The 72,089-nt window shown below is 47.1% G+C and overlaps 1 protein-coding gene across 5 annotated transcripts; it reads left to right on the top strand.

The window, feature by feature from the left end:
• Positions 1-21,657: 21,657 nt before the first annotated feature.
• Positions 21,658-65,687, top strand: LOC119450341 (elongation of very long chain fatty acids protein 7). Of its 5 annotated transcripts, XM_049665811.1 has the most exons (4): positions 21,658-21,693; positions 46,454-46,521; positions 63,538-63,865; positions 64,427-65,687. In XM_049665811.1, exons 1-4 carry the CDS (start codon positions 21,673-21,675, stop codon positions 64,940-64,942), a joined length of 933 nt encoding a protein of 310 aa, XP_049521768.1. In that variant the 5' UTR covers positions 21,658-21,672; the 3' UTR covers positions 64,943-65,687. The 5 variants fall into 5 exon arrangements, with proteins under 5 accessions (XP_049521768.1, XP_037569701.2, XP_037569698.1 ...); XM_037713773.2 differs by lacking the exon at positions 21,658-21,693 and having other exon boundaries at positions 46,382-46,521; XM_037713770.2 differs by lacking the exons at positions 21,658-21,693; positions 46,454-46,521 and adding an exon at positions 48,102-48,245.
• Positions 65,688-72,089: the final 6,402 nt, after the last annotated feature.

The raw sequence follows: 72,089 nt of genomic DNA, 5'->3' as shown, positions 1-72,089 counted from the left end.
CGAGTGAAAGGGCGCGAGGGGCGCGCGCTTTCACGGGGAGTGAACGCACGGCGGAGAACAAACGCGCGTTCTGCGCCGTGCACCCTTAAGGGCTGCAGAAGTAGGCGTCTCATTCCTCCTTTACAAACACCATATATGTAGAGCAAACGCGCCTTCTTCCGACGCGCGAGAGGTCGTGGGGGAGGGGGGAGGGGAGGGAAGGGAGGCGACGTTTAGCTGCGGCACCAAGTGCCTATTTATATCAGAGGCTCCGGCAACAGTCACCAACGCCGCACGCATTTTGAGCGAACGCGGGCAAAACGCCGACGGCGTCGACAACAGTTTTGCGTGTTGCCGGTGCTGCTGCATGTCCAAGTTTATACAGCTGATAAAGCTACTATCATTACTCCGTATAGTTCTCTACAAATTTGCTATCGCAATTGATGCTTCGCCTTTCAGGTGAAACTGCGACAACTTTTTTTTATATAAATATGCATTTGGTGCCGCAGCTAAACATCGCCTCCCCTCCCTCCCTCCCGTCCCCCCACGGCCTTTCACACGACGGAAGAAGTCGCGCTTGCTCTCCGCCGTGCGTTCGCTCCCCGTGAAAGCGCGCATCCTTCGCGCGCTGTCACTCGCACATGCAGCATACGGCGCGCGGCGACGATTTTATCGCCGTTGGACTTCATACGGAACCTCACGGCGATGGCGACGGCAGAAATCCGCTTGGAGTGCCTACATAATTGCTATCGCAATAAAAAGGGAGGGGAGGCGTACAAAGGCACAATAATACGTTCACAGGCTTTCCTGCGTTTCTTTCTTTTTTAGAACACATATTTATCTTAACGCTAATAAAGTGAGGTTATCCCACTTTTCACACGGTAGTCTGAAAGTGTGTTGAACAGAAATAGTCCTCGGCTAACCTAAACAAGCAACAATTTTTGCATTAGAAAGTGGCAATAAAATTTGTTTACAAGATGATAGTATAAAGCATGCCTGACGATTACGAAACATGAGAGAACGTGGTGCAACTAATGTTCGAGATAAACTGCTATGAAGTAATGAGATATTTCTTTCCAGAAAAAAAAAGTTTTGTATATGCAACAACTAGTGACAAAAGAATTATGAGCGAAATGTAAAATTTGTGTTCAACTACAATGCCACTTAGCCAACGCGAAATCTTGCGAATGAGCCCTGCGATCGTGCTTCAATTCCAAAACTGTGTAGACTCTCATTAACTCGCTCGGCCGGTCTTATGACTGAGTCACGAAATCGTATCCTTGCTCGCGTGGGCTGTGGTTACATCAAAAAAAAAAAATAGCGTAGCTTGCACCATGGAGGCGCAAATGCTTAAGAGACAGTGGAGCTGATGGGCACCTAGCTAGTCCTGGCATTTGGGCTAGGCTAAGCCCTACCAAGTCATCCCCAGCATTTCCCGGAATTTATTGATTATTAATCGATTATCGATTAGCTATTGATTGCCTATCGATTGGCTATCGATGACTGACTAAGCTTAAGTAGTCCCAACCATGCTTAGCTAGACTTAGCCAGGCTCAGCTTCGCTAGTTAACAGGGGTATGTGACTTTGCACTTGGACCCATTCTGCGCGGCCACCAGGATCGGCCCACATTTTCTGTTTACGACAGACGGATTAGGCTCGGCTTAAACAGATCCGCGGTTAAAAAGTACATTAAATAATCTTACGTGCCACAATCACCATATGATTACGAGGGACACCGTAGTGGAGGACTGGGGATTAATTCTGACCACCTGGGGTTCTTTAACGCGCAGCTAAATCTAAGTATATGTGAGCGTTTTTGCATTCCACCCCCATCGAAATGCGGTCACCACGGCCAGAGTCGAATCAGCGACTTCGAGCCTAGCAGCGCAATGCCATAGCCACTGGGCCATCCTTTAGTTATACGGAAGATACATTAAATGTACTATAACGTTTGTTGTCTTCCTAATGCGGGCATTTATAAAACTAACGCTAGAAAAAGTAAAGTAATTCGAGAGCGCCGCGCACGCGCGCACGCAGCCAGGTCGCGAGCAAAGGCATGAAAATGCAGTTATTCTAGCCAAGTGAGGCATTGTTCTAGCCGGAGCGTAGCGACGGCAAAGGAAAGTCCCCCTTCTGACGTCACCGGAGCGCCGCTCGCAGCGCCTTCATCGGTCGGCACCAGATTAATATAGGCCATGGGTTCGCAAGCCTCTGCGGGCGCGGGCCGAGTATTAGAACAGCTGCTATGAAGCGGACTAGTCCGCATCCGTGATAGCGGGGCGGGGGGTAAAGAATAAAAGAAAAATAAGTGACATCGATTCTTATTGGTGTGCAAAGAAAAAAAAATCAAACTTCTCTATTTCTCCACATATTACATAATACCGTATACATTGCAAACAACATGGAAAACAAAATACTACTGCCACTCCGCAGGCGACTGCGCCGAAACTCTTTTTCCGCGGTGTGCTGCGACCCGCACGACATTGCCTCGCAGGCTTCCGGCTGCTGACCCCTGGTATGAGTGGTGCTCAAAACCGATGCCCCAGCGACGGCTCACTCTGGTTAACAGAAAAAGATCTGGAAGGGTACAAGTGCCGGAGGTGATTCGGGAGCCTGAAACACGTCATAAGCACCCTGTTTTAGACACCACCTATCGCCTGCTGTGGCCTCTCCAAAATACACGCACGGACACTACCACTATGAAGAGTCTGCGTGGTGCACAAAACACCCGTGCAAATATCACCGAGAGTGAATCTCGCGCCATAGCTCAGCGGTTAGCGCTTTCGGGGGCGGTATTCTGGACCACAGTACAACAGTGTTCTGGACGTTGTCAAATTCCGCCATCTTGCTAGCACCGATTGGTCCACAGGGTGGCTACGCGCTCTCTGATTGGCTCGAAACTACACCATCATTGCAGAATGTGAGAATACGGTGGAATCCGACACTGTTCAGAAGAGCACCCTGGCTCCCGAGCGCATGTCACCGCAAGGGCGTGGGTTCGATCGTCAGCGATGAGCAACGTTTTCCTCTCTTCAGCATATGGTGAGGGCGAAGCTGATGATGAGGAAGAGGCCTGGTGACAATGACGTAAAAACAATGACGACTTGACGTCGACGACGTAACGAAAAGAAGAGGCGGACACAGCAAACCGTGCAGTTGCGAGCTTCTGGCTACTGTCCCAGAGAGCGAGCCAACTTTTGTAGCATCTAATTGCCCGGACGCTCTCAAAGTGCAATCGCCGTGACATGCCTGTGTTGCGTCCAAGCACTGCGCACGTGGATGGTTCAGGGAACCCCGTGCAATGTCCGAGCCGTCTAGCATAACAACGCAGCAGACGCCGTGAGGAGATCGCTCGTTGTTAATTCCACGTAAGGGCGGACCGCAATGCCACCTTTTGGTTACTCTGTCAATGCACGATGTCTGCGTTCCAATGATTCAGCAGGCGACGCGGCTTAAAAACACGGTATACGCTTTTCCAGGGATCAGCCGCGCGAGGATGCGACGGCGGCGAGACACGAAACGGGTGAATTTGACGGTAGAACAGCCAAAAGGGACGGGCATGAACGCACACCGCAGATTATTTTTAGAACTTATAACGGGGCTCCCTTCGCTACTCGCGACGGTATCTGACAGACGGCTAAAGGAAAAAAAAAAAAAAAGGGGCGCCACTGGGTCCCTCCACGAAGCTTGCGCTTCGTTCATCATCCTTGGAAGCGCAGTGAAAGCTGTGCTGCGGTCAGCCCTGGCTGAAAAGAAAACAGCAGGAAACAAAAAAGAACGCTACGCGCGGACAAGGTCTTTGCAGGGTCAAATCGACCGGCTGAAGGAAGGCATTCAAGAAAGAGGCAAGGAGAAAGTACCGCGTTTATACGCATACAGCGCACCGGCTCTCCCATTCGTCTCCTCTCCGACGCACTCACGCACAATGAACGAGAAGAAGGCGCTCGATTTTACCAAGTCGCAACCACGTGAAACCAACAGGAAATGAAGCCACGGAAAGCGTAGGGAAAAATAGATGGACTTTTAATTTACAAGCAACAAGGAAGCAGGAAATGGAAGTTGAAGAAAAGACCACTTGTCGCAGGTAGGAGCCGAGCGCATGTATTCCGCATTGCGTGCATATGATGCTCTACCAAATGAGCAACGGCGCTGGTTACCTTCCCTATGCTTTCTAGGGTATTTGTGCATGCGTACTAGATCTTTCGCTTATGAATTCATATAATGGTGGCATTTTTCCAGCGCTCTGGTACACTTGGAATCATGAGGCACTGCGTACAAAGTGCCGCAAGCTTCTCGTGCATGATATCCCCTCCATCTTTGATTACATCAAGGGCTATTACATCTTCTTTTGCCGCTTTCCCCCGGGAATTATCTTGCAAAGCCCTTCTAACTTCATCGCCCGTTATACAAGGAGCTTCGGTACCCTGTTCGTCACTACTTTAATGAAGCATGGCTAATTAAGAGCGTGAACTTCTAGAACACAAGCTAAGGCATGGGAAGAGACGAGACGCAGCGCTGACTGGCAACGGAAAGTTTATTCTAAAGGTTAGGAATTTAAAAACGCGGTATGTCATACGTCATCAAAATGAGCAGGTTTTCTGAAGGAGCATTTGAATTCCACCAGAGAGACTGCGCACACGTACCTCGCTATGCATATAAGAGACTGCAAGTTGCATGATAAATGCACACCCCCGTTAAAAAAAAGAACAAAAAAAAAAACAGTCTCATATAAGCACAAGAATCAAACGACAAGAGAAGTTGTGGAAGTCCACGAGATAATGCAAAAATGGGACAGGGTGTGCCAGCCATCCCATAGCGCTTCACGATACTGGAGAGTGGCTTTTCTAGATACCCTTACCCCTGCTTAGGCCATTGAGCCATTCTTTTCATTAAAGTTCTCTCTCTCTCTCTCTCTCTCTCTCTAGATGCGACTTAACGCCTGACAGATATTTTTTGGCCAGTGTATCGCTGAACATTTTCTTTGTTTTTACCTGCTTTTTTATGACGTATGACATATCGCGTTTTTTAAGTTTCTAACCTTTCGAATAATCTTGATCTTTTCTTTATTATTTGCACACTTCAATTAAAGCCGCAGCAAAGTTTCTCTATACTTTCGCTCGATTAATTTTCAGTTGGCTTCATGTGGTACGTATTCCCCCCACACACACACGCCCAGACACGCGCTGTTATAAGCAGACCTATATACTCAGATTGCGCCCACACACATGAGCACAGAAAAAAAAAAGTACAATTCTCCTTAAAGAAATTTGTTCAGATGCATGCAATTGCAACTCGGGAATAAAATAAAAAGAAGTTGCAGGGTTTTCTCTTCGAATCAAAAACGATCACACAGAAAAGAAGCCTGAAAAGATAGGCGCTCAATACGTGTGCACCCTATAAAATCTGCTGGGTAGAATTTTCTTTTTTTTTTTTGTCTTTGAATAATACAGTGAGAGAGTGAAGCGCAGGGTAAGTGATTAGGGGTGAGTGGGGAAGGGGTGAGGAGAGACGACAGGTATAAAACGCGTAGAAACGCGGTATACGTGCGCATGCGTGAGCGGGAGTGGCCGGCAAAGGAAGATCAGAAACAAACGAGAGAAAAACAAATGCGCAGCAACAAGAGAGGGGGAGCCAAAGGACGCGCAACCCGCCCAACAATTTCGCGGACCGCCGCCGGGCGCCCATGGAAGGAGTCCTGCTGCGGTGCTTCAGGACGCGGACGATATCTCCGTGCGGCGTGTTCCAGGGGGGGGGGGGGGGGGGGAGGGGGGAGCGTAGCGACGTGCGTCACACCAAGCCGGTTCTAAAACGCTGTGACGCAAGCAGACAATCTCGGAATAGATCAAACCGGCACCGCTAGCGGCGGGAATGCCGCGAACTTTCACCCGTCCGGGAGCGGCCTGCTTCTCTTCGCTGGCCTAAGAAGGCTACGGGTGGCACTGGGAAAATACACGCACCAACAGAGTTTGGACGGGGGAGTATAAGGGCAGTGCAGTGACCCGACAGAGGGCGAAGAGAACGAAGGAACAGTGTAATACGTGGATAAACTACATACACGGCTATGCATCTTCAAGCGGAAGCGAAACAATAAACTAAAAGAGTCGTCTGGCGTATTGATAACTTCTTGCCAATCTCGCGGCTAAGGCCTGTGGCTTCACTGCATATATATATATATATATATATATATATATATATATATATATATATATATATATATATATATATATATATATATATATATATTCCCTGACCTAGGCCGGATCCCGGCCGAAACGTTGAAAATACCCTGAACCTACAAGTTCCTGTTCAAAATATATATATTTAATATATATTCCCTGACGTAGGCCGGATCCCGCCGAAACGTTGGAAATACCCTGAACCTACAAGTTCCTGTTCAATACCGGATCCCGGCATAACCTCAGTTCATATATATAATATCTATATATAATATATAATATATATATATTATAAGAAGCCAACAAACAATGACACGAAGGACAACATAGGGGAAATTCCTTGTACTTGCTAATTGAATTAAAGAAATGATAAATGAATGGGCTTCATCCAGTTTCATTTCCATTAATTTATATTTTATTCAATGCAATTATTAAGCACAAGTAATTTCCCCTATGTTGTCCTTCGTGTCATTGTTTGTTGGCTTCTTATGATATGATTAATAATAATCGGGCGCCTCGGTTCCCTTTCTTCTCATTCATATATATATATATATATATATATATATATATATGCATGCTTTTGTTTATTCACTTTCAAATCACGGAGTAATGCTCGTAACAGCAAAACTCGAACAGATGCACGATTCCTATCCATTGGTTCAAAACTGTTTTTAAAAGTTTTGAAGAGCATAAGTTTAGTGCAAATGTATAATTTCTCAATCTTTCTTGACCTGACAAAGTAACCGTTCGAAGTGCTCTCTCTGACGCCCTACGTCTGATGTTCGGCTAAAATGTATTATCATTTCGTAATAATTCACTGCGACACATGATGCGTTCTTTCTGGAATAACTGAACGGTACTTATCTCGAGAAAGGAATTAATTAAAAGTTCAAGAAACGGCCAGGGTAGCAGATATCTATCGTTGCTACCAGCGATGACCTTTGAGCAGCTGAAACAGTTAGGAGGAATGTTTCTCTCGTTCGCCGAAAGGACAAGAACAAACAACCCCGCCGCGTTGAGAAATAGCATGAACAAAAAAACAAGAGATCTTTGACATTGAAGCTTTGGCCTTTTCATCGGAGGTGAAGCCCCTCGGTTGTGGAGGGAAGGAATGCCTCGCGGATGTGTTGTCAAAGGTTCTAAGATGAACTAAATGTTTGGAATCCAGTGGGCGCAGGCACACGTGGCTGGCTTAATCAGGCGAGAAAATTTATCTTAACTTTTAGCGTATGCGAACGCCAGATTTTTATGAATAAGTATCCCCGCGCCTATTTTAACATGCTTTTTTTTAACATGCTCTTTTTTTAACATGCTCTATTTCGAACACATGCGTCACCCTTTGAACGTCACCCAATGAACGTCACCAATGAACGTCACCCAATGAACACGTTCATTGCTCTCAGGAGATTTGACTGATCGAATGATTCATGGTGGCTTGACGTAACGAGACACGTCGCGCAAGGGGTCTCCGGAGTGTTTTTGACCGCTTGAATTCCTTTCTGCTGACCTAAACCTTGCTGTAACGCAATTATTGCGCTCCGGAGGCATTGGAAAGCAGCCGCCGTGACAAGGTACCGAGCTCACCGTGCACCTCGAGGGCATCACGAGAGTCCAGCCGAGAGATCCGAGGGGGCGCCCCTTTTTGTGCGTACGAAAAACACTGTTAGTTTGATTTTTTTAAATGTATTATTATTATTACTGTATTGCACTCGAAACAATTTCCCTTCTGGCGTTTTCTATCTCTGTTCTCTGTTTTCTGTATCTATTATGCTGCACTCAAGTGTAGAACAGAGGAGGGGTAGGTAGGTAGGTAGTAAACTTTATTGAGGTCCTGAAGTAGTCAAATTTTTTTTTGCATCTTCCTGCAGTTTCGCTATATCGCTCACGCCCTCCTGAAGAGGGCCGCGCACGAAACCAGCACGAAAGAACAATTCTGTCCTGAGTAAGACGACGCGGGTAATGACCGGCTATGCCTCGACGCTAAAGGAAGTTTACAATGACCGAGGCCCGTGCATCGTTGCGGGCCGCCTTAAACATTACTCTCGCTTTCCGCTCATGCGCAGGACGATAAAGACTGGACGTCTCGTCCTCAAACGTCTCTCTAATCCACCCTTTATAGCTGACCGCTGTGTTTGCGTTGACCACGCGTGCGAGTTGCGCAAACAGCAAGAATGCGGCACGCCAAACAACAACAGGGCAACGCGTAACAGCCATTGCTGGAGGGGGGGGGGGGGGGGGGGGGGAATTTCCCATCCTTCTCCCGTCGACCCTGCGGCCACGACAATTTCACTTCTGAGAGAGAGAGAGAGAGAGAGAGAGAGAGAGAGAGAAAAGCGAGAAAGAAATAAAACGAGATCTCGGCGGTTACGCGGGGCGTACATTTTTCCACAGACGCCGGCGCAGGCAACGACGTCATCATGCGAGCTTCTTTCGCGCGAGGCTTACGTGAAGGCGTAATTGGGGTAATTGTTTGGGGGTTCTCTTTCGCGAAATTGCTTTTGTTCTGGGCGCTCCCCTTTTATACTTTCCAAGGTCGGCCGCGGATGTACATACCGGCGTTTTCTTGCATGACGCGAGCGGCCTTGCGACGCCCTTCGTTGTTTGTGATGTTGATGAAAAAAAAAAAAAAAACGAAAAAAAAAAACGAGATGGTACGAGTTGCTTCGTTTCTAGACCTACAAGGCTAGATATAGGTGTAATAATAATGGTGATGATGTTTTCTTTGTGTGCGTTTTCGCTATTGTACGGTTAATATTCAAATCTAGGCGCTTATATGCTAGCCCGTGAAAGCTTCACAGTTTATTTCCTTCACTTCAGCCTCTTCGCTAAAACGCCAAAACAGAGCATTCAGCCATGCATTCACGACATCTTTTGAAACCCCGGTTGGTCGGTCGGTCGGTCCGTCCGTCCGTCCGTCCAGTCGTTTGATCTGTTACACACTTCTGGTCAAGACATGCAGCGGAACAAGGCGAGTGAGGTGCGCCACACTTGTGCTCTTACGCTTGAGCTAGCTAATAAACTGCAAAAAAAAAAAAAAAAAAGGCGACGGAGCCTGTTAAACGGTAACATTTCAGCCTTCGCGAGGACAGCTACTAAAGGTAGCCGGTGTCCCAAGCCTAAAGAGAAGGGGTGCTAGTATTTTCTTCTTGCTTTCATTTGGCCCTTTTTATTCTTCCCATAATAAAGTATTTTGGATTTTGAGATGGTCTGCGCCTACCTACTCTCCCATTTTTTCAACAACAACAACAACAACAACAACAACAACAACAACAACAACAACAACAACAACAACAACAACAACAACAACAACAACAACAACAACAACAACAACAACAACAACAACAACAACAACAACAACAACAACAACAACAACAACAAGAATGAAGACGACGACCACGACGATGAGACTGACGTGTCGTTGTAAGCTTCCATTTTCGCCGCCAGTACTGCAAAGGTTATCAAATGCAGATGAAGAGCAGGTTACACCTGGCAATGATAAGGAGTCTTTGTCTATTTTGGCGCACCGAAGGCAATGTCAGGTGCTCTGGATGTGTTAGAGGCCCGAGCATAACCAAGAAGCATAACCCCTCTTCTTCCGTATCTTGATGCAGCATGGTCCATTGTCGTCATGCCTTTGGGCGCTGCAGAGTTCTATAATAAGTAATCTGCTATGAGCGCTTACGGTGATCGTGGACAGCTGTGAACATTTGCCTGTGCTCTGTCTCTTTCTCGCCACTTTCGTCTTATCTTTCTACTTCCCCACTCCTCGGTGTAGGGTAGCAAACAGTATTTTCCGTTCTGGTTAAATTCACAGCTTTTCTCCTTTCTTTCGTCTCTCTCACTGACAGCTTCCGGTCAGGTTGTAGTTAAATGCTTAACGTTGTTACCCGTCCCTAGACGGGTAACAGTGTATGCGGAACTATGGCGTGATTCAACGGGAGGATGTCATCAGTATAAACGAACAACATTGCGTGGTGAAGCAAGGAAGGTTTCACCAGGGGCCGTATTCTGTAACGCTTCGGTTTTCGAAGAATTTGGTTTGGCCATGGCGTCACAGTGGGGCGGTCCGTTGACGTACAGAAAACGTGTGGAAGGACAGAGGCCAATCGGCGCGAAGGTTTTTTTTTTTTTTTTGTGGAAGTGAACGTCACAAACCGATTGAAAATATGGCAAACTACGAACGCTTCTTGGTAAATAAAAAAATTATTTCGTGATGGTATTGATGAGGTCTATATTTTTTCCTATGAAACGTGTGCGAGTTGTACTGGCGGGGAGTGACTTAGCGAATTTTGTTTACTTCGGTTGACCCATTTATGCCGCTAGGTGGGACGTCGTACACTAACTTGGCGTTCCGCTGCTCCCAGAAGTTCCCTGCACAGACGGTACACTGTCTCTTTTGAGAGTCTGAATTGTCGCCTGAATTCCTAGTCTGTCATGTCGAGGTCGTCGCTGCCTCTCACGGAGGCTCGCTAATAGCTCGAGAACAGGCGCCAAAGTATACTAGGCACTATAGCCAAAGGCACCGCACACGCCGCCATTTTGCTCTGAGTGTCGCGATGTCGTCCGTGCACACGGCACGCACAGGCTCTCCACACGGCACACCGCGCTTCGGAAGCAGCGCGCGCGGCTTCGCTTCGTAGCAGACGACATATTCGGTTTCCACGCGACTGACATGTGCGTGACGTCAAAAAATCCAAAAAATGCGTTCGCGCCCTGAGGCGATGGCGTCACCCAGGCGGCGACCAATCGCTGCACATAAACCGAATTCTTCGAAACCCGAAGCGTTGCAGAATATACGGCCCCAGGTTTGTGAACTTCATTTGTACAAAATGCGGCCCGCGCGAAGGCGCCAAAGGGCAGTGACGTCCATGACGTCCCTGATGGCATGATCGATGCACGTTGGGGGTGAAATTCAGTAATCTAAGTTCTTTTTTTTATTTCACTGCTAATATAGCCGGCCTCAGTAGGCGGGAGTGTTTGAATTACTGCGATAGAAAAATTATGTACTGGTATAGACTGATTTAATGTTCGTCTTAATCTTCCCTCTGAGTAACCATGCGAATCCAACTTACCGGCATTTCCCCCGTTGAGGCGTACTCTATAATCTCAAGTGCACTAACCATTTGTCGCATTTACGCGCTTGACCCCACGTGTCCACGTGACTGTATTTTCGATGCTTCATCATTTGGTTCTCTCCTTCGTACGCAGTTGTTTGCGTGTTCGGCGTTCGTAGGGCAGTCGCATCAAGTATTAGCGCTTTTGACGCTCACACCATACGCCCCATGATTGTCAGGGATATCTGTTTTCTGAGCGCTGCGACAAGAAGTATACGAACTATGGAGTATGTCAACATGGTGGTGGTCGGCACGTGTTAAGAGTGTCACGCACAATGGCTATCAGTTCGGAAAATAAGTTCAGTGAAGGATTCATGTGCAGTGAGAAAGGGCTCGGAAGCGCGACGCATTCTTTGCATTGCAAATGAAGTCTTGCCTTACAGGTCACCTTCTTTTCGTCGTAGTTATTCCTTCCGCATATTCAAGTTATAAGTTCGCCGGCGGCAAACTTAGACGCGCAGACGCCTGCGAAAGCACAGCCAGCCTTTAAGTCTAGCACTCGTTGATATTCAAATGATTTTTTAATACATCGGAAGATGCAGCTCATAAGGAAAACCGACTGCGAGAAACGCGGCTTAGAGATAAGTATTTATTATGCGAGAAACAAGGCTGTGCTGTGGTGCAATAGGTCACGTGGCACATGGCAGATCGTACTGGTTCCCGTGTTTCCCCGAGCAAATGCCGAACAAGCAGAAAAACGAAGGCAGACATCGCCTTTCTGCTAGAAACAAGTTTTGTGAAGATTAAAAAAAAAGAAGGAAAAAAAAAATCGCCGCCTATTCACGAAGTGAATGATGATGAGTGGGCGAAGCACCGGGGGATCATTGTGGTAACCGTGAATCCCCTGTATATATATATATATATATATATATATATATATATATATATATATATATTGCACATGTGTACAGTATATACAGCGCTTATATAGCCCTTGTGCACCGCAGCACCCCTAGCGGTCTCCATGCAAACCAGAGCTACGGACAACGGACGACGACGATGGGCAAGGCTCGGCCCTAAGGTGCTTCGCCCCTAAAAGAACGTTGCGTTGTTTATCAGGGCATTTAATCAGAGAACGCGAGAGCGATGCGGAGTGCGAAGTCACAGAAAACCATGCATATACCGCGAAAGCGACACGACCAATGCGTAGCCCTGAGGGTGTCCGCATTCCATGCACTGTGATGTGAAGCATGACGGAATCACAGGATTGCGCTAGCGGGAATTAACTGTATTGGCGGACGATGTGGTAAATGTCACCGCAAAGTTTTGTTTTGTTTTCCTGTTTTAGTTTATTCTGCAGGCAAGCTGTTGTACACACACACACACACACACACACACACACACACACACACACACACACACACACACACACACACACACACACACACACACACACACACACGCACGCACGCACGCACGCACGCACGCACACACGCACACACACACACACACACACACACACACACACACACACACACACACACACACACACACACACACACACACACACACACACACGCACACACGCACACGCACGCACGCACGCACACACACGCACACGCACACACACACACACACACACGCACACGCACACGCACACACACACACACACACACGCGCACGCACGCACGCACGCACGCATGCACATGCACGAACGCATGCACAGCCAGATTAACCGCTTCGCGAGAAATTTTATCAAAGCTGGTCATAGTAATAATAGAGCTGATGTTAATGTGACAGAAGAAAATGACGTGCGCCAAAGTCTGACGCACCTCATTGTGTCTGAACACCAAGCACTGTACATTAGAAATGTTATGATAAAAAAATTAGAAGTGAACTTCGATCAGAATGCCCTTAACAAGCAGATGACTATTTGCCGCAAGTAAATACATGTCTACGCAGTAAGCGTTGAACTAATTCACGACGTTTGTTATGCACCACTCCTAAATTTGACCTAAGCCTTTGGTCTAAATCAAAACCGACGCACTTGGTTCAGTGAAACTTGAGTGTCGGCACCTCTAGTATTTGACCTTTTAGATAGTCAAAGATTTAATAATCTCAGACTTGTCTTTGCCTTTTTAACTCACTTGACCGCTATCGCCCACTCCGAAATAACTCTGAAGAATGGGTGGCATTTAGTTTCGTCGTTTGAAGCATTGACTTGCAACGCTTGTCCAGCCCCACCTCAAATGCTTAGACTGCGTTTTGTACGTGCGAATACGTTTTCAAGTGCACCTGTTTTTCTCGCGGGCATGTCCATATAGTACAGCACTGCACGGGTCCTCTCTTCTCCCCCCCCCTCCCCTCTCCCCCTTCCCTCTTCTGTTTTTGCCAGCATACGAGACTGCCTTTCTGCTTCTGAGAACGTTCAAGGGCAATTGCCATTAACCGCGCCTGAGTGGAATGCACGAGAGCGTCGTGTGGTGAGGCTATCGGATAACTGGTGCCGCCTTGTTAGCCACCTCTTCGGAGCCAAAACGGGATTTAAAACTTGCGTCGGGGTTCTATTTGACCTGTTTCTGCGTATAGATGGGCGCTCAGTCTAGCTGACCCATGGTCAAAGTGACGGCTAGGTCTATCGAAGGAGGACTGGCAATCATTTTTTCCCGAAGGGCTGGATGAGAAATTGCGAATGCCTTGGAAGGTCCGACGAAACTTGTGAACTAAGTTTTGCTTCACGTTATAAATCGTAAACATCAGGCTAGAAAAACGTGACGTTCGATAACGCTAATGAAATTCTATTTCATTGATAATATGAGGCACCGTAATCAGCGATTACTATATTTACTAGCGTGGGTGTAAGCAAATTTGAAATCGGGATGACCTCTAACGAAGCTTCTGACACGTACATGGAGGATGGAGTGTCATAATTGTCTTAAATCGTAGCGAATTAAGGGACGAGGACGTGAGAAAACACGCAGGTTCTAACAAATGCAATTTTAAAATTGAAAGACAGTTTTTAAGTTAGAGCAACCAACATGACTAGTGTTGACCTCTCACTTCTTTATGTAGTCTCTACGCCGGCTCTTTACTAATTCACATGTGTGGGCTTACTTCGTTTGGGAAGGTGTCAGCGTCGTGGCATCCATCGGTCTGCATATATATCCGAAGACTTTCGGAGGAATGCATATCATTTTTTTTTGAGATGGGGAGATATTTTATGTCCGCATTGGGCGTTGGGTTTTATCTCGCTCAATAAAGAAAAAAAAGAAATGGATAAAATTTAAGGGAGGACGGTTAATCAGAACAACGGTCCACTGTGTTACTCGGCACTTGGGGGAGGAGATTAAAGCTACTATAGATGGGCAAGATTAGCTTTATGTCTCGGCTGGTGTAAAAACGTACGTAACTGGTGCTTATCACTCAAGGGAATACGTCAGGACTCATTCGCCGCACGATACCTCGGAAATGCAGCTATGGTGCACCTGTGACAACGATAATAACGTAAAAATTATGTGGATTATTTGTTTAGTTTTCGAATAAAGACTTCTGTTGCAGAACGTCGAGACTTAAATATTGTTTCTTGTTGATTATGACTGTTGATTTTAATTTATGCAGACGTCTGAGGTCAAATTGTATAACCCATGCGAGTTTCTGTCGCTTTGTACAGCATAAAATATTTTGGAGGGCAACCAGTGTTTCTTTGGATCTAGCTGAAGAAACGAATTTGCCTCGTTTCAAGGTTCAGTGATGCAACTATGCAAAACTTGTAACACCAACTCTAAGATAACGCAACTACTCGAGATAGGCGTTAAAGCTTGCGTTGCGTGTTTACAAGTGTCCAAGCGTGTGCAATACTCGCCGCTGTATTCAGCATAGGAACCAGTGGCAGCGGGGGAACTCGGCCTTGGGTTGCCGTGCTAATAAGGATTTCACTCATACCTGCATATAATGTTTTCCGAGATTAAGCTACCTGTCCAAGCCGATTTTGTGTTTTTCGTTACTGCCCATATAAAGGATATCTCCTCTGTTACGGGAACGCAGGCCGAGTGCTACAAAAGGTGCGTATACGCAATGCATCCGCTTCTACAACTCTCGTTTCTTTCACGCTGTTTTCACGCAGTAGGAGGTCGTATTTTGTTATGCAGCCGGGCAAAAGCAAATATTATGGGACTTCGCCTATACCGCGTGAATAGAGCTTTTAACGTTAACGCGAAACTTTCTTTGCCTCATACCAGACACTTTGCGGTAAACGTATATAGGTACGTTGCTGTCGCGCCTCGTCATGTCCGATGGGGGGATTGAACTTAGGTCCCCCAGCACACATGCCCGAAGCTCTACAGACTAGTTATCGCGTACAGCTCTTTCTGGCTGCGTATTAATTTCTGCCGAGAGTGGTCGCAAGCACTCTTTTGTGAAAAGCCCGAAGGAAAGAAAACAAGGTCAGGAGTCTTCCGAAAAAATCTATTAGGTTGCATTGGCTTTCAAAGGACACTCTGGTTGAAGAGCTTAACTATGATCTCTAAGCAGGTCCTCACCGCTCCATTCTTTATGGCCAACCATCACAGTTTGTTGCGAAGCCTGTTTAATTAAAACGAGGGCACACGCAAACACCAGTGCACTCGCCTAATGTGCGGGAACAATGTGCACCCGAGAGCTTTGAACTTTATACCGGAGGTCACCGGTCTTTTCGGGGCGCACAGAAGACAGCGGCTGCAGTAATCAATCGCCTGTACCGTGTCTGCCAGCTGACGTTACAACTAACGTTAGCTTGTGTTTGTTGTTCCCTCGTTGGCTCTCGTTCAAGTTTTCGCGCTAAAACGTCGCATCATGGGTTACCAACTAGCCCCATTGCTAGTTGGTACCCATTCTATAACATTGCTATGAGAAAAAAAAAAGAGAGAGGGAGAGAACACTGGTGCAAGATGCAATGATAAAACCTACGGTGTTCTTTCGTCACATGTCTGACGATCGAACACCCAGGTCCTATAATCGTATCTTGCGCCCTTTGTTTTTCTTACTTGTTTGGTATAAAATCTTGGCTAACGTTCGGTGGAACACCCTATAGATCCCGCATGGTCTTAATGCACTCTACTGTGTAGCATCATTGCTATTCCGTGCTGAGCCTTGCCTTGCATAAGGTGGGGTCACTGACAATACGGAGTACACCCTTGTAGAAATACATTGAGACGGTCACAAAACAGTCTGCAGACTTCTTAAACACTGAAGGTATGGACTCTCGCCCGTTTTCGGAGAAGGTTCTGGGTGCAGGAAGAGGGGCTGATCCTGCCCAATGCGCCATAAAATGCTTGCTGAACTTTCTATATGGGACTGGCATTGCACGCACGTCTCTAAAACGGGTGTTGTGTGAAGACTGCAGTGCGAAATGTGTTTGCGCGAAAACGTTTTGTGCGGACAATTTCCTCCTGCGCGTAGTGCGTGTATAGTGCAAATCAGCGTATTGGAAAACGTGTATATAGTGACTCATTGTATTATATCATAGTCACCTGCCATCCACCTCACTATTTCCCAGTAAATCTGCCACTTCCCCTTACCCCAGTGGGGAGTAGTAGAGGGCTAGAGTACACGCTATCCAGGCCGAGCTCTCCCTCTTCCTCTTCATTAAAATCTCCTCTTTCCCCTCCTCTTCAACGCTGCTTTACACTATACACTTTACCTATAAGGTCCTTCGTTTTCGAGTTTGGTATTTATCGCAATACGGAAAAAGGGGGGGGGGGGGATCGGGTGGAATGTTTAAAGAGGAAAACCGGGGAGAAATCAGGAAAGCAGCTCTACTCGCACTGTAGATGTACTCGCTCTGCTCGCTCTACTCGCACGTAGATGTAATGATAAAGAGAGCTTCTCGCAAATAATTTGACCAACTTATATCTACAAATACTCGTTGTAATGAATTATATTCTATCTAAAAGAAAACCCATCTAAAAGAAACACGAACAAAAACAACTTACAGAGAAGGGTTTGGCGATCCCTTCTTTAAATTGTTCTCTGTGCTTTTTGAACAAAAGAGTAAAGTACAAAAGGTCGTGCACACGGGCTGGGTTAAGATGTGATACTTTATCTTATTTTACAGGCCCTTGTTGACGTGCATTATCATATGCATTACAAGCATTGCTGTCCATCCTACACCTTTCGGGCCTTTCGTCCTTGTCTATTGAGTCCTGTTTTACTGGTTCCCAATATACGGGGCAGATACCAGGTTCATATACTAGTAAGAATAATAGTATGATATAGCTTGACTAATTGCTCACAAATGAGGGGCAGCGTTAATTAGTTTCGTAACACCTGATTTTATTATTATTCTTTACCAAAGGGCGAACTTCGGGGAGAAATTGGGTTTAACTCGATTTTCATAAATTTTGTTCGGGGTGGAAAAATTTACAATCCTCGGGTTGCACTCGAAAACGAAAGACCCTAACTATACTCTTGCGAAGATTTGACACCAAGATCCTGTCTTCGGCAAGCAAAAAGAAAACAACGAAAACACTCGAAAAATAAATGAATAAAAGACATGCAGCCGTCCATCGCCTTTAGGCGATAGTGCCATAGCCGATGATGGCAGTCATCATTGTCCCGCAGCATAGGAGCTGCCACTCGTGGCCCAGCTCGAATGTCGCAAGCGGTCGCTCATTGAGGCAGATACCAGCCTCTGCAGCTGTTTCGTTCATTTATCCGCAGCGTACATGGCGATTTGAAGCCATGTTGCCTACGCAAGAATGGAATTAACGAGCGCTAAAAAGATACAAAGGCGGAAGGGTTGAAATACTATAAAAACGGCACTCTGCTCGTCGGAACCAGGAAAAACAGACACTAAATGGGAGCCACAGAGATAGGGAGAGTGAGCTTAATGGTGTGCACACGGGCGCAATTAAATGCAAGTGAGCCTCTTAAACGTGGGGACCTGCGACACGTTTCGTCGAAGATGCAGTTTCTTTGTCTGTGAATAAGTCCCTCTCCTATCGCGAGTGCAATCACGATTAATATAATCGCGTAGATTGCGCAAGCGTCGATCCCGCGGGGTGCGCGTGGAGCTTCCCGCTACTATATATCGGCTCAACCATGTGGAACTACGGGGCGCCATTTTTGCCTCTTTCAGCCAGCGTGCTTATCAACGTTTGCACCGTATCCGGTAGGGCGATGGTTGTTAGTACCCGATCGGATCCAAAAGGAAGGCTTCCGAAAGATATACAGAAGTAGCGAATTACCGGGAAAAGAGAGATTTAGAGGAACGAGGTAAGGAAATACAGGTGGCTGGTTTATAATGTATCCGGTTATCTGCGTCTACCAGGGTGACACTTATTGCCAGGATGACACTTTCACGTTGATGGGTACATGAGGAAAAGAAAGAAGTTAATAAAAAAGAAAATGTCGCACTTTCGCCCGAAAGGCGAAGCATCAATTGCAATAGCAAATTAGTATAAAACTATTCGGAGTAGGGATAGTAGTTTTATCGGCTGCATAAACTTGGACACATTCGCTTACTAACTGAATTAACAAGCGTGGTGTCAGCGCGCACAGGCAAACATGAATAGATCACACTCGGTGACCGCAGACAACCACTGTCAAAACGCTGGCAGCAAGCGCAGCCGCCGTAGCGAGCGAAGGTTCGTGCGGTCTATCGCTTCAACGGAAACTGAGCGGCCGAATGCACAGCGCATACAAAGGTCAGAGCCGTGTGGAGATCGCTTCCAAGATACGGTGCGCGGGACAACACCGACAGCCCGTACCGGCGCAAAGTACAAACGCAGTTGTTGGCAGAGTAGAAGCTGCTCCCCCCCTCCCCCTCCCTCCCGCGCTGCCTTCCCGCATTCCTCGTTTCGCGTGGGAGATGAGTGGTCTGTTCCCCTTGCGCCCGGTTGCAAGATACGCATTTGGTGCCGCAGCACAGCGTCGCCCCCTCCCTCCCTCCCATACCTCCACGGCCTTTCGCGCACGGTGTGCTTTCGCGCGACGGAAGTCGCGTTTGCTCTCCGCCGTGCGTTCGCTCTCCGTGATAGCGCGCGTCCCCCGCGCGCTTTCACTCACACATACGGCGTGCGGCGACAATTTTATCGCCCTTGGACTCACGGCGACGACTCAATCCAACAGTGGTAACATCGCCCGCGACTATCCGAACTAAAAAAAAGAAACATTTGGAGCCGTCTAGTTAACCCCTTTCATGTGTATATTGTAGTTTGTCGAATCCCTTTACCCCTCCCCCGGTACAGGGTAGCCAACCGGAGATATTCCTTGGTTAACCTCCCTGTTTTTCCTTTACCTTTTCTCTCTCTTTGTATAGTCTGTATTGGTCAAACTAATGGGACGGTAAGACTCGACTGAAGGTAACTTTGCAGGGTTATCAGTTTTGGGGACCAGTACTACATGCGCTGTCATAAAATAGAGGGGTGCTTGCTTTTTTAACAGCGAAGCTGTTTAGGCCAGCCGTAATTTGTGGTTCGTATCAAGAAACTGCCGCGCCATGGCAACCAAGAGGGCGGAGGAGGGCGGCGCATGCGCACGCGGTCTCCTCCTCGCCAGCTTCTTTCCGCGGCGCGCTGAGCCAGGAGAAAAAAAGGCAAAGCTTGCACTAGGCCACGCAAAGCTCAAGACATAGCGAAGCTGGCCGACTGATATCGAGCGGCTAGACTCCAACGCGTTTGGCGTCGGCAAGCAACAGCGTTCTTGGCACTGTGCCAACCTTGGTTTGCCTGCCTGCGTTTGTGGCATGCCAGGAACGCTGTTGCTCGTAGGCGCCGACACGTCCAGCGCTAGTCACGCTAAATGTCGCGAAATGGAAGGTACCTCCGAATATGATCGCTCGAGAATACCTTCCTACATGCGTAGTTAAGTTAAACCAATTTAAGATCTAGCAGCAACCAAGTTAATACCTAGCAGTAGCAGCCAGTAAGACTTGAGGATCGACAGTTTCGCTGTGCCTAAGCTTTGCACGACCGAATGCAAACTTGCCCGCTTTTTTTCATAACATTCAGCGATCACTCGATATCAAGGCATTGCCAAACCTGTCTTAAATGAATGGATGGATGGATGGGATAACTTTATTGTAAAGTCCTGCGGGGTACGGGGCGCAAGGCCCCATAGAGTGTGCTACTCCCACATTGGGACCGGGAGTTTTAGTTCCCTGGCCGCATCGTGGGCTCGCTGGACGGCCCAGAGCTGTTCCGCCAGGTCCGTGCTGCGTAGTGCTTCTTGTAGTCTGGCGAAGTCTTGATTCTTCTTTGCGTGGGTCCGACCAGACGGCCAGAGCAAGTGATGTACGTCTAGTGTTCTAAGGAAATTTTCGCAATATGATATTGTGTATAGCTTAGGCATGTAGTGATGTAGTCTGTTCTGCGTGGGGTACGTGTTGGTTTGAAGCATTCTGAAGGTGATGGCTTGAGGCCTGGTGAGCTTATTGTGAGGTGTGCTGTATATTCTGCGGTCTAGATAAAAGTGCTTTGTGACCTCGTTGTATGTGGAGGGAGGGTCCCGATTCTCGCGGGGATGGTCACGACCAGAATAGGTGCAGTATAGCTTAAATTAGAGCACATTATTTTCACAGGTGCTATCTGTCTTAAATAGTACCTGTGAAAATAATGTGGTCTAATTTAAGTTATAATGTGTTAATTTTCTATGATAAGTGTACATGCAATAAAATTGTATTTCGAAAGTTTAACTGTTGTTTAACTGTGGTGAACTTTTGTCTAACTTACAGTGCACTGAGACTAAGCTCTCGCCGTGAGGCCAAGTCGTCACTAGTATTATTTTAGGACAAGCTTGATGATGTCTTTCACCACGAAGTATTAGCGAAACCATTATGTTTTTCTTTAACTCCCTAAGTAATTTGGCTGTTATGGACGCCTTCCTTACTGTTTTAGATTTTATTAGTTATTACAGTTAGCACGAGTTAGGTCGTAGGCTTGGTTTGAGCGGCGAGTTAAATTTTATGCGTAAGTGTCAGATCACCCATTGAGCGAAATGCAGCTCCACTGACGTGAAATCTGGGGAGGTGCGAAGCATGCAGTGATGCACCACTGATGGGCTCATACTGCCTTAAGCAATGACTCATAAACCCGTGAACGCTACCTCCCCACTACGACGGCAGAAGAGAAGTGAAATTCTACGCTGGAATGATGAGCGGCAACGGAGCCAGCTGTGGAAGACGACGACGACGACGACGAACGCGGGAGCAGTTGCAGGAGCGCGTGCCGAGCGCGAGCACAAGCCGTTTGCTTTGGAAGACGACGACAGGAGACGCCGACAGCCCGGGCTCATAAGGTGCTTCGCACCTAAAAGTGGACCGGTCCCGGAGATGGTGCAGTCTACCACTGTGCCTCAGAGCGTGCGCTGTCACTAGAAACGAAGACGATGACGTGGCACGGGGGGCACGCTTCGAGCGTCATTTCGAGGAACTGGCTGGCTTTGGAATGGAAGAAGTATGCGTGCGATCGTGGTCTAACAGCATCAGATGGTGTATCATCTTCACAAGGTACTGGCAAAATTCTTATGCTCGTTGCTCTGTATAGCATTTGGAAGAAGCGTTTGGCAGTGTTTAATGCAGATGTTGACATCAGACGAATTCGTCGGGATTTCCGAGAACCTATCGAAAGATTTCTTGAAGCGAAGCCGTGTATCTCAACCAGTGGGAGCCACTTGAAGGCTTAAAATGTTTAAAACTTCTGAATCGGCCAACGACTGGCTGGCATGTTTAAATCTCACCTAATATTGCCCATATGACTCTATTCTGAGCAAAAGCAAGCAATAAATAAAAAAGAAAGAAAAAAAGATCGGGGCCTAATGGTTAGGGCGCCGGGCTGTTGTGCTCGACGACAGAGGTTCGATTCCACCGTCGGTCCCACATTATTTTCCTTTTAAAAAAATCAAAGCCAGGCGAGACAGGAACCTACATACCTAGCGCAAAGTGCCAAGAATAAGACAAAGAATTACTCGCATTGTACGCGCTTTTTTACTCTCTGCCGACCCGGCAGACAGCATGAATTTCGGATTTGGTCACAAAGATACGCACAGATATCAATTTGCCGAGACTGCCTTTCAAAACTTTGTTTAATAATGAGCGCTCGCGTAATACTCGGAAGAACCTGAATTTGCGAACAAACTGCTTAGGTAATTGTTTCTAATACTCCATTTGCGCATTTGATAAAGCACGCTTTATAATGTGCAGTGTATATATATGATAAGCACGTTCTAATGTTGCGTGTACAAGGAGATGAAAATTGTTGGATACTATAATGGTGAGTGAGCTCTACATTGTTCGCAAGCTACTCGAAGAATATTCAATTTCCGATTCGGTTCGATTCACTTCTATCCCTATTCGATTGGTGTTCGATTCGGTTTCAAAAACTACTATTCACACACCCCAGCAATGTTCTTGTCTCCGTGTTCCCTTGAGTCTTCGTGTGTGCGTAGCTCAAATGTGTTCGTGTTCACGAGTGTTGTGCAAGGAATGATCACTTTATTTATTTATTTATTTATTTATTTATTTATTTATTTATTTATTTATTTATTTATTTATTTATTTATTTATTTATTTATTTATTTATTATTTATTTATTTATTTATTTATTTATTTATTTATTTATTTATTTATTTATTTATTTATTTATTTATTTATTTATTTATTTAAGAACACCTTAGAGGCCTAACGGGCATTGGGTAAGGGTGTTTACTTATTGCAATGAAAGCGCAAGTAAACTAGTATGGAACAGGGCTACAATGCAAGTGAACATCAAAACGCAATGCAACAGAGTAAATTGGAAAATGCAAAACACGTTTCCAACGCGAGTGAAGAAAAAAAACATGCAGAACAACAGTATACGTTTCCGAAATAAGCGCTAAAAGAGCCTTTGAGTGCAAGTGAAGAAAAAAAAAAAACGCAACACATCGCAAAATAAACAAAAGAAGAACTTAGACGACGAGACCATGTTACAGCACTATTTAAAAAGAAAGATGTGTACCTCAAGCTTGTGGTGAGATGTGTTCAGGTTATTATCAGAGGCGATATCATCGGGAAGATCATTCAACAAGCGGATGGCTTGTGGAAGTGCGGATGTGATTTGTAAGTTAAACTTAACAAAATTTCATATTGCACAGCCTTGAGTATGCGAGATGATATAAAAAAAATAATGTTCTTAGTGCAGTTTAACCCTCATAATTTGTTTGTGAATAATGTAATAGTTGATCTTCGTTTTTCTATGTCATCTGTATGCATTTTGAGTAATACAACTCTGGGAGGTCGCGCTGTAAAGTAATGCAAGCTTGACAGTCTACTTATTCGTCCTAGTGAGTTCCTGATCCAGAGATACCGGCCTAAGTAGACTCTAAGTAGTCAACGGCTTGAATCCTTTCTTTAAATTCAATTTTTACGCCAGTCGGTTTAGTTACTGTAATATTTCCGCGCTCAAATTTTTCTTAATTTTTGATAGTTCGATCGAAATATTTTTCTTTAATGAGGCTTGTGCTATGCCTTGGTCCTTTTCGGGCACAAGAATGCGAGCGATATTTTGCACGCTTATGCACTAACCTTCAGCAGTCGTAGAAATTTGAACATCGCTTTTGTTCAAAAAGCGTGAATGCGAACGCGCGCCGTGGTGCAGCTTTCCCCGTTTTACCCAAGATGGCGGCGTCAGCGGCGGTATCTCCACCCTAAAGGGAGAGTCATGGTATTGAGGCACCATACTCTGAGGTTATGAGAGGCGCCATGTAGTGGAGGGTTCCGGATTAATTTTGACCACCTGGGATTAATTAACGCGTGCACAAATCTTAGTACACTAGCTTCCTTGCCTTTCGCTCCCCCCCCTCCCCTTCCCTCCCCCTCGAGCCGCGGCGACTGGGAATCGAACCGAAGACCTCGCGCACAGCAGCAGAACGCCGTAACCACTACATGAGCTACCTCGGCGGCTCACTACTAGTAGTACTACTATGAATACGACTGTGCTAGTGTATAGAGCTTTTGTGACGGATTGCTACCACTTGCAATGCTGATAATACACGATGCGCTAGCTTCATATGATGTACAGAAGGCCTGAGTTTTTTTGAACATGCGATGCCTTCGCCCTCTAAAAATTGGAGGGCGCTTAAGCTTCGCCTTTCAAGAGTGGAATGCGATAGCATTCAAAGATCCCTGAGCAAAAATGGTTGAAGTGCAAACATCCAGCTGCGGTGACAGTTTCTGGTCACGAACCAACAAAACTCCCCTTCGCCTTTTTTTTTTTTTTTTTTTTTGTAATCTGCGGCTCGGCTCACTTTGTATTCCTTTAGGTAGCGTATTACTTGAGACACGATGACGCACGGGACGCGTATACGTGCTCGGGATGATATATACGAAAACATGCGTAATTGAACAAATAACATACAATCAAAAGCATACGTATAGCGTACGACAAAAGAAAAGTCAGTTCAAAAATCACAGGGGTGGAGTGGAAGCTTGTATTGCTTGCGTCTTCGGCGGGGTCTTTTACGGCGAAACAAGAAACAAGGGCTATCAAGGACTATAGTATTATTGCAGCACCAACGCACGGGCCAGCCGTGTGGGTTGGGGTCCCGCGAGGCGAAAGAAAAACCAAACGCCTCTGGGTTGCATTTTCCGGCAAATACCAGATAGCTCGATAGGTGCGCGGCACGATGCTAAGAAGGGGAACTTCGTCGCGGAAGGAGGGGCGAGGGGCTTTCGATGCCCAGTCTGCATCGGAGACATTCCGTGACGCAATAGGTCGACGGGCTGTCGTCATTCAAGAGACGGGAAAATCCGTAAGGGGGAGCTTAAGAAAAAGAAAAAAAAAGTGGAAGGAGGTCCACTAAAGAAAAGAAGAAATGCCGGAAGGTAGTCCTGCCCTGGAATCGTTGATTGCTTTAAACTTAAGATGCGTCCAGCTCTCGTCGCCTGCGTGTTCCACAGACTTTCGCTTCGAAGTTTGCATCTACGTATAGAAAGGCGCCTTCGCGGCGAACCAGTTTTAAGCCAGAGCGCGCGCAGTATACGTGGACAGAAGCTATCTCTAATGCAATGTTTGAAAAGTATTAATATTTCAGTAGTTATCGGGACACTGCTTATATCGAACCCGCCTGCATATCGACCGCCTGCGGCTGACTGAATGACGAACGCCTGTGCATGCTCATTTATTAACGCGAAAACGTTAAGGGCTCCGTGTCGCAAAAATCAGGCGTAGGTGTGGGTGTCCCGTGAGCGAAAATTTCCTTACATATTTAGGTATACGTATATGCCACGCCTTGCTATATGACATGCGGTATATTACCACACCATTATATCACCACAGTTGCTCATACCTTGTCTTACATTCTTGACAAAGTTATTCCTCGGATTTTGGGAATGACAGCCACAAACAAATTTCACGAAATAAAACACCGACAGCGCATACCTTTTATGGTAAATCTTCTGAGACTGAAATATTAAAAGTGCTAAACAATAACAGAGGATCGGACCACGCAAGAGGCCAAGTTTCTACCAGAAAGCTCGCCTTCGTGCATAGCGTTCGGCCCCAGAGTTTCCCGGTAAACATTACGGTTACATAAGCTACAATTGCCGGGAAGCGTGAGAAGCAGACAGGGATCTCTGAATTCTGTCGCGTTCCACTCTTAAAGGCGAAGTCAAGCGTGCTCCAAATTTTTATTTATTTATTTATTTATTTATTTATTTATTTATTTATTTATTTATTTATTTATTTATTTATTTATTTATTTATTTATTTATTCAATGTACATTACAGGCCTCTATTTTAGGCATTGGGTAAGTGGGGCAAGTACAATAAAATGGGAACGCAAAATAAAAACAAACAACATTATAGGCATAAATTCATACATTTCTGGCGAAAACGCTATACAATATGCAAGAGCTATTTGAAGATGTATGTTAAAAAAATAAGTAAGAGGACTAAGTTGACATGGAAACAAAGAAAAAAATTCCATGTACAGTGAGCATGGCTGGTTCATGTTTAACAACGTAAATAAACATTGGAGACACATAAAAAGAAGAACCAATAAAAGCTACTGGTCTATATAATCTCGTTAAGTTAAGTTAGATGCTGCCAAAATTTCCGATTATCGGATTAGTTGACGGTGAAACCTGGGAGGTCCGTCCAGAGGCGATTGGTGCGTGGAAACGCTGATGAATGGAAATTGACCGTCGTGCCGTAGATGCGCGTGAAGCTGCGATGATTATTTAATTTGCGTGATGGGTAAGATGGGACAGACAGACATAAAGTAGAAAGCCTGGCACTGTAGTCGTATTTGTGGAACATGCACGAAAGCGCGATGTCACGACGGATACTTAAAGATGGAAGTTAAAGAACGCGCACTATTTCCGTTATGCTATAGTGATAATCGTATATGATAATCGTATATGATAATCGTATGTGAAAATCGTATATGATAATCATGTGATAATCATATGTGTGTGGATGCATCCTGTGAACGATTCTTTTCTCTTCCTTCTACTCTTTCAATCCCCTTCCCCTCTTCCCCAGTGCAGAGTAGTCAGCCGGGCTCAGAGTGGTTAATCTCCTTGATTTTCCTTATTCCCCCCTCACTCTCTACTAAAATCATTTAATCGAACAGGACCGCCGTTCTGAAAGGCACGTGATCAAATCAAACTCCTGTCTCTTTTCTTCCATCATGCTCCCCAATCCCCCTCCTCCCCCCACATGTGCGTCAACTGGATAGTGACTAGTTAATTTACCTTTCCTTTATCCTCTCTCGCCTTCCTCTACCTACTCCATGCGTTCGCTGAAACCATCTTATAGGAAGCAGCTGCAATTGCGTTGGTCTTGTTGTCCACCCGCGCGACAATCTGAGAAGTTTGAACACTATGGAGGCTGCGACGAAATCTTGGGTACGAAAAGAAAAATTAACTATAAGAAAAAAAAGAGCACTCCATATCTGATCAGGAAAGTGGTCTCGCAATATATATTAACCGAGTTCAGCTATTTATGAGCATACGTAGAAAGATAGAAACACAGGATAGGTACAGTGACGTAACCGGAAGCTTCTTTTGCTTCCTGGGGCAGGAGCAAAGTGCGTGCTGCGCTTGACAATTTCCTCGGGAGATCGTCAGATTTTGAGAAGAAAATAACAATTTACTCCGAGCATTGACCGAGGTTTAGTTCACCGAAGCATCACGGTTGTGCTATAAGGTGTGTCGCAGTGAAGGGCTGCGTATTTTGAAAACCTGAGGTTCTCTGTAATGCGCACCTAAATCTAAGTCCACTAAGGTGGCTGTTTGGGTGTGTCGGAAAGTTTTTAGTCATGGCTAAACCTAAGTATACGAACATTCAGGAATGGCTAAGTGGGGAAGTGAGATTGAATTCCGAGGCTATAGAGCGGTACCCATTAGAAGAATTCCAAGCATAGTACTCGTTTAAATTAGCAAGGGCAGTGTAAAAGATGGCAGACTACAGGGTGCTCAAATGTGAGCATATTAGTCAGTCATAAGGAGGTCTAACACCTTCAATTGACACGGAACAACACATGGAGCCTTACACCACTTCGACGTTTGCGTTTCGACAGTGAGACTATTTAAAGAGCCAAACCGTGAAAGATGTTTTATCCTTAAAGACCGGGACACTAAAAGAGATCAACTTAAATCAGTTTACACGCGAGACACTTTTTCAAAACTGCCTTTTCGTTAATTTTGTGGGTATCAGTTGATTATTAAAAGAGAAAGAAATAAAAGGAATACTACGACTTTTCGAATTTCGCGGCGAAACCCAACTCCGTAAGTGTCAGTGTGACGTCACGAATTGTAATGTATTTTTCTCATATTTGGACCAGTCGCGGCTCAGTAACGGTTCTTGAAACTTGCAAAGTTCAGTCTTTGGCTATTTTAGAGTACAATGTAGTCCAGTTTTACCGATCAAAAATTAACTGGGCCCTAGCAGACGCCTTAAAAACCCATGACATCACGGCAATCTGGTGCGGAAATTTCAAGTTGGCGTCTTCACCAGCCATATCTTCTGGCTTACCTTGCCCCCCTCGTATGGTGCGGCGTGGCGTTTTCGGTATCCTGAAAGGGTAATTTACCAATACGGGTGAAATAAGTTTTCTCGTTAGTGTCCTCTTAATAAGACGTGCATACGATGAAAAGCTTTGTGTTTCCCACTTTCGAGTACTGCGTGATCGTTCATCGTGACTTGGAAATATGCATTAAGGCAACGCGCGAAATTGCCGTATAGGAGTCATTTTTTTTGCAAGCTTGGTTGCGGCTTACGTTGCCGTTGTACATGATGCCACTGACACCAGCATGACGTTACGATACAAGCGCAGAAATATCACCAGGCACCCAGGATTACCTATAGCGACGTAAGTTGAAGACGAACATCAGAACACGCTAACTTCAACAGATGAGTTGGTATCGAAGTTAAGCAACAATTAACAATTCATTACCTTTACCTGCCCAAGCAACTGGCGTAACCTGCGAATGAGAAACGGCGCACCGTGAATATTACGTATGACGCGTTGGTTGTTTACACACAAGTAAGAGTTATAAAAATGCACAAAGAATTGCAATTGACGTTTTTCTGTAAGTGTTTCTATAAAAATGATTTAAACAAATGACGAAACAGGAATGGCGAGGCACGACAGCGATACAGTGCTAGCAAATGGAGAAGGAAGAAAGAGGGATACAAACTTTAATGATATGCTGGAGATGTTATGCTGGCTGAGCGCCGGGCATGCAACTCCAGCTGCTTGGTGAAACTTATGGTATTCAAAGTGGTCACATAAGCACACACACATAGTAACAGACACACCCCATTCACAGTAGGGACATTCACGAAGTTTCGTTAAGGCCAGTGAAATTAAGAAACACTAGCAGTGCTTTGGCGTTGCCTAACACGCAGGTGGTGCTTTTTATGGGCCGAGAATGTGCCGCAGCTCCAAGAACGATTCGCACGGCAAACTGTAGTGTCCGCATTCAAAGACTGTATCTCCGACAAACAGCGGCAGCACTCACAAATAACATGTGGCTGATCTTCAGGGGTGTTACACATATAGCACGTTGGCGAGTTTGTCGGTTCAAATTTGCCCTAATGTAGTTTGTGTAGGCCACGTGAAGTCTGATGCGGACGAAGGCAGGCTTGATTCTGTCTATTGAGGTCCCGCGGCACATAAGTCACTAGACGGACCGAGATTGAAGAAGGGCCCGCAGTGATGTCTTGCGTCACACCAGAGGGATCGCTGCAAACGCCAAGCGGATGCGGATACCAGAGAGGCCGCGTCATTTCTCAAGAGCGGTATATGGATAAAGTCTGAAGAAATGACGTGAGCAGCTTTGGCAGCGCAGTGGGCCTGGACGTTGCCCTGCATATCTTGGCGGGCTGGTAACCACTGCAACACACCTTTGTGATGCAGTTCTCAGTCAGAGGAGATGACTCAAAACTCAGTGGTACCCGTAGCTGAAGTGCGTTGACCGTTAGGGGCGGAGATGGTAACACTGGCGTGGTATGAATTGAAAAGGATTTTAATATATAGGAAGGGAGAAACATTAGTAGTGAAAAAGATATCGGCGCAAGAATATTTGAGGCGGCACACGTCACTGTCGATTAGAGCACTGCACGGGCCGATTTTTTTCAGCCCGGGCCCGGCCCGGGCCCGTTTTTACGTTGGGCTGCGCGCCCGAGCCCGATCAAAACTTTTATGGCAAGACCCGGGCCCGGAAATAATCTGCGTTACCCGCACGGCCCGGCCCGCCACCCCTTTACCTCAGGCCCGAGCCCGGCCCGAGCCCGGCTCGAAACCGACCCGAACCCGGCCCGAGACTGAAAAATACATGTTTTTCAGAGTTGAGACGCCCGAGAATACCTCGCTGCACGTTACATGCACACTACCATAAAGCCCGAGCCCGGCCCGGGCCCGCGTCAAAAAACCCGAGCCCGGCCCGGGACCGCGCCGTGCACACGCACACGCCGTGCCCGAGACCGGCCCGAGCCCGTGAAAAAACTGCTCTACCCGGCCCGGCCCACGGGCCGGGCCAGGCCCGGGCTTTCGGGTAAGCCCGAGCCCGTGCAGTGCTCTACTGTCGATCATGCCCTACCTCGCAGACCCGTAGACTGCAGGAAGCGAAGTAGTGGTCTGGCCCTCTCGCAACGTTTAGACAATACTTGCACCTAACGAATTACATGTAAATATTTACTTTTAATAATCTTTCTTTTGGTAATTTTGTAATTTCACGATTACCTTCTTTTACCCGGTAACGCTCATTGTAATTCAATTACATCTAACCAATTAGTAAGTAACCAATAACAGGTGACCTATTACTTTGTGGACGCGTAATCACGTAATTGTAATTGTAACCGGTTACTTTTTTTTCTGGAACACGTACAAGTCTGCCTTAGACACACCTGCCAGCTCTCCCGCAATTTTCGTACAGTTTACGAATTCGGGCCCGTTCTATGGTTTTACGAAGTTGCGAAAAATAAAGTCAATCTGTGAAAAGTTTTAGAGCTGTTGAAACATGGGATGGTGTGAGATTGCAAAACAATGCATGCATGCAAAAGAGAGATTGTGCTGGTGCTTACGCCGCCTTCTTGTGGCGGCGCAAGACGCCATATACCAGGAGGCTACTTAATTGATTAGGGCAATTTTATACAGCAGAGTTCTTGAAGCAGGGGAAATTCGCGTCGGCAATGTCGCCTGAAAAAGTCACTGTGACCTAAAACAGTATATAATATGCTTGTCAGTCTCTGCTGTGTCAAGTTTGCTCCCGTTTTTGTGCTGCGTGCGAAGCTAAATCATCGGTAAATAAAGTACGGGGGTTAACTTCAGAAGATGTGTGCGCTAGGCGAAGTTTACAAAAATGCGTGCTAACCCCCCTCCCCTCCTCACCTCGCCTGCGGGATACTTACGAATTTTAAAGTTCACTGGTTGGCACGTAGGCAAGTTTAGGGCATACATATTTTGTGACCACTGTTCACGTATTTCTTGATTTGACAGTCAGTGGCTAGTAGTTGCTGACGGTATATATATATATATATATATATATATATATATATATATATATATATATATATATATACCGTCAGCGAGGAGAATAAAGTAATGTGACGGGCTTGGTTATTTGTCGATTCTTCTCGTTCACTGCATAAAGAGGGCCTCAAATTTGTTGATCTATTCGAACTAACCCTGGGAGTGTTAGCCAGCGCACCACTCCGCCGCCAAGGTCGTGAGTGGTGGCGCTGGCTAACACTCCCAGGGTTATTTCTAGCAGATAAACATAAATACCCGAGAAAGTGGGCGGGAGAACGGCGCCGCGGTAGCTCGATTGGTAAGAGCATCGGAAGCGTGATGCGAATACGTGGGATCGTTCCCCACCTGCGGCCAGTTCTGTTTTTCATCCACTTTGATATCCATGTATTCATAATCCCCTTAATGCAAATAAGAACTGCAGATGATTTCCCCTATGTTGTCCTTGGTGTTATTGGTTGCCGGATTCTTCGGATTTGACTATATATATATATATATATATATATATATAATATATAGGTGCGATATTCAATTGAAAAGAAGAGAGTCGATATATATATATATATATATATATATATATATATATATATATATATCGGCTCTCTTCTTTTTCAATTGAATATCACACCTCATCCAATGAGTCTAATTTTTGAACACTAATAAATAAATAAATAATACACGAATATGTGCATTTTTGCCTGTAGAATGCACTGCATAATATTTTCGCGTTTATGATTAACGATGCGCTGACCAACGCCTCCGTTGGCAGCTATAAGAAATATTTAATAAACACAATGCGGCAAGCGTAAAGGCAAGCAGCTGCCTTACAGGTCTACAACTTACCGACCGGCGCATAACGGTTATTGCGGTAAGACGCATGGGGGTAGTGGGCCTTGTAGAGGCAAACACGTGAGCCGCGACGAAATATAGATGGCTAGTGCGCAGTCGCGATTTGTTGGCTGTATACGTGACCGAACGGGCGTAAATAAGAGTAGAACCTTGGTACTGCTTGCTCCCGCGCTCGCCGCCATCGTCGTTCATGGGCGCGCTGACCCTTGATGTAGTCAGTCAACGTATTTAATGTTACCGGAGGAATGTTTGTTTTGCGTCCAACAGCTGGTCGAAGAAAAGAAGGGGAAAGCAGCTAAATCCTTCGATATCGTCGAAGCATCAAAGGTGGCAGAGGGCTGAACACTGCTTTGAAAGCTTGGCTCTGCATCAGAATCCTTTCCAGTTTTCTTAAGAGACCCATCTGACACTTCATAGTGCGGGCCAGTCAAAACAAAGATTAGGACGTTTTGCAGAATAAATAAAACGTTATATGTCTTAAGAGGAAAGTCCAGGATTAAACCGAACGATGAGGAAAATAACTGCTGGCGATGTGAGGCCACAGCAACAACATCAACAACGTCACCACCTTACGAAACATAACCTGAGGTAAATTAAGCTAACCCAACATAACCTACTCCAGTGACCAAATTTGTGACCATTATGTGCTTTGTTGACTCAGCAAGCATCGTCAGGCGGTGGCTATCGGACATCTTGTTTTTTTTCGGTAGTGGCTAGCCGTCTGTAGCATGTGGCCGTCTTGTTATGAAAGTTGAGCTGAATGTTGGAGCTGTAGAATTTATCCCCGCACCTATAATAAATGATCATGCAAGTAAAGATTCAGTAACTACACTGTCGCTGGTTTTCAGGCACCAACAGGGTAACAAAACCTAGAAATGTAGAAATAACTAGGAAGTTAATTGCGACTAACTACAAGAAACGAGCGCTGTTGTGTGATAAAGCCAGTAACACGCAAGGGTATTGCCTGCAAAGTGATTTATTGGTGCTTGCCTACCAGATTGATGATGAAAAGAGTAACAGAGGCCTTAAAGCGAATCTATAGTACATCGACGCAGCAACTCTTCGATTCTCTCAACACCCGTTTGAATATAATAATAAAAAAAGAAAGACTGGCTGTTCTTTTTCACTAAAAAATTTCGTTTATTCTTTTTTTACTGCCAGGTTAGTTATACCGATGAGTAAACCTTAGGGCCTTTATCACATCAGATATAAGTTTGTCACTCACGGAGAATATGGCACTTAAACCTTTAGTTTTCAAGTCATATCGTAAATCAGGAACGAGGGGGTGTATAGAACGAGCAAACGAACGAGCAAACGATGCTGACGACTCAAATGTGGATGACCGTATTTCGTTTGACTGCGGTGGTTCTGTGGTGTTCAGAACATGCTGAAGCCACGACAGTATACACTTTCCCCGATTAGTGCCATCCGCCATTTCTTTCACTTTTTTGCCGGTGTTCGCTCTTCACCGCATTATCACTGTTATCGAATTCTCGCTCGGCTCATGCCAGGCATACAATATTTGAAATTTCTTGAACGTTGTCGCCAACGGACCCATTGGGCCGTTTAGTAAACCGCGTGACGTCATCGGCCTGGACCACGCACTATACAAGAGCAATGAAATCGTACCGCTAGCTTAAGGCCATGTCCGCTAAAGGACATGAGCGGGCTTTTGGTTGTGCTCAGTGAGCATTCAGGGTGCAGACGATTGACATCTGTGATTCGCGATCAAGAAGCTTTATCAAGATTTAATTGATCCTGATCGAGCAAAGACGTGGTCTCGAATGCCAGAGTAGCAGCAATCTATCCGTATCTGGCTCAGCCGCGATTGAAACTGCCCGTGTGACAGGGGCATCAATTGATGCGGGTGGAGGTTTAAGTGCTTGTTACAGGCCCGTAGCAAGAGGGGGAGGGGGGGGGGGGTTTCCAGCAGAGCTTTGGCCACCCCGCTGCGTAAAGAAACTTGCCAACAGCTGCTCACCATGTGCTAGACTAAGCGGATCTTCCCGTGCCCATGACGCTGAGTACATTGGCGTTCGAACGTCTTTTTATTTCTGTCTCTGAGTAACACGGTTTTATTTTACTGCGATAGCAATTATATGGACACTTCAACTGGATTTCTGCCGTCGTCGTTGCCGTCACCGTGAGGTTCCGTATAAAGTCCAAGGGCGATAAAATCGTCGCCGCGCGCCATATGCGCGAGCGAAAGCGCGCGGGGACGCGCGCTATCACGGAGAGCGAACGTACGGCGGAAAGCAAACGCGACCGTCGCGCGAAAGGCCGTGGGGGTATGGGAGGAAGGGAAGCGGGGCGGCGCTGTGCTCCGGCATCAAAGGCGTATCTTGCAACCGGGTGTAAGGGGAACTTGCCACTCAATCTCCCACGCGAAAGCAAGAAAGCGGGAAGGCAGCGCGCGAGGGAGGGGGGGGGGCGCAGCTTCTACTCTGCCAACAACTGTGCTCGTACTTTGCCCGCGGCTGTGGCGGTCGCCCGCACCATCCTGTTATCTCCACACGGCTCTGACCTTTGTATGCGCTGTGCATTCGCCGCTCAGTTTCCGTTGAAGCGATAGACCGCACGGACCTTCGCCCGCTGCGGCGGCTGCGCTTGCTGCCAGTGTTTTGATAGCCGTTGTCTGCGGTCATTCAGTGTGATCTATTCATGTTTGCTTGTGCGCCCTGACACCACGCTTGTTAATTCAGTTAGTAAGCGAATGTGTCCAAGCTTATGCAGCCGATAAAACTAATATCCCTACTCCGAATAGCTCTCTACTAATTTGCTATCGCAATTGATGCTTCGCCTTCCGGGCGAAACTGCGATGTTTTTTTTTTTTAGTAATGAAATCTATTGCGACGAATCGTCCGTATAAAAATATTATACTATTAGAAAGGATTCATCTCCAAACTAAAAACATTAAACTATTAATCAAAAGTATTTAAACGTCACATTATTCACATACTGCGATTTTTACCGACAATAATTACTGAAAAATCGGTACTTTCCTCAACAGTCAACGCCTTCAGCAAGTGCTGCCCCCCCCCTCCCCCCCCGAAAAAAAAAGGCCTGGCTTGTCAGCTACATGAGCAAACTGCTGTTCATGTATTTCGCATTTATTCTCATAGAATATGTCCACTATAGAGCTGCCTATACGTGTCATGTGCTGTTTTAATCACGCAAACGCGAGCGTGGCCGCATTTGTGCCGGCGGTTGCGTCCATGTTCGCGCTCTAAATCAACATGACACATCATCAAATCAGCAGGAGACTGGCCGATTGACCCGAGTTTTCGAGAAAAGCGCAAGTGAATTAACTCTGCAGATTATGTCGGCATCTGCCACCTGTCATTTGTCGCGGCTCATTGTCAGCACCCACATTTGACATTGCTTCTTGTCCCTCGTTAAAAAAAAAAAAAAAGCCGTGCATACTGCCATGTTTTAGTGCTATGCACGCATTCCACCACGTAACAACTCGCCGGCATGACGAACCGGCTCGGCGGAAGCACACAAAACACGGGAAAAACGCTGAACAAATAAGACAACCGCAATACACGAAGCTGTCAGCGCGTGTCAGCGCGCGTGTGGAATGCGTTTTGCCCACCAAACAGGCCCACGTGCACCGCAAGATTACAGTGACCGACTCGGCCGAACGTAGGCCGGGAAATGTCTATCGTGTAGTAGCAGAGATATGTCTTATATTTCATGCGCTTCACGAATAGCGTTGAACCTTCTCGAGTGCACGTGAACGCCAGCGATCATTCTGGAATGTACGGTGAGGCATGAATAAATATAGAGGACGCACTTGACCTGTAGAATATAGTTCGACGGCCGGCGACTTTGCTCTCCGGTGTCGTTGTGATTTGAGCGTTGCTTTTTTTTTTCTGGCCACAAGTTCACCCGATAAAGAGGTAGACTCTTAATTGACTCACTGTTGTGAGAGTTTTTGGTTATTCATTGTCACTATACAGCGGGACAATAATATGTACCTCAGGTCAGCTTATCGATACCTCGTTGTACAAATCCTTAATTTCGTCAAAAGAAATTCTGGAGAGAGGATCAGCGAAGGCAATTAAACTTTCCTGATGTCCTTATCAATCGAGATTGTTTTAACGCAGCTTCAAACAACTAACACCCATTCGGCTTCGTTGACCAAGCTGTCAAGTAATCTGCAACTGACCCCTAAGCGACAAGAACAGCTTTTGCAGCCAAACACGCTCACCAGAGCTATCGCGTCAGCCCTGCGTCAGTTAGAAATAGCAAGGCCAGAAACGTTTGATGGTTCTTCAGACAGTCCAGAAACTTGGCTTGATTACTATAAATGAGGGGCCGACTACAACAGGCGAACGTTTGACATGAGTTGAGGGTTCAAAATGAGGACACTTCTTGTGACAACAGCAAAAACATGACACCAGTTGGGATTGTTACAATACAGGTATCAGCCTTGACACCAATGCAAAGTGAGTGTCGTTGCAACGCTCCAAGGAAATATTGTTAAAAAAATGAATTCTTGTGTTTTACGTATGAAAACCACGATCTGACTATAAAGTTGGCCTTGTTCGGGGGACTGCAATTTAATTTCGACCACCTGAGGTTCATTAACGTAAGCAAATTGCGCGGTACACAAGCGTTTTTGCACTCCGCACACATCAGGCCGGGAACGAACCAGTGACCTCGCGCTCAGCAGCGCAACGCCATCGACACCGAGCTACTATGGCGGGTAGGATGTGGCGGGTACGCTAAAAAGTGGGCCGATCCTGGCGATAGTGCAGAAAGGGTCCAAGCCCAATGACACATACCAGGGACAAAAAAGAGAAAGAGAGAAAGGAAGAAAGATAGAAATAGAGGAAGAAATAGAAAAAGAAAGAAAGAGAGATATAGATAGAAAGAAATAGAGAGAGAGAGAGAGAAAGATACAGAGAGAGAAAGAGAGAAGAGGAGAAAGAAAGGGAGAGTGAGAGAGATAGAGAGAGAGAAATAAAGAGATGAAGAGTGAGAAAGAAAGAATGGAAGAGAGAAAGAGAGAGAGAAATAAAGAGATGAAGAGGGAGAATGAAAGAAAGGGGGAGAGAGTGAGAAAGAAATGGAAGAGAAGAGAGAGAGAAATAAGAAATGAAGAGGGAGAATGAAAGAAAGAGGGAGAGAGTGAGAAAGAAAGAATGGAAGAGAGAAAGAGAAATAAGAGATAAGGAGGGAGAATGAAAGAAAGAGGGAGAGAGTGAGAAAGAAAGAATGGAAGAGAGAAAGAAAGAGATGAAGAGGGAGAGAGTGAGAAAGGAGGAATGTAAGAGAGAAATAAAGAGATGAAGAGGGAGAATGAAAGAAAGAGGGAGAGAGTGAGAAAGAAAGAATGGAAGAGAGAAAGAGAGAGAAAAGAAAGAAAGAGAGAGAAACAAAGAAAATCATCACGAAGGTCAGATACACACACGGCAAGCTTCGCTTACCCCCATTTACTCGACAGGGGAAGGTCTGGTGATTTTTAATCAGAGCGCACGAGCGTCAACCGCACGGCATGCCAGCTGCCTGTGATTTTCAGTAGGGACACTACTGAAAATGAACAGCGTAGCAGAATGCCTTCGAAATTGCCTTGTAATAAAGTGCATATATGCTGTCGGCGATCCCGCCTCCCCTCGACGCTACGACGCCGCTGACACGCCATGCGGTCCACACTCGCGCGTTCTGGTTAAAGCATTGCAAACGTGACCACATACACGCAGACGAAGCACAGATTTCCAGGAACGAGCACCGCTACCAACAGTGTTAACCGAGGAAAGAAAGATCAAGCATCGGTAGGGGCTCTTCTGAAAAGCTGGGCTATCGCTGTGAATGCTTTGCACATTTGTCGAAACTGATCTCCGTCGAAATTGAGCCTATAGAAGCCGGCGTATAGGGTGCCTGTAGGTAGGCTTCCTACAGCTTAAGGTAGGGAGCCTTCACTGCTTGCATGTATAGGCTATAGCTCACAGCCTAGAACACCTGTCACCGCATCTGTAACTTTCTCAAATATAAACGCTCGACTTGAAAAGCCAGCGGGCGTCAGCGTGTCTGCCTCAGTCGGTTCGCTTACGCGGTCACAGTGCACGCTGGGTGTGACCCCCCCATGCATCGAGCGGCCAAGCCGCGAGTGACATTTGTTCAACGCTTTGTGACAGCGTCGGAACGATTTAAAGCTGTCGACAGGGCTGGCCGCACAGACAAATTACGTCGAGCGTCGTAAAAAAGTTGCCGGAAAACCGTGTCTCCACGGTTATAGACCGCGGAAATGCGGCTTTTGTGCTCACAGCCTTCCGGCATTTGTTTTTCCGGCGCGACTTTCGTGCAGCTCGTGCGCACGACAGCGTTGCGACCATGCAGGCTGCTACGGCCGAAGACGGCCGTCGTTGCCAACTTGCTTTGCAACCTCCTGCTCTCCGTGCAAGTTCACCAAGGTAATCTCCGGTGTAAACGCAACGACTCACGCATGCGGAAGAGTGACTAAAACAAACAAAGCAAGCAGTAACATGTGAGCTCTGCGCACACACGTTGCGCACGCATGGTCTGCGCGCTCCGACCCATAATTCGAGAGATAATGGCACGCGGTGCTGTAAGTGCTTACGCTTGGGAAGAATACCTTATTTGCAGACAGGGGGGAAACGAGCAAAGACTGGTCACTTATGCTAATACGCGCGAAATTGCGGCAAAACCCTTAAGCCAGCGTTGTTCGTGGTCTCATTTGACGGGAAGACAGTTGGATTGTGTAGCGCGAACACGCGCTGGGTTTTGACTACTGGAGCGTAGGAAACTCGTTTTCCAAGAGAATGCTCAACCGGGCCATCGAGCAGCCTTCCATGTGCTTTGTTTTTCAGCAAGCGAGGAGAGCCGAGTTTAATGCTCTAACTGAGATGTACTTTCACGCAAAAAAAGAAAAATAAAAAGTATATATACTTGCGTTCATCCACTCGTCTGAAAGAACTGTAAACTGCTGTAATTTTTCTCGGACAATCGCAAGTACGTTTATTTATTTATGTAACTGTAAATCGTCTGGGGCTTCCTGGATTCCTGTGCGTAACTTCGCGTTCATGATTTTCAATGGTATTCCGTGTTGTTCGGCACATAACGCGACCTAACGTTGTTGGCCACGTGACGAGGAGTCTCCGGTGCCACGTGAAAGCGTCAACCTCTCCTTTGAAATAATCGCATAAAAAAGGAAAGAAAAAAAAAGCAAACTCGAAGCACTTCATGTGTACATTTATACGTCGATTTATGCGTAATTTTATGCGTCAGTGGAGGAAAGAGAGTAGGCAGTGAGCACCACAATTAGTGACGTCATGAAGTCCTTCTGCATATGTGAAATATTCCTTCGCTTAACACATATTAATAAAAAAAATGGTGACCTCACGTGAAGCACTTCAAGGGGAGCAGCATGTATCAAATTGTAGGGTGTGTTCCAATACTCGCCTTAGACGGCTAAATAGACAGCTAAGCGGACGGCGGCCATCTTAAGTCTCGTTCCAGTTCTCACGAAGATGTCAAAGTAGACAGCATCGCGAAGACGTACAGCATCGAAGTCAAGAACGATGCAGGCTACTTTCGTGTCTAAAGAAGATGGCGACTGAGCAGGACGTAGAAACTCCACGGGAAGGTTGTCTGCGCACACAAAAACGTAGACACGCTTTTCTATACCCTAAATGTAACTCACATCATGTTTTTCATAGGTTCGCAGGCAAAAATACTTAAAATACAGAACTAATTTGTGCTTTTCTTAACTTTCTTTTTGTCGCCGCGAGGTGGCGTCAGGTCGCAAAAGCGTCTTCCAGACAGCTCGAAACGCGTTCCATTACTTGACCCCGAAGCTGTCTTGGCTGTCTTCGTAGACGTCAAAGTAGACTGTCTACGATGATGGAAAGAATTGGAACACAGCCAGAGACGGGATAATGTATTCTGAAAGCAAATTGGGATGAGTGTGAATTTCGCGGCGGCATGTAAACGATGCCGTTACAAATAAACCTCAGTTGAGAGTTCAGCGCTCACCGGTTTTCTTCTCTGTACTGGCGTTAAGTCGTCTCGCACTGTTAAATCGTAAGAACACAGACCGACTTAGCCAACTACAGTAACTGCTTGGGCGCTTATTAGGATCAGCCTGTAAAGTCGTTTAGAACTGCTGCTTCACGAAACCAAATGATAGTAATAATAATATAGTGAAACGCTTGTTTTGGATGCAACCGTCACAGCTCTATTGTGCCACACCACGTGTCTTCATCGACGTGACCTCTTCGTTTGCTCCCGATTTAGGTGCACGTTAAAGAACCCCAGGTGGTCCAAATTTCCGGAGTCCCCCACTATGGCGTGCCTCATAATCAGAACTTGTTTTGGCACGTAAAACATCACAATTTAATTTTTTTTTCTTCATCTGCTCCCAAAGTCCGTCTCGTCCTCGACCCCAGAGTCACAATAAGCTCTCACGATCGATCCGGCTACACTGACGCGGCCATAAGAACGTCTGGACTCTCCCTCTCTCTCTCTGGTCGCGAACTATTACCCGTTGACGCATTGTACGATCACAAGTTTATTTTTCCTTTCTTCTTGTTGTAACCGCACACTTACACATCACAGGCAGACAGAGCTGACGTGATTGCAGGAAAGTGCTGCCTAGCCTTGACCATTCCTTTCTTTTCTTTTTTTTTGCGATGACCAAGTGGTAGACGATGCAAACTGAGTCCTCACCGTGTACGACAATCACCGCAGTTAAAGGAGCAAGTGTGTAGTTGACGCTCAGTAAACGCCCATTTCTTGATAAAACGCCGCTGGAACGGGAAAAATGTCCTAGCAACAGTGGCGCACCGACGGGGGGGGGGGGGGCATGAGGGGTTCGGGGGTTGTAACCCCCCCCCCCCCCCCCGCTGAGGCCAAGTTAGCCCCCCCCCCCCCCTCCCTTTGTTTCACCCCTTTTCATTCCTTGCACCTTTGAGTACTGCAACTAAGATGTAAGACGCACAATCATCTGCACGCTCGCGCACTCGCGCAAAAAGCGCGTTTTTTGACAATTTCCCGTGAAGAAATTGAGATTAGTGCCGTTTAGATGGTATTGGCAAACTGTCAACCCCCGCTCCCTGGCCGAGATCCAGGGTGCGCTATTGCCTAGCAACACCATCATCTATCGGTGTCTCGGCGTCGCGATCTTGCAGCCTTTGCTACCGCTTTCGACGCACTGAACGCCACCACCGTACTATTTTACCGATTGGTCGATCGAACAAGCTCTTCCAGTAGCAAACAACTCGCTCGCTTAGGCGAGCTGTCCACGGCCACCACGGCCACCACGGCGCAGTAAGCAAGTGATGCTACATTGCTGGGCTATCTTTTTTTTTTCAGCCCTTGTTTATTTTGCCGTCTTTTCTACATCCGTTAGTCACTGTTGTTTACTCTTGATGATTGGGGTAGCAGGCGCTTCGGTCACCTATTTTCTCAGGCAGTAATCGTTTAATAAACAATAACAACAACACAGCAAGCGCTCACCAACGCAAAAAATGCAACGTTTGAGCGTGCATGAATTTGAAGCAGGCCGCGCGCTGTTTGCTACAATGTTAAGGGCTGAGCGGAACGTGCAATTCACAAGGCCATTTACAGTTCGGTGGTTGTTGGGAACTTCGCGTAAGCTCGTCCGACACGCATCGATCACTCGTAAAGCGCGCTGCGATATGAATAGTCACCATTGAATTGAATTTGTAGAATTTATTTTGCCATGTGACAATGACGAAATATTTACCCCGTGCTCTGGCCCTGGCAGAACACCATCACTCATGAAAGTTTCAACGCGCTGGTAAACTGTAGAAGGTACGCAGAATGATTCATGAAACTTCGACTGTTAAGGTGATTTTCGCCTGCAGAATGTTGGCCCCTCGATAAAGCTACAACGGCACTCCTTGTGAGTGCCTTTTCTTTCTTTTTTTTCTGCTATAGATGCTAAAGGCTCACTGCCGTAGTCTTTCTTGATGTCCGCTAGCGGCACCGAAGTCTGCACACGGAATCCGCAAGTTTTTTGCCAGAATTATATGAATAAATAAAGTCGTATTACCCAGTGAGGATTCGAACTATGAACTCACAGATTGTCAGTGGAAAATTCTACCTCTCGGTCACTGCGATTTTTTTTTTTTTACGTGGTGCTTATTGTAGTGAGCATCAAGTCTTCCTCATTTGACTATTCAGAGTTTATAGAAGACGCGCTTGTTGGACCGCAATGCTGAGCCAATAGTTCCTTTGAAATTTCAGTTCGGTCAAATGATTGGCCGCTTGAAGGGCATGTATGACCAAATAAAGTTTCAATTGGACTGGTACCCTCTCTTGACCAGTTGCCTTCATTGCCCCCCTCCCTCCCCACCCCTTTTCTTGAAGTACAAACATGCTGGTACTTTTTCCGTGTTATAAGCTGTAGAGCACTGCACGGGCCGATTTTTTTTCAGCCCGGGCCCGGCCCGGGCCCGTTTTTACGTTGAGCTGCCCGCCCGAGCCCGATCAAAACTTTTATGGCGAGACCCGGGCCCGGCCCGGGCCCGGAAATAATCTACGTTTTACCCGCCCGGCCCGGCCCGCCACCCCTTTATCTTAGGCCCGATCCCGGCCCGAGCCCGGCTCGAAACCGGCCCGAACCCGGCCCGAGACCGAAAAATATATGTTTTACAGGGTTGAGACGCCCGAGAATAACTCGCTGCACGTTACATGCACACCACCAGAAAGCCCGAGCCCGGCCCGGGCCCAGCGTCAAGAAACCCAAGCCCGGCCGGGGCCCGGGTCAAAAAGCACACGCCGTGCCCGAGCCCGGCCCGAGCCCGAGAAAAAACTGCTCTACCCGGCCCGGCCCACGGGCCGGGCCGGCCCCGGGCTTTCGGGTAAGCCCGAGCCCGTGCAGTGCTCTAAGCTGTGCACATTGTGCTTTCCGCGACCTTTTTAGACCATACAAGAGTAATGTGTCGGCTAGTGCCCATGTGGTTCTATAGCTCGGCCACTCCGCCGTTGCTACAGCGACGAAGAATACTGGGCATGTCCTCTTGAGAGATATCTCGCTCAAATGATTCGCTGCAGGCACGCGCTGGAGTTTATCCACTAACAAATGGCGAGGCGAAGGAATTTAAACGAAGCGGTAAGAAGCAAAAGACGGGATACCTTGCCGGATATCTCAAAGCGGCGGGAGAAAAAGCCATGTCTCTCGACTTTACGCCACCATGCAGGGAGCGCAAGCTCCATAAAACAAGTCGGCAGTGCGCCTGGGTTTAAAGTGGACGGAAGCATCAACCGGTCAGCCATCGAGATAAGCAAGATACGTTTAGAGCATTGATGTAAAAAAGCAGGGGAAAAAATTGATACGGCAGGAAGCGTTACAGGCATAGGTCCCGTACAATGTATATAGAGAAGTTTTTAAGATCAGAAGATTAAGGAGATGTATACAAAAATGCTAGAATGAAAACTATGCATAGCATACCTGGTTAACTCGAGCAGGCTGGATGACTATTTGTCACCGCTCCGTTTCCAAGGGGATGCTAATAAGTTATCATCATCATCAAGACGACCCGAACACAAACCTACTCTTTCTTCTTTCTGAAAGGAGAATGCTCGTGCGTATCTGAGAATGTTTACTGCAACGTTTACAATGCTTACGTGCAATACTTACTGTGCGTAATATTGTGCCACCTTTCGCCTCACTGCCTCGCATTAAGGGCGGTATTGCAACTTCCTTTGCTAACTCTCTCAATTTATTACTATAATAAAACGCCGCGTGATTGAAATCATTGGCGCGTGTTACTACAAATAATAATTATTTTGTAAGTAAATAATAACTTTGCCCTTCGAGGCTACGCCCAATGGCCACTTTTATTCAGCAAGGTACTACATAATAATAGAGGAACGAAAAGTATGTATACGATAACACCTAAGTGAGGCCGATAACGATTTACCCGCTGATTTACAGAACCGTATCCTGGCATGCAGTTGCAGATATTCGTTTTTAACGAAAAAGAAAAAAAGAAAAGAAATACGACTGTTATACATGCAACCCCACCATTCAAAGAGCGAACGGTCGAGCTTATTGGTCAAAATTGAAAGTAGTACTAGTAATCAGCATTTGGCAACACAATGGCCACTGTAGGCCATTTTGCATATGTAACGCGCAGGGTATTAAGGGGTCTTCAAACTTTAAACACGTTCCACAGGCCTTTTCACTCTCCTACTGCGACTATCAAATGAAGCTGCGAAAAGGCATCGAGGTTGTTTATCAAGTCGTGCGGACGTGAATTATAGATCGACAAACTTAGGTGGTGTTGCCGGCCCGAGAGCGCAAGGAACGTGCGCTTCCGGAGTGAAAAGCACTCGCCTGCTGGCTTCTAGTTAATGGCCGTGATGAGCGTGATACGTGTTTCTTACACTGTCCTTGGTGGGCTAGAAACATGGTGTTATGTTTTGCTGCCCCTGTTAGCGCTCAGATATTTTTTATTGCGCTCAATATTTCCATCTTATTCACACCTGCAAGACTAGAAACGCTGGGCGATTTGATACATTATGGACTAAGACGAAAACCAGTACAAATTAAGACGCATTCACAAGGAATACATGGCGTACATAGAAAAAACTACTATGCCATATGCCATATGTTATATGCCATAACGTTCGTCATTTTTCCTTTTCTTTAATGTTTTACTTTCGGGTCTGGTGCGAAACCCTTCGACTTGTAATATATATATATATATATATATATATATATATATATATATAAGAAAGCGAAATACAGTGTATATATGTATATATAGACCATATTTTGAGGTATATAAGCCGAACCGATCTATAAGGCGCACAAACGTGATTGTGCATGCTCATCGCAAAAAAATTCTGCGCTTACTCAATTCCGGCCCCCAAATGTATGTTAAAAAAATTTTCAAGAGCCATAAGTTATAGCACAGAAAAAAAACTTCAACCAACACTCATCTTAGGCGCAGGAAACCAACATTTATTGCACTTCACTCGTAATCACCGAAAACCTCCATCCTCCGATGCAGTCAAACGTTCAGCCACTTCGGCCGGCAGCATTGCTGAGTCATCGTTGTCGGTCTCTGAATACTTTTACGAGACGTTGTGGGCACGTCGCTGGCATTGCCTATATGTGGTGTGGTGTGCTCGGGACGAACACGCGAACTATGACAACACGCCTGCCTGAACCTGGGCACACGCATACAAAAGCGAAATTATGACCGGAAGCAGGAATCAGTGCTATCTTACGCGCGGGCGACCGATGATGATGATAGGCAAGAGGTGCTTTTTGCAACGTGTATGTCTCGGGAACCATAACGCCCATCAATAAAAAAAATTGTGACAGACAAGCTATGGGCTCGCAGCCATGGCATCCTGGACGTGTCCACCTCGCACGACCTTGTGAGGTGGTTATAACTCATAAAAGTTATGAAGTTTTATAAATAAAGTTTATTCATCCTACTCCTTCCTTTTTTACTTGTTGCGTCAGTTTGAACTGTGGGTTTAATCTTTCCAAGCAGTTATAGTTAAAAAAACTAATGAACTATAACTGCATAAACTAGTATGCGTGAACCTCAATCATGGAGGCATCCATATCCGGGAGGCCAGACTGGCTACCGCCCCTCGTTGCCTACACGGCTAACCCCAACATCTAACACTTGCCGCCACGGTCGCTCCACTGCTAATACAAGAATCGATTTCTTTCGGAATGTTCCCACGTACACATTCTTGTATACTCGTGAAAAATAACGCTCAAATTGGTCGCGCCAGCGACCCTGGTATTACGCATATACAAGTCGCTCCGCTGCATAGGACGCACCAACGAAAATTTTTGAAAGAAGCGGCGGCTTATAAGCCTAGGACGTACGGTATATATATAAACAAAAATATGCCTCTATACCATCACGCTGTTTTGATGTATTACCGTTAAGAATTGCATGCATAAATCTACGAAACGTTTTCAGTGTTTCTTTTGTTCGTGGGCGCCTGGGAACATTCTTGATTTTGACGAGATTTACGACATCGAAATTACGATTTACGGCACCACGATGACTGTAAACAAAAACCGCATTGCGCATAAAAGCACTTGATTCAGAGACGACGGACACATAAACCATGGCTATAGTGAGTACTAAGTAAAGGTTACTGAAGTTTTCATAATTGGGATAAAAATAATATCACAGAAGAAACAAACAAACTTACATGTTCTGGATTTTTACGGGGTGACGTCAAAAAAAAAAAAAGAAAATATTTATGACGATGACAAAATTTTGGACTCGTAGTTTTGTGAGATTGATGACGACCTGGTTGTACGATTTGTTGTACACTTGACGCGAAACGATTTATTTAAGATATGAGAAGACAAAAAAATGTACTTAGCCGTAAAAGATACTCGTGATGGAAAAGGAGGGATCGGTTCTTTGCAGGATGTTCAATCCAACCGGCGGGCTTCTTCCTTCTTTTACGCCACGCGCAAATGGAGCTGCCAGTGCAAGTAAGCAACGTGTCATTATTTAGCACACTTTGGCGGCTCCTCCAGGACACCAAAGAGGCAACAGGGACACCAAAGCTGGTACTCGGACCAGGTCCGTGGGTTGTGGGCTCGCCCAAGCCTCGATAAACCCAAGGGCCGCCCTGGTTTTAAGTTTTGATCCCCCTACTGCCGCTTGGGTGCCCTGGAGATTCAGCGCCGCTTGCTTTATTAATTTCTCAGGTGCTCTCCCTAGGCCGGTTCGCCAATTTTATGTTAATTTTCGCAAGGTTAAATGATGTCATACAGGATCAAATCGCACAGTAAACCTAAAGTCCTTCGTGCAGAAGGAAACGCGAAAGAAGAGACGAGGTGCATCCTTCCGAGCGACTGCTAACCGGCCAAAACACGCATGAAACAACCTGCTTCTTGGCCAATCCCCCGTAGTGGGTATGAGCCTGTGTTCGGACACAAGAACAAGAACGACGCCCCCACCTCCCCTATGGGTATGCGCCCAAACTTTTCAGGACAACACTACTACTGTCGCCGCCGGCTGAAACGTCCTGCAGAGAACCTCTCCCAGAAGAGCAGGATCGGGGGTGCGTATAGCTTCCTTAGTCCTCGTGTCATGATACACGCGACTTACGTCGTATTTTCTGCAACAACTACATAAGATTGTTCAAAATAGGGGATTCGAGAGTTCACCGTCCGAAATTCACAGCAGTGGCAGACATCAGAAGGTTGTTTTACTCTTTCTCTTTCCTTGTCTTGTCATTTCTATACTGCCACTTTGTGCCTCTTCTAGATAGTAAACCCCGACGTGCCGGAATATAAATCGACGTCAGTACTGTTTTAGCTATAGAGCTTTTTGGAGCCTAATACAACGGAGCATACGAGCGGGCTTTGAAGGTGCCATGAACAGCGAACGAACGGGCTTGATGGCAGACGTTTTCACTTGGCCCAGCCCTCTGTAATACAGGGTGCCAGATGGTTGTCGTGACAAGGGGCAGTATCTTCTGAGGCGCCGCACAAAGAGCATTGTCCTTTCCCAGAGTAACGTTATCCCAACTTCGCACCGTGCACGTAGCGCCCGCTGCTAAGGCAACAGTAACCAGACGGCCTCACTCGCCACGAAGGTGCACATAACCTTGCGCGCGACCCCGACATCCCAGTTGGAAAACAATCGGCACACGTACATGCCGCTTTAGCTTTATTACCCGAAGGATCTGTAATGTATAGTCAAGCCGGTGTGCAGAGTGAGAAAAAAAAAAACGCAGAAGAGATACGCGACAAATTCGTGAGAAAGTGCGGCAAAATTATAGACGAAGCGCTTCAGCGATACAGGAGCCAAACCGGCTTTGCCGAAGGCCGCCAGACTGACTGCTCTCCCTTCTCTACTGTTTAGAAGTCGCTTCGCCCTCTCTTGCTCCTTCATTTTCTTGTTTAGCGTTTGGATTTCGAAAGTGCACCTTTCGATTCCACGTGCGAAGTCTTTTGCTGCCAGTAGAAATCGGTGACGTCAGTGAGTACAGCGCAGGAAGCCGTTGCGTACGCGTTCGTCACAGCAGACACCTCCCCTTCCCGAGCGTTTTATATATGGTGCTCGTTTCGGACGCTCGTCAGTCGAACGTTCACTTTCGTTCTTTGCGTGAGTTCAATCAGCTCGACAAGAGGACCCTCTTCGGGACTTATCGCACGGCGCGGAGCAGGACGGTGGAAGCACTAGCGTCTTCAATGACTTTCCAAACGTGAGTCGATATTTGCTCGTTCTTAGTTTTAACGAAGGTCCTTGTAGCGTTTGCGACGGATGTAAGGGGGCAAGCATGTCAGTCATGATGACCTTACCGATACCGCAAACGAAAGTGACTATCCTAATGTAGCCAAATCAAAGCCTCCATCAGAGGTTCGCGCATGTATTCGGGCGCACTTTAATTTACTGTGATCTAAGTTGCAACGTCCGGGTCTGTCTAAGCGGAACGTTGCCAGGCGTATCGCGAGGTTCATGTCCTAGCGGCCGTAACGACGCATCCAGCCTGTGACCATGTATTGTTCACCGTAAAACCTATAAAAATGTAGTAGTAAACGTAGACATGCATGACCTCGGCTTCTTCACAGTAGACATTTTACAATACAATAATGGCACTCGCACATCGTCGAGAGAGCACGCGGAAGCTTACGTTGGGAAGAGTAAGGTATTTGCTCTTGGAGTTTTTTTCTGCCTTCCAACAGTGAAAACCATCACACCAACATGTGTTTTATACTTTGGAGAGCGAACAGCATGAGATCAGCTTCAGATAAATTTCTGTGCACACCACTGTCTTGCTGACCTTAAGCAACTGTACTTAACACTGCCACTGATGGAAGTTATCAAGCATCGGTGTTTCCCGAAAGCTCGAATGCAAAACACTAAATTAATCGTCATGTGTTTTTTTAGCTAGTTTTAAAAGAAAATATAACCTACAGTGATTTTCTCAGCAACACTGCTGGACTTCTCGGCAACGTTACTTTGGGTGTCGTAAAATCAAATTTCAACAGTTTGGCAGCTTATTTGGTCTACAAAGGCATAAAAGTCATAAGCAGCGTTGGACGGGAGAATTGTACGCACGAACGCTCCCTCAACCCCACCTCCTCCCTTGCTTCGTTTTTTAATTGTTCACGACCCCCCCCCCCCCCCCCCACACACACACACACACACACATGTGCGGAAAATCAAGCAAGCGCACTCGCAGGATAACAATGAGCCTTGATTTCTGGGATTTCACACCGAAGCATCATATTTAATATTGCACCTAGCCAGTAAATAACTATGCAGGCAAGACCACTATAGGCACATTTCTCCAAGCGCAATGATAGGACTAAATTCCTTAACGGCCCACTTTCCGGTGTACGTTAACGCCATGTAGGCAGAAAACCTCCACATAAATTGATGGATAAAAATACACAGCAACCACCTGCATCATTCTGATTGTGACCGTAGCACGGACGAAGTTCACTCAAATACGATCTCTACGAACCTGTACCTGCGGCAATAACGCAGGCCGCATGGCCACTAGTATCTTGTGATCTCATTCCTGCACCTCCTGCCGCCATCTACTGCTTCTCGCTTTCCTCCACCGTGCAGTTTGTTTTCTCTCTGATAGACTACTGTTAGGCCTGTTGTGCAGATTTAATGAGATTCTCTAGTACCTTTTTTGTTTCCATCTCCAGATTAAATACGAAGCACATGGCAGTTGCCTTTCGGGCAACTATATATACGCCTTTATTTCAAATTCTGTACGAGGATTCTTTGACGACCTGCTGTTGACATGCCTTGCAACGTTGCATCTCGTCCCATACTCCTATCCACCCTTTGGTTTCTGACGTAAAGGCCGTGTCGAGCCCTTTGTCAAGCCTTCTATAGTGACGAATGTTGTTGTGGTCGACCTGAGTGGTCGTGGCGCAAAGCCACAGTGGGACATTCTTGTTCTCGTTCTTTAGTGAAATGGAGCAACTCTCTCAGAGGGATCGGTCCATTAGTCACGCAGTGAAAAGACTGTTATTATCACATTTTTTAGGGATTCAGAGCTATGGTAAAATTGTCTGTTCCTTCTACGAGGGGCCACCATTGCTTTACGTGGAACTCTTCTATAAGACATATGCAGCTATATATATGTAATTATTTATGTATATAGTATATACACGCAAGGCAGGAATAGATGCTGTGGCCTCAGCTATTAAGTTCCGACTGCGCACATGCCATAAAGGCACGACTCATGTTGTGCCTTTATAGAGGGCACCTGAGACATCCAACAGTGCAAGCAAGAACTTAAGTTTCCGTTGCGTATACTTCGGCCTTTCTCTCCTTGTGGGTACGTGCCAAATGTTGAAAGGTGGTGACAAGCAACGACAACTGACCCCGTGAGTTCTTGCCTTCCGGTAACCGATTCGTACGCGATCTAAATATTACGTGTAATCGGTGCTAGATCAGCGATTACGTAAGCAACTCAAGAACTCCGTTTTTAGAAGCTTGTCGCGACGCCCGCCTTCTTTCTGCGGAAGGAAACAGTGCAACTTCCGCTTCCTGCCACTTGCCCGTGAGACCCTTTCTCGTTTTCAATATTTTCCACTAGCAGCACTGCTACAGTGACGTGGTGCGGTCCGCCATGCGGGTGCTCTTGTTCCGATCTGCTGGAGTCTCGGGGGTTCATTGAACTATAATCTGTCTGATTCTCTTCCCCGCGCGCGCGCGCGTGTGTGTGGGCGCGCATTTTTTTGAGCGAATCCCTTCTTTGCCTCTTCCTTCAACTTTTCCACTACTGCTGCTGTTGTCTGGCACGTGTCGTCTGGGGGTGGTGGAGATTGGGTATAATCTACATGGCAGGAGCGGGTCAACATCACTATCCCAGTTATCACAAATCAGCGCAAACAGCTTCGCTTATACCGATTATAACAGTGCGTGGGAACCACAGGATCTTTTTGTTCTCGCCGGTCGCATGCTTGATTTCACCTTCTTTCATTCTTTTCTCAATTATCTGTTTCATTCATTCTGCCTGTCATTTTATTCATCGATTTCTTCATGCCTTTACGTTTTCTTCTTTATTTCTAGCAACCAAAGCTAGCTCGGGGGCTATATATGTCGTTCTGTGCCGCGCACGAGGTTTCAGGTTTGATTCCTAGCCCCCATATCCGACGGGGGTGGAGCCCGAAAACGCTCGTGGTATACCGCGCCTTGCGTGCGTGTTAAAGAAACCCAGGTGGTAAAAATTAACCTCTACTACGGCGTCCATCGTAACCTGCTGTGTAATTTAGGGACGTTGGACGTTGAGTTTAGAAATCTTTTTTCATTCATATCTCCTTGGTTTTTTTTTTTTGTTCATTTGTTTCGTGATAACTCCAACCCCACTTTTCTCGTTTATCCTCTTTCTTTCTTTCTTTCTTTCTTTCTTTCTTTCTTTCTTTCTTTCTTTCTTTCTTTCTTTCTTTCTTTCTTTCTTCACTGTTGCCTGTCTGTTGTAGTGATACAGTGGGCACCAGGCCCACGGCTTCCTGCACCTTTCCGTAAGAGCGACCGAGCGAGCGAGCCAGTCGACCGTGTCGCCGACTCCTATGCTTTCCGCACAACTTCATCGCCTTTCTTGAACCGGCACGGATTGCTGCTTTGGGAATCCAGAAGCTGGTGGGGGGCGAGGTGGCGTACATTCGCGTGCGGTGCGTCAGGCCCGATGTGGCCCAGTTTCGTTCCGCCAAGCGGCTGCACGTATGTACGGACTTCCCGAAATAAGACGGGGAGCTCTTCGTGCTCGCAGGTACGCACACTCTCTCGCGACAGAAAAAAAAGAAGAAAAAAAGAAAGGAAAGGAAAGGAGAACGTTCGACGACAAAATTCTCAGCGAGCGCCTATCCGTGGGTCTTTTGTTTTATCAGTCCATTTCACGCGCCCGCTCGGCATGAAAGACCCGGTATGGGCCAATGAGCATCGAGTATACACGAATGTACGTATAGTTTTCAAATGGCATGATGGCGCTGCTGCTGCATTGAATTGAAATGAATGCTTTATTCTAGTGTGGATCTTCGCACTTAGGAAGGGAGGACAAATGGCAGCGGCGCCTGACGGGGCCGTCCCACCTCGGACGACAGTTGCAGGAAAACTGAGGCAGCAGAACAGAAATGTTATAGCAGTACATTTGAACTAAATATTAGACAAATACACAATGAAGAGCCGATAAAACTGCAAGCGTGCATACCCATGTGACAAGTGTACTATGTACGCGTATATGCACAAAGAAGCACTGCGCATATCCATCACTTTAAAGAAGAAAAAATGCTAAACACTAAAGTTTGTCGGTTGTTATATTTAGCATCGATTTACTCACTAACGTCTGTGAACTCTGTGTACAGATATTTCCGTTTTGCCCAATATCGCCAATTTTGTCTTGAGCACATGAAAGAGAGACAGAGAAATTTATTTACAGAAAGGCAGAGAGGTCGGCCTGAGCTGTAACTTGCTCTGGCCTGCTGCTCTACACTGGGGAAAAGCGATGGGGAGAGCACATGAAAGCGCACACAAAACAAACAGCCTTCGCACAAAAGAAACTGTTTAAAAACACACATGAGAAACTATTTATAAAGGCATTATAAATTTCCAGAAATTTGATATTCCTCGCGAAAGGACAGTGTTGGTTGGACAATGGTTGGAGAGTGTTTCTGATTACCTGAAAACGAAAAAAAAAAAGAAGAAAAACGCGAGGCCTTGCTGTCGAAAGCAGTATGGCACTTTGCATATTGAGATGAAGACACTCAGTTCTTTGTAAAGAAGACGACAGTGGAGGCTAGCGGGGCCAATTGGCGGCTCACTTCTAGTGCCGAAACGTCGTACCGGATCGCACGTGAATATGAACGCCTCAGCCGTTAAGAAGCACAGCGAGGTAACCTTCGCACGTTTCGAAACTTGACCTCAATCTCTATATATATGTTGCGGAGCGTCTGTTCTCGTTTGATCTTCACCTTACTTCCTCTTCCTCTCCTTCTAGACTTCATGCAACTTCATTGCAGGTGCGCTAAGTGCTGCTGACCACTTGTCTAGGCACAGTATATACGGCGCGCCAGATAACGATGCCGCATCGCACTCACCGTTCGTGTTTGCGGTGGTCCATTTTTTTTATGTTGATGCCCACGATGGCTCTTACGGAATTTTGCAGTGCGCTGATCTGGCTCATCCGACAAAGCAGACGTTGCTCTGTCCCCCCTGATCAACCAATAATTTTCCATTACCACGACCGCGTCGTGACACTAAATCGAGGAAGACTCGGCTCGAAGGGCCAGACAGCGCACCCGATTCGCCTTCACCGCCTGCCTGCCCCCTCTTCTTGGCACGCCTTCTCTCGCCGGCAGGACAACGGACGTCTTACGGTGCCGCCGGCTACATGACTGACTAGCTTGGGCCGCTTCGGCTTGCATACTATGTACACAAGCGCACGCGCAGGATATATTCGTGCGGACGTTCGCTTCCTCTTAAGAGGAAGTACATGTCCCTCGTCGCCCTTTCCTCTGTCTCGAGAGAAAGCCCCGGGGACTGCATCGCCGCCGAAGCCGCCGCCGAGGCCTATTTCCTCGCCGCCTCTTCCTAGTTCGTGCCCTATTATGACGGTCTGCCGCAATCCCTGCGCCGACGACGCCGAGCTTTCTCCTCCTACAGGCACACCTGGAAGAACAGCGGTGGCAGGAGGTTGGGAGGAAAAGAAGTCGCGTAGTGGGTGGGGGGAGACAGAGATTTCTAAAAACGAAAGCGAACGCTCTCTGCGGGCGAGCGTCGTTCTAGATTTTCGCTCTCGCGGCAAGGGCGAGTATCTGATGGACAGTTAGGAACCGACTGCCGGCCGACGGTGGGAGAACAGGTCCGCTCTGGAGTGCCTGCGGACAGATAGTTGTCAGCCTTTGGCTTTGGAGGAGCCGCCCAAACGACCCCTTGCGTCTTTCTGCTGCCGACGACGATCGGACTGGTGGAGTCGAACTTGCGCGCTCTGCATGCTGCTGCTGCTCGTGGTGCCTGTGCTGTCGCTGCTGCTGCTGTCTGCTGACTGATCCTGCCCGACGCCATTGTCATCGCGATCCGTGGCGACGTGGTGTTCGAGGTTTCTGCCTGACAGGTAGAGTCGCCAGCCGGCAGCCGTCCACATCCTGTGTTGCATAGGTCACCTGTCTACTCGTCTCCCGCCTTCCGGTCGTAATCTTTCTTTCGTGTACGCGCCTGCTTTCATCGCTTTCCTCTCTTTCTTTGGCGCGGAGGTTACATAGTGCAAAAAAAAAGAAAAAAAAAAAGAAAAGGGAATTAAGAGAAGCAGCATGTGATAGCCAGTACTTGACGGCGTAAGAGAGAAAAAGAATATGACACAGTGAAAGGGATATGACATGGCGAAATTGCAGGGCTATCTCGGATGATTCTATGAGAGGCTCGTGTGGCACAATATGCGTGTTGGTGCTTTTGAGGAATACTTCCGCCGGCGGCCTAAACAACGCCGCCGGCAGCCGTTTAGCCGGTCGTTTAGTTGAGACTATTTGTGGAGCGAATGCTTCTTCAGGAAGCACCACATTCTGGTGTCGAAGTCGCTTGAGCCCATCGCTCTGAGATGTGAACGGTTTCTTGTCGGTGACTCTCCGCGAGATCAACTGTGCTCGTCGATCACCGATGCTTCCTGCAGTCTTTATTCACGCCGGGAAACGCGGCGTCTGGTGACTGATGCCAAGAATCGGTTAGTGGCTCGCGGCCACCGTTTGTGCAATGCATTATGCGACGCGCAAGGGAGCCTGTAGCTTCTTTTCTATTTTTTTACAGCTTTCAATGTGTCCCGCAACTAGGCACGTGTACGCTCCGTTTCATACGCATGCGTTTTAGAAATGCGAAATTCTCCGTGTGGTGTTAGAGCACGCAGTCCTGGCCAACCGATATTTCTTATCTTATTTCTGCTCGCGCGGAAGATGAGTTGACCCAGCAAATGCTATAGTAACTCTAAGAGCGACGAAGCGTTTTCGAAAGCGCTTTGAACGTCGCAGCAAGACTCAAGTTCATCTTAATTTCCTTTAATGTGAGCTAGTCCACGTTGGGTTCGCACACTCTGTTTCATTGGCGTCAGATTCTTCTCGAAGCGTATTCAAGCACGAAAACAGAACACAACAAAAAAAAAAAAAAAAAAAAGAAAAAGAAAGAGAAGGCGACGTTTGGGACTTTTCCTGTTAACAGAAAACGCGCGCTGCCATTTCGAATTGAAGCAACGATGTCCAATTGCTGATTGCGAGTTGCCTATTAATTTGTGCGCGTGGGCTATTCTGTGCACCACTTCGACTTGTACTATACGCGCTCATTTCAGATTCCTTTAACCGCCTGCACTGGGTGAGGTGAACCTGTTCGCACGCTCGGTCATTGCTATGGCCAACTCTCGCATTACAATTCTCGCCAGCACACGTCAAATGCATGTCGCAGGCAACTGACCGCTCACTTGGCAGAGAAGCAACCGGCTTTAACCCAGGAACGCCTATTTTGGCTGGTTTGCCGGGCAGCATGCAGAATTAGTCTCGTATACGAAATTTATTTCGTCAACTTCTCCTTTTCGTCGCCGCATGGCTGGTTGGCCGACCTTGGCCAATCTGATTGCGACACGGTTTCGCGCCTCTAACCCCCCCCCCCTTTTCTTTCTTTCTTTCTTTCTTTCTTTCTTTCTTTCTTTCTTTCTTTCTTTCTTTCTTTTCTTTTCTGTTTTCTTTGTTGTCGTCACAAAAAAGTGCAACTCAGCAGCTAAAAGACTACACCTGCGGTAGCGAACAGGCTAACTCGCAGGCCAGCCATTTAGTGGGCGTTTCATTGTTTTCTTTTCTCAGACAATGGTCCCGCGACGACCACGATGACGACGTCATGTGGCACCTTGAGCGCGACCAATCCCCCTCACCCGAGAGCGCGCGCATGCACTTTTTTTCTTGTCCGGCTTTTAAAAACGAATACCACGCGAGGACGAAGCGCGCAGTCCATTTTCTGCCCTTGTCGCGGTGCTCAGTTCACGACGAAGTAGGACGCTCGACACGCGGAAGCCTGTGCGAGCACCAGGAATAATGCGGCCGCTAGAGCTGTAAGTACGCAGTGGTGGACCTGCTTCTTCACGGTTTTAACTTAATCGAGTGCAGTTTGTGCACCACCAAGCAGTGCGAACTGCGAAAGTTTACATAATATAACTGGGTTACTGTGGTGGAGTATCGATAGCGACGCTTGTGTACGAGATGAAGGGTGTCATCGTGACATTGCCTCAAGGCAGGCTTTTTTTTTTTTTTTTGACACGCCCCTTTAGACGTGTTCACTAGATCTTTCGAGTAAGCCGCGACCGAACGAGCAGGGCCTTCTTATGGTCGGCTCTTGTTGTAGGCGAGTGCCACATGGCATATTTGCGGTGAGGAAGAGTGAAAACGCTGTTAGTACTCGACATTTGAGGCCGGCCAACTCCCCTGTTGAATCATGAGGCATGGCGGTTACGGGAAAAGCTAATACACGAAAGCTGAACCAGTGGTTCATTAAAACTATGCATAGCGATTGGCCATCACTGATTAATGCGGAGAGTTGGGCTAGCTGGTTTAAGTAGTTTGACATATTTACAGCGCTGGGAAAAACAGAGGCACACAGCATGAAGACGGGACGGCAGCTGTGCTTCCGTTTTTCCGGAGTAGTAATTATGTCAAACTAGCCATCCCTAAGCAGAGGTGTTGGAATAAAGAACAGTAAGAGTGCTTTACTACATCTAATCTTTACGCAAGTCAGCGCCAAGAGACGTACGTGGAAGACTTCAGTTGTGAGAAAAGATGCCCCTTTTCATACAGTCATACCTGTACTTGCATTTCATGGCGCTTTCCGCATTCAAGGACAGCTGCAGCTCTTCATCGTGTGCCTGTTGTGTTACGTTCCGCTTGTATTACTGATGAATAATTGGGACGTATGAGCACAGTTTGCAGACTTGCTCTTGATGGAAACCATGCAAGAAGTAACTAGGAATTAAAGTAAGGAAAACGTTAGGCTTCACGGATTAACATCGCGAGTGCACTCGCGGATCAATAGCAATATGAAGATATATGGTGCGCAACGCAACACGGTCTTGCCAAGCCATTCGCCTGAGAATGATAGCAGAAACAACGAAGTAGGCTTGATAACCATGCTGCAGTGCAGTTCGAACGGCGCACTTTCTTTCGTAAGGCCCTCTTTTCGGTACCCCCGCTGAACCAGCAAAGCTTCTCAATCTTTCGTTTTTATCGTGATATGTTCTACTGTCTTTGTAAACGAGGCACGGCGAAGCTTCACGCTATTTAATAGCAAACTGTAAATCTCGTGCAGCTGCATCTCAAGTCTAGATCATTGGCGTGGGAGCAAGCCTTCTGCAACCTTTCACGCCCCCTTCAGTTCTGTCACGTGCTTCGTTGCGTGCTTTAAGAATAATTTTTTCGGTCGCATATGTGGATAGTCGCTATATACGCGCACGTAAGCAGGTCACCCTATCAAAACCACCCATAAGCGTCGCATATGTGCCGCAACCAGTTTACACTGAAGTGTGACATTCACCTTGCTTGAGGGAAAGTAGGAACAGCATTGACCGCTTTTAATAAGGGAGAGAGTGCTTGCCAACGTTGTCGCGTACTTTTGGCAAACGCATGCAAGGACAGAGCAACTTTAGCGATGCCCGAGTTCGGAAAGGGAAATGCAGGAACTGAGTCACAATACGCCTTCATTATTCTGCGCAATTACAGTGCAAATGCGTGACTGCTAGATGAAGGACGTATGCACCGCGTCCACTCAATCCAAAAGGTCGCAGCCAGTCGACGCCTGTTCGGACTTCTTTACAAATACTTGTTTCCCCAGCAGCGAAAGTGAATAGGAGGGTCGATCGATGAATACAATACAAAGACGCAGACAGAGTGAAAGAAAGGAGGAACGAAGCCAAGCGCCCACAAGGGCAGTGACGGTGCATGCAAGGCATATTCTCACGAACTCTCGGGCTTTCGGCGACGGAGATCGTGGGGCAGATAAATCTCGGCAGCGATAAGGGAGAGATTGGACCTCCGCCGCTGCGGAGTTAAAAAAAAAAGTGCGTGGCGGGATCACTCCGATGCTCAGTCCAAGGACTCGGGTCACTTGGACGGGGTTGCCGCCGTACACAGCGGGCTCGAGGCATCTCAAGGATACTACGATGATACGGATCGCAGCAGCGCCTTGCTCCGGATCCAGTGCCATGACACACAAATCCGAGCTCTCTCCAATCGCGAGACACGACAGTGCGTGGACGCACGCCGCCGAGCTGTGCATTGGTGCAGCTGGTTTCCTATTTGTATCGCGACTCTCCTGCCTCGGGTAAGCAGTGGTCAAACCTTCCCGTTCCTCCGGGCTTGCACTGGGTGATCGCCGCGCGCACTTGGGCTACTTGACATAGTCAGTGCGTGTATCTGGATCAGACAGACAATACTCGCTGGTGGTTGTCGAAAGGGCGGTTGCGACGCCAGTGGGTCTCTTCAGGTATGGAGCCAGCCGATCGGCACTTATTTTCAGGCTACCGAGAGAAATCCCCCCCCCCCCTCCTCTCCTTTGTTTTGCGCTTGCTTGGGCCATCCTTTTCTTTTCATTGGAGTTTATTTTTCTGTTAAGTTTTTTTTTTTTTGTAACTGACACTTTGATTGTGCGTGCACATTGACACGGGGGTTGTCCGCGTACACTCATCGGCGATGACAGTAATTCGAGCGATATGGAATGCCTTCCATCTAGGGAGAAAAAAAGAGCCGTCTGTAGGACTTCCTCAATTAGGTGTCTGTCAGCCAATGTATAGTGAATCGCGTTCACTTCGACGTTTAGCCCGCGAGTAGAAGCCGCTAATGGAATCAAGTGTTGTTTTTCCAAAGCGTCTGGTGAATTCTTGTTCTTTCGCTGTCTTTTGCATGTATACGCTTTCTCATGAGAATTTGATGAATCTTAGTCTGATGCCGGCTTGCGGACTGTTCATAATACGGATAATATTGCAAGTATGTTCGTGCTCACCGTGAGCATGCCTTTTCTACGATGTTGATGGAGCTAAACGCACAGCTCGAGTAAAAGAAGCGACCGCTAAGACGAATACGAGATTTCGAACGCGTACCAACTCTTTAATCTTCCCTGCCCAGTTAAGCGAGCGACATCTGCGTAGTGAAATGGCTGTGAAAAGGAAAAAAAAAAAAAAAAAAAAAGTGGCCGAAAAAAAAAGTGGCCGCGTCGAAGGTTCGCGCACCGCAACGGCGTGTCGTTTTTGTGTGCGACAGACTTTATTCCATACGCTCGCCCCGGCTGAATTACTTTATAATGGCTCGTTATGTTATGCAATAGTTGGCGCCGCCGGCCAGTCAGTGACGTACGACGTTGTTTCTTGGGGACAGGACATTACGTTTGTTCTCAGGCATGGCGAAGCGGCGTGGCGCACGCATTTTCCTCGTCACCTCTGCGCCTTCCCGTGGGAACCCGTCGTCTCGATCTCCGCTGTTGTCTCGATAGCAACTACACATACATTGGCTTCGGCGTTGTCTCGTTGGAAACGTGAGACCCGCTCGCTTTTACGCGTATATATTTCTTTTTTTTTGCGACCTACGAAGCCGGTCCGTTCTCGAAACTGCCATCGGACAGATATAATAAGTACGCCTTCGAGTTGACAGTTGCCGGGCGTCGATATACTCATGCAAAAAAAAAAAAGAGGAAAAGCTCAGATCCCAGTTCGTGCCAATTTTAGGAGGAAAATCTTCTGCAAATCCCGTTTAAGTACCATATTTCGTGAGACAAGAGATCTGGGTACAGCAACGAAATGACCTCAACAGGCAGTTTAGTAGTGCGGCGAGAATTCAAAGGACGCCGATAAGTTCAGCCTTTCATGTCTTACGCCACATCGACAACGTGTTTAGACATCGCGAAATAGATCACAATTACGTGTAGTAAGTGTAGATAGCACTGGTTGCAGAAATAGTTAGGATTGGGCAATAATATCCGTACTTGCAATTTTCTTAGACATTAATCATGGACTGGTATTCACTTATTCACAGTATTTTGGCCTTTATCACACGACTACAGTGTTGGATTGACAGGCTGCTGCACTGCAGCGTCAGAAAGGAAAACTAAGCTTCTCGCGCATACCTTGCTTTAGGAGCAGTACATCAATATGAACCGTCTTTAACGCTTCTTTCCTCCAAAAACAACCAAATATTTGCTGCAATATACGGAGTTAAACGCTTTTTGTACCCTTGCTTCTCTAGTTATCACTGTTAATCAGCACCAGCAACACGAGCGTATAAGGAAACACGCGTATTATGGTCACTTGTTTCATGTTCCGTGCTATTAATTCACTCGCGACTATTCTGCCCTTATTATTTTTTTTATCGCCCTGGTGTTCGGCCACCACTTAACGTTTCCAACAAAAATCGTGTAGAGATGAACGAAATGACCACCAGGTAGCCATACTAAACGTCTGTAGAGCTAGCGGATCCTTAGGTTCGGTGCCCTTGTCTAGTGATGTCTGTATTCTATTAGCGCGTGTGATACGCTTTAAAACGTTAGGTGTGCCGTTGGCTCCTCACTCTTAATGTATTACACGAATCTAATCAAGGCAACACGCCGCAGACGTGACTATTAAGATAAGCGATGTATCGGTTGCCAAATTTGGCCACGCTACATTTTTCACCTCGTTGCAAGGTCTTGTGCTCGCAGAGTACGAGGTGTGCGCGTGTGTCGTGAACATCTTCTTGAGAAAACTAGGTACCTCTGTTTAAGGCATCTATTTCTACAGAATGCATATTTTATGAAGGACAAACAAGCGACGAATGTTGCAAAAAAAGCTGTAATACAAAAATTTGGCGAATGGGTCCAAAAATTACCATGAATAAAAGCGCTTACACGAACCCTTGGATGACATTTATTTTCATTTGCTTTTGTTTTATTGCTTTAAATGAACTTGTCAATCTCGGAACCCTTGAAAAAATACTGAGAAACTTCGCGGTTCCATAAGTAAGTTACTGAAATAGCTTTTTACGAACCGGTTCTGGTTTTGTTTCGCTGAATGTGTATGCGATGTGACACAAAATGTGGGACCAGGACATCGCGACATTGACGCGCTCGCTCGGTAGTCTGTTACGCTGAGAATGTTGAGAATGACAGTCCACAATGAACCGTCATGAAACAAACACCGACGGCACATGCCTTTCATCTTAAATCTTGTCAGACTTACATTATTTAGTGCGACACAATAACCGAGCTCAAACCTTAAAATGATGCCCATTTTATTGGCGCGGCTGTGCACAACCTCTGGTATATCGACCTAGGAAACGGGTTTGAAGCAGGCATTGTACGGAACAGTGGTGGTAAGATCGCTAACAAGGACATTGGCTTTACTTAAACATCTACAGAGGAGCCCTAGTACGACAGCTCGTATTTACTTATACAGCTTACGTTTAGTTTATACTGCCACTACAGATAGGAGTCTTGCTGTTCGTGTAATATTGTAACCTGTTTCTATCGCATTCATTGCTTCGCCGATATGGCGAAACTGTGATATCGTTTTTTTTTTTTTTTTTTTTTTTTTTTTTTTTTTTTTTTTTTTACTCGCTGTAAAGCTGTAATCCTATCTCGGGACATTCGGAATCATTGCAATGCATGCAGATGGGAATCTACGTGTTCATTTCGTCGACGTATATAAACATTACCCATTCTTTTCTTTGCGAAGTCTTTCTTTTTGGTCAGAAAGTAGGCGTTGCCGCTTTCTCAATGCTTTGAACAGATGGGGCTTCAGCTCGCAGTGCAGTCAAGCGCTGGCAGCGGTGGCGTCCAGGAAGCGCCAGTTGCGCGGGTGACGACACATCGCCACGTTCACTTTCTGTGTGCGGCTGTACGTACGCGATTCCCGAGTAGCTCATCGAGAATGGGCTAGATGAGATGTTTTGCCGCGGATACGGGCACGTCGTCATTCTTTTGTCTCATCCGCGTTCCATTTTCCTCGTACGCGCATGTATGGCGTCTTTCCATTCTGCCGAACTAATTACGCCGCCGACTCCGTTTCCTCCTTCGCCGGCGCACGCTATACTGTGATGGGGATCACGTAGCCAGCATTCCTAGCGAGTGCGATGCTGCGTAGCTCAATAACCTTGTTTCGCGTCGCGAACCAAGCCACCGACCACTGTTCCGAGCATCGCATATATCTACCGCTGCGCACAGGCGCAAGTATGCCTGGCCATTTGTGCGCACCGGTTATTCGAGCGTGTTTAACATACCGCTGTTGGTACCGTTGTAGGTACCGTGTATGCCGAATCGCTCGTGCCACAGCGGTTATAAAGACGGCAAACGTAGTGTAACGTGAACCGTGAGCTGGACGATAATATCCGGGCATGAGCGCACGAAAGTGCTAGAATTCGGCTGATGGACTTCGCATGTGCATGTGACTCGTTCACCCCCCACAGCGGCGCATCGCACGTTGAAATTATGATGGAGTACGCCAGTATGTTCCGTGCCACAAGCTGTCTTTCCATTTCGGTGTTTGACTCGTGCTGAGGTTCAGAGGTATATTAGCAAGCATTCCACGCAGTCTTATTACATTACAAAGTGCACTTTGTTGTACTATTGCATGAATTTTGCACTTCAAGCAGGTGTTCAAGCTGCTAATATGTATTTACAAGAAGTACAGGCATGCACATAAAACGGCCGACTTTAATTTTAGCGCACGCGAGCTGGCTCAGACGAATGAAGTTTCTGTAAATGGGGGAACTGGGGGCGGCTTGTATGGCTCGTCTTTTGACGTCACGTTGACCTTTATGTTACTTTGCAATGTTCCATTCGATGTCTTCGCTCTTTTCTGAATTTCTTGCAGCTGGATTTGACAAGTCGGGAATGTTTCCTATATCAGTGCGAAGACGGGTGTCGATGGGCAAAAATATCCTAGTCCATGCTTTCAATATACGACTGTTTTTCATTTATCGCACTAAAGTACTTAAAAGGGGGGGGGGGGGGGGCGAACACTTTTGCTTATGTTTTCGCGGGGAGCAAGTTATGACGTGTATATAACTAGGCACGTGAAAATTGCAAACGCCATTCTTGCATTAATGCAGTCGTCCCCTGGAACAACACACGAGCGCTTAAAGCTCCCACAGTATAGTGCACTGTGTGCCACAGCTTTCCAGAAGTTGTGTACTTACCAGCCAGCTTTTAAAGGAAGTTAAGTTTATGGACACAAGGAACTGCATGCACTTCTTGCACAGGGAGCAACGAATGTCGCGGGGACCATTGTACAGTATCACCTTTCACCCTTCGCAGATGTACTATATATAGCTGCAATGCGCTGCGGTGGGCTTGTTGGTACATTTTAGCGACAGAACAAGAGACGTTCACAACGGAAAGCAAATCAATGTGATGAGCGCAACATTCGTACTAGCTAGACGCGCAAGACATGGGGCAACAAGTACCCCTATAGTGCAACGATCAATAGACAAGCACCATTCACTCGTGTTCCATAACTTCAATTCCCGCCTTGTTTCGTCATGCAGGATGAGCGTGAAGGACTCGTACAGCTGGTTCCTGCCGGACCGGGATCCACGAGTCGAAGGATGGGTGCTGATCGGAAGCCCCGTGGCGGTGACCACGGTACTGGCTTGTTACGCTTACTTCGTCAAGATCTGGGGGCCGCGCATGATGAAGAACGCCAAGCCGTTCGAGCTGCGCAAGACCATCCTTTTCTACAACGCCGCCATGGTGTTAGCGAACCTGGCGATAGCGACGCGCGTCGGATACTACGCCTTCGTCACGGGCCACTACCACCTCTTCCTCCAGGGTCCGGACCTGTCTACTAGGCCGACTACAATGCTTTTGCTGCAGGTGAGCCCACAATTTAATGCTTGCATGCTCGATTTTCTTTCGCGTGCGGTTGAATATGGCAGAGATATTTCATCTGACGATTACTGGCGCGCGTCCCTACAATACCTGGACTCTAGATTGATGTTAGAATCTTACTTTTCGCGTTGTACGCACCTGGCCGTTCAATCAAAACGAGAACCTACTGTTCGCTAATCCACTGCCACGGTATAGACTAAAAGAAGTTTAAAAACATCTGGCCAAATGCGGCCCCAAGTAATGAAACTCTAACCTGACCTCTCAGTATACTTACCGAATGCAGCAGAGCCCAGAATGTTTGCTCAGTTTTGACCTGCTAGTCTAACTTTATAGCCCTCTGCCTACAAATCTACGGATTATCTAAGTGCCCCAGGGCACAGCAACTCTTTGCAGTACGACTCTCAAGACTGCAATTAGGATGTATTTCACGCGTGCTATGCATTTCGCAGCATGCTCGGCAACAAACCGACACGCCGAGCTGCGAGATAAGTTTGCTCGATAATAATAGCTCATTGCCACCGTGGCTCCTTCTACTGCTGCATCCAGGTTTCGTGGTGGTACCTGATGCTGCGGCTGTCCGAGTGCATCGAGACGGTGTTCTTCGTGCTGCGCAAAAAGTTCAACCAAGTGAGCAGTCTGCACGTCTTCCACCACGTGTCCGTGTCCTTCTGCACCTACTTCTACATCACGTACGGCGGCTTCTCCATCGCCTGCTTCGAGACCGTGTTCAACTCCAGCGTGCACGTGGTCATGTACGCCTACTACTTCCTGGCCGCGCTGGGACCCGAGGTGCAGCGTCACCTGTGGTGGAAGCGCTACCTGACGCGGCTGCAGCTCGTCCAGTTCATCTTCATGATCGTGCGCAACGTGTGCCTCGTGTTCACCCTGGGCGTGCCCTACTTCTCGCTGCCGCTGTTCATGCTGTCGCAGTGCTTCATCTTCTTCGTTCAGTTCCTCAGCTTCTACATCCGCTCGTACAAGTCCAACACCGTGCGACTCGTCAAGTGTGGCGGCTCCTCGCCCGACGAACAGTGGAAGGTCGAGCGAGTCAAGGCCCAGTGAGGAACTGCCAGCCGACAGCACGCACACCGATCGAACGCGCTCTTCAAACTCACGTGCTGAGCGGGGCGCGGCAATGGCAAAAGTTTGTTGCCGTCGATGGGGCGGATTCGACGCCGAATGACCTCGATGGGAGAGCGGGCGCGGTGCGCTGGCTACTTCTTCGGAACACGCGACATCGACCTTCCAACGCTTGCCAAATTGGATGGCGGTGGGCCCCGCCACTGTGAAAGACGTTGGCGGCATAGTGACCTTGCAGTGCAAAATACACCGTAGTGACCTCTTCGTGCCAGGCGATCGTGCGATGTGTGATGAATCTGAGTGGTTGTCGTGCTTACGAAGCGCGGTGTTGCGACGCACGGTCGATGGACGATACTCATTTATTGCCGCTGCCGATGCGTCGCAAGTGTGCAACCGACGCGACGTAGGCGTCTGCCTCCGCGTTTGAATGAATGAATAAGCGAACGCGGTACTCTGCGTCCCGAAGAACTCTGACGAAGGACGGTGCCTTAATTGCGAATGTTTTCTTGGCAATGATGCAGGCAGTGTGGCTTATTTATATTTTCTAAACGTGTTTGTAATGCAATACGTAGACCTAACATATTCATCGTTGTCAACCACGTCTCCTCGACCGCGTTCCGCGGGGAACACGCCTCGAAGAACGCAACGTCTGTACATGCCGTATCCACGTGGGACTGGCGGCTTCTGTAAATAGCCCGTAATAAACAATGCAATACGCTCATTTCAAGCTTGGCTCATGTTTTATTTCATGGCTGTATATTTCAGTTTGCTATCGCAGGACTCTTCTGCTTTTACCGAACACTGTGATGGTGGCTAGCGTCTGGTTATGAAAACACATACCAGTAGAAAGTATTGCTGCAGATATTTCGCCGAATCATCTTCACTACTGCTTTCTTCTTCGTGTTATTTGTGACCTTGAATCACTGAAAGGCGGTTTTAAGGGCTGGATGTCAGAGTATGTTGACTAGGAAACCCAAGAGAAGCTGCTACGATGGTATATAGCGCAAGTCAAATTTAAAGGAGCGCACTGGTTGAATGGCTGCGCATCCAAAGTTATTGAAGCATATTTAAAGTGTGTGCGTTGCATAATAAAGAAACGCTGTTACTTACTGAAACATTCCCAACATTCTTCGATACACGATGCGCTTTCAAAATTTTCCTACTCTGTCATTAAGTATGTCAGTAAGTCAGTCACGAAGCATGTCATTAAGCTGGGAAGCGAACCGTGACAAGCCCGTCATTAGTAATGACGGGCATGTCACGGTTCAACTAATGGGCAGATCCCGGTCCAACTAATGCTACCGACTACCTCTTCGCGTGGGCGAGTATGCAACAACTGCCCGCATAGTGATAATTTACTCTGCACATAATGTAAATGAAAAACCTGGTTCTGCGTGCGGAATATCTTAGTTTCCTACTGTTATTGTGGATGTTTTACTGCCATGTTTAATTATAGAATTAATCCCATTTCTAGCCTTCCACAATTGGACGTTATTTTAAAGCGGCAGCCATTCTTGCCTCCCGACTGGCTTAGAACTGTTCGGAATGGTCTGTCGTGAGGCGTTGCAGATGTCGCAGCTTCTCGATGAGGTTCAAGCGGTGACTTTACAGATTTGAACTTGTGCATAGCGCCTGCTAGAAAAGCAGTACGTTTGTTGAGCAGTGTACAGTATACGTGAATGAGACTAAGCGCATGTTGTTTAGAGTCTTGTTGAGAAACGAGTAATTTTTCCGGCCCTGACATTCGATTGTTCAATTAAAAGGAATGATCTAGCTTTTTGTTTGTTGTAGGGCATCGCAAGACGCGTCAAATTGCGGTACTTCCAGGCACACATCGCGTGTTTAATTTTTCCCGCAAATAGAGAAAGCCCGCGAAATATAAAAGATACTATGCGACAGTGCACCCGTGCGCATGGATTAGCAGTGCCATCACTCTCAGTCGAAAAGCAACCTCTTCATCTTTTACTGGGCCGAGCAGTGGCAATACCAGCACATGCACTTTTCCACGACGCGCGGACAGATGCCGGTGAGTATTGCTATCAAGGTCAGAGAAACGCGCTGCCCTGAACGGCGAGCCTTTAATGAACAGCCAATTGTTTTCCCACAGAGGCAGTGTGATGGCGCTGCAGTTCCGTGCGCATGGCTGCAAAGTCCCAAGAAATTGCTCATCATGAAGCGAAGCTTTCTTTTCGAACCCTCCCGGACTTTCCTGACCATGGTTGCTGGTTGCTGCTGCTGTCTTGCTGAATGGGAAAAAACTGAATCCGCCTTTTGCATGCTACGAGTGCGCATGCCCTGTACCCTGGCGGCGAGTGCCGAAAACGTTTTGGACGGCATCGGTGGTTCGTGGAGCAGAGGTGGCGCGCGTATGAAATAGCGCTGCGTTTCGGTAGAAATTTCAGCTATTCGCCACGATATTATCGGTTAACGTGCGGTACGTCACAGCAGCCGACCGACAAGACGTCGACCCCACGCCGACATTCGGCGGAATCGTTGGCGGACTCTGAACTGGAGACATAAAATGTCATACTAGTATGACGAAGACGTGACCGACGACAGTGAGTGACAGGCTCTCGTGCCGACGACGCCGACAAAACCAGTATGCCGATCATCACGCGATCGGTCGCCGGGAGTGATAACATATCGCACCAACAACGCAAATAACTGTCGCAACAACTGCGCTTGTGTATATAATTATTGGCGCTCAAATTGAGTAGAAACGCACTTTATAAGTTGAAATTCAGTTTCCAGCCCTTGCCAGCCGTCGAGATTGAGGTGGTGTCGATCTCGTTCCGCGTAGCGTCATTAGGCCTAGAACCGCTGACGAGTTCGTCCACTACCCGCGAATCTGAAACACAGGATGAGCAAGTAGCGCGAAGGAAGCTGCTTTTATAGTGGAGTCCTGGCCATGCCGACTTGAAGTAGATGACTCTCAGCATAGTACAATGCGCACACAAGAAATGGTAAGCGGCGGCACGGCGTGGTGCCAACACCGGTACATCACCCCTTCTCGATCGAAGGCTGTCAGTCGCACTTGCCGGCGCTTCCATGAACAAAATGCGACTACGTAGAGTGGTAGATCTGTGTGTATAATTATGCTGACAAGTTGATTAGTTACCGAGCAGCACAGTTTGCCTGTTATGCCAAACAGGCAACAAGTGACGGCCCATTCGATACTGCCGCGTAAACAACAATCTCTCTGCAGTTTGAAAGCGAGTACGGCACGCATCGGCATTTTCGGTTGAAAGCTACGCGTTCTCTAAATGGGCGCTCATGAGCCCAGAGTTTACACTAGCAATACGCTGTCGAACACACAAACTACCAGCAGTAACCACCCTCTCCGTATGTAGGATGCTATATGGTTATAACCGGCTCGAACTTGATGTGGGCGGCTGGCGAGTGCTCCGGTTTATGCATTTCAACTTCCGAACCATGTTTGGATTCATACTGAGCCCGACTAAATAGGAATACACGCGCAGGTGCTGTGGCAATCGCGTTACGGTGCAATGTATTCGTTGAGCGGCCCACCGCGCGGTGACTGGTTTTGTCGGCGCAGCTGCACGGAAGCCCGTCATTACATTTTGACGACTTGCGGTTGTCAGTCACGCCAGAGTTGCTGTAGGCATCGGTATCCTGCCCAGCAAGCGCCCAGTCATACAAAATCAAAATTGCAACCACTGACAAACGCACAAAAATTTCCAGCTCACTTCATGCAGCGCGTCCTGCGGCTACCCGATGCCGTACATTTTGTTTCTCGCGGAGCCCGCTGAGGTGGCGCCACAGCGCAATGCAAAAGGTGGTTTACATGATCAATGGTGGGATCGAACTTCGGTGCCCAGCACAGCTCCCGACCATTAGGCCAACAGTCTCTCTATTATTTCTTTCATGGAATTTCTTTAAGTAACATCTAACCCTATGAACCAATCACCAATTGTGCATACTATCATGGAATTGTGGGCGCAATGAGAGACACACACATAAGAGACACTGTTTATACTTTAGGTGGAAATGCCAGTTCTGCTTTAGAAGCGTTATAAGGATAAGTACCTCATCCAAATGGAGTGCCAGTCTGGTTGAATATCACATGCATCATAAACATGTTTTCGGAGCACAGCCATTTGAATCAAATGCGCCCTTGTTGGTACAATCGGTTCGGCGTTGCGGTCCATCACTCGCACTTTCCACGAGCTATTCATTCCGAAAAAAAAAAAACCTGTTCAAAAGGTGCATTAGCATCAGAAGTCGTCAGCAGGTATCGCACAGTATGAGGGTTGATTTCAAATTCTTTCTTTGGAGTCCGATAAAGGACATCCCAAAATAGACTGGCGTCTTTGCAGCTAATAAAACAATGTTCATTTGTCTCTCACACGTAACTAAGACGACAGCTAAAAGAAGACACAAAGATACCTTTTTTCTGTAGCCGTGTTTTTACCGGTAAGGTTTCACTATGAAGTCTATAAAGGATGTTTAGCAGCAAGGGATATACAGATTTTAGAACATCGTGGCCTGAGCAATGAATGTATAATAGGTAAAAGCGAGGCGGAAATAGCATGGACAGTAAATCCTTCTATAACATTTTACGCGACACGGAGTATAGGTGCTCAGTGAAAAACCAAACCGTCAGGAAACGAACCACCAAGTAGATCTGTTGCATGAACCACCACAAGCATAAACTTTCCGGAGCCGCGCACTACGGCTTGCCTCATAATCATATCCTGGTTTTGGCCCGTAAGACCACAGAATTTAATTCCTTTAGAAAAAAGTAAACACGCGATGTGTACCTTTCTGGAAACAACTTGTTGTGACGTGTCTTACGATTCTCTACAACCGCCTAATTGACACCTTGCCAATTACATCAACAATTAAAAACTTATATAATTATTTTTAAATGAATAATCGGAAGTAATGGAGGGAAAAATTACTGGCGGTTTCTCAACGAGACTCCACAGACACCAAGCACTTGGTCTTATTCCCGCATATAATGATAATTTGGACACCCCGTATATGGTGCTCTAGAAAAGGGAATACCTAAACGGTGTTACTGCGAACACCAACAATTTTTCAATTTAGTTGAAATACGTACCCATATACAGCACCAGACGGACATCAGTGCGTGTCTTCCTTCCTGTGCGATTCCAGATGCAATCCACGTCTAAGTTACATTGCAATAGATGTTCCTTTTAAGACTGGACCATGCCGTATATTTGCGTACGCCTGAGGCGTCAATACCAGTGAAACCGCCACAAGCAAAGAGTGAGGGCTTGGGGTGCGTACGCTGCACGTGTCTTTTAGTCAGAGCAAGTGGCCTACGGGGTATTGCGGGCTAACAGCTAAGCGTCGACAAAGGCAAGGAGCATTCCAGCTCGAACAAAAAGGTGGCATCAGGCAACCTGCACAGCCTCTCCAAGGTCATTAGATTGTGTGCTACACGTGACCTACAGCGTATTCAAGGCAAATGGTTTACGACTCATGAGCCGAGTAATTGCTACGCTTCGATAAAGGCAAGATGCCTGGTCCCGTCAGCTGGCACTCCTCGATCGCATGTGTACAACGTGTATTCTACTCATGTCCATGGAGCACGCTGCAACGACCATTCTGTGTATCCTGGAGCGCGCTCAACGTCAAAGCACAAGAGCTCTCAGTGCTGCCCGTGTTCTGATGAGCACGCGCACGACTCCAGGTTTATTTGTTTTCTTTGACTATAGAGCAGCCATTAGATGCCAAGTAAAGAAACTCCTGACGTTTCGTGAGGTGTGATCGTGTCCTGGGGGCTGTATACGATTGAAGAGGCTCGGCTTTAATTGCTTTCATCACGCAATAAGGCCAATTTGATGCTGGCGAGAAATGATGAAATATTGTTTCTTTACCGTTTGACAAAAAGTCAACAAAAAGTAGCAACAATACAAACATGGTTGAGCGAGCTAGCGAAGAAAAGGGAAAACCTCTAAACCACAATATGATTATACGACGCTATAGTGCGAGATTACGGATTACTTTCTGGCTCCATAGGGTTTCTTAACGTGCAGTTAAATTTAAGTACGCGAGTGTTTTGCATTTCGCCCTCATCGAAATGCGTTCTAATGGTTGCGCCATCAAATACAGCACCGTGTAGCTGTGCTCCACGGCAGAGGTTCGATTCCGCCGTCGGTCGCACATAAATTTCTTTTATTGCGATAGCAATTATATGGACGCTCCAAAGCGGATTTCTGCCGTCGGCGTCGTCGTCCCCGTCGCTGTTGCCGTGAGGTTCCGTATGACGTCAACGGCGATGAAATCGTCGCCGCGCTCCGGACGCTGTATGTGCGAGTGAAAGGGCGCGTGGGTCGCGTGCTTTCACGGGGAGCAAAGGCACGTCGGAGAGCAAACGCGCGTTCTGCGCCGTGCTCCCTGAAGGGCTGCGTCTCTTTCCTCCGTTACAATCACCATATATAAAGAGCAAGCGCGACTTCTTCCGTGGCGCGAAATGCCGTGGGGGGACGGGAGGGAGGGAGGGGAGGCGACCAAATGCGTATTTATAAAAAAATGTCACAGTTTCGCCCTAAGGGCGAAGCAATGAATGCGATAGCAACACAGCAATGTCATACGAAGTAAGGTGAGCGGCTTTGGTAGCAATATGAATTGTAGTAAACATGAGCTGATTAAGTAAGCAGGTGTGCTGCGGCGTAAGTAGACCGACATGAAGAGAGACTCGATGACCACGAGAAGGCACGTGTGAAACGGTGGTGTTGATGAGAAGCGCTTCCCGTGGGCAGCGCGTGCGAAGGGACACACCTGTAGTGCTGCACTGCCGATCCGGGCAGCATTGCATGTGTAGCGTGCGTTGGAAAATGTGGCCCGACTATTACTAACTGAATGAACAAGCGTGGTGTGAGCGCGCACAAACAAACATGAATAGATCACACTGAATGACTGCAGACAACGACTGTCAAAACGCTGGCAGCGAGCGCATACGCCGCAGCGGGCGAAGGTACGAGCGGTCTATCGCTTCAACGGAAACTGAGCGGCGAATGCACGGCGCATAAAGGTCAGAGCCGTGTGGAGATAAGAGACGGTGCGGGCGAGCGACGAGCGCGGTTGTTGGCAGAGTAGAAGTGCCCCCCCCCCCCCCCCCCGCGCTCCCTCCGGCGCT

The sequence above is a fragment of the Dermacentor silvarum genome, chromosome 4 (genome assembly GCF_013339745.2).
Source record: "Dermacentor silvarum isolate Dsil-2018 chromosome 4, BIME_Dsil_1.4, whole genome shotgun sequence".
NCBI lineage: Eukaryota > Metazoa > Arthropoda > Arachnida > Ixodida > Ixodidae > Dermacentor > Dermacentor silvarum.
This window is presented reverse-complemented; position numbering and strand designations above follow the sequence as displayed.

Excerpts from the sequence above, each read along its gene's own strand:
- LOC119450341 (XM_037713773.2), top strand. The coding sequence starts at position 46,397 with ATGTACTTAGCCGTAAAAGATACTCGTGATGGAAAAGGAGGGATCGGT. Across the intron at positions 46,522-63,537 it reads AAATGGAGCTGCCAGTGCAA|GATGAGCGTGAAGGACTCGT; the intron begins GTAAGCAACGTG and ends TTCGTCATGCAG. Across the intron at positions 63,866-64,426 it reads CTACAATGCTTTTGCTGCAG|GTTTCGTGGTGGTACCTGAT; the intron begins GTGAGCCCACAA and ends TGCTGCATCCAG.